At 37.1% G+C, this 72,089-nt stretch overlaps 2 protein-coding genes across 2 annotated transcripts; both read left to right on the top strand.

Annotated features, from left to right (window-relative positions):
• Window positions 1–50,566: 50,566 nt before the first annotated feature.
• Window positions 50,567–60,864, top strand: LOC148553204 (uncharacterized). Its single transcript, XM_088494790.1, has 4 exons — window positions 50,567–50,713; window positions 50,822–51,092; window positions 51,204–51,301; window positions 59,761–60,864. The coding sequence occupies exons 1-4, from the start codon at window positions 50,567–50,569 to the stop codon at window positions 60,862–60,864; spliced, it is 1,620 nt and encodes a 539-aa protein (XP_088350916.1).
• Window positions 51,617–52,724, top strand: LOC148553205 (uncharacterized). The gene is made up of 5 exons (XM_088492559.1): window positions 51,617–51,732; window positions 51,836–51,956; window positions 52,059–52,238; window positions 52,351–52,428; window positions 52,560–52,724. The coding sequence occupies exons 1-5, from the start codon at window positions 51,617–51,619 to the stop codon at window positions 52,722–52,724; spliced, it is 660 nt and encodes a 219-aa protein (XP_088348685.1).
• Window positions 60,865–72,089: the final 11,225 nt, after the last annotated feature.

Here is a 72,089-nt window from a genome sequence, read left to right as displayed (position 1 = left end):
CCTCAACAAGCCTTTAATAATGGTGGAAGAAATAGGTTTAGCAATAGTAAGCCTTTTCCATCATCCACTTAGCAACAGACAGAGAATTCTTAGCAGAATCTATCTAGCTTAGCAAATATAGTCTCTGATCTATCTAAGGCCACTTTAAGTTTCATGAATGAAATAAGATCCTCTATTAGAAATTTGGAGGCACAAGTGGGCCAGCTGAGTAAAAGGCTCACTGAAATTCCTCTTAGTACTCTCCCAAGCAATACAGAAGAAAATCCAAAGAGAGAGTGCAAGGCCATTGATTTGACCATCATGGCCGAACCTACAAGGGAGGAGGAGGACGTGAATCCTAGTGAGGAAGACCTCCTGGGACGTTCAGTGACCAATAAGGAGTTTCCCTTTGAGGAACCAAAGGAATCTGAGGCTCATCTAGAGACCATAGAGATTCCATTGAACCTCTGATGAGTATTCTTCTTCTGAAGAGAATGAAGATGTTACTGAAGAGCAAGTTGCTAAGTATCTTGGTGCAATCATGAAGCTGAATGCCAAATTATTTGGTAATGAGACTTGGGAAGATGAACCTCCCTTGCTCACCAATGAACTAAATGCATTGGATAGGCAGAAATTACCTCAAAAGAAACAGGATCCTGGCAAATTCTTAATACCCTGTACCATAGGCACCATGACCTTTGAGAAAGCTCTGTGTGACCTTGGGTCAGGCATAAACTTAATGCCACTCTCTGTAATGGAGAAACTTGGGATCTTTGAGGTGCAAGCTGCCAGAATCTCATTAGAGATGGCAGACAACTTAAGAAAACAGGCTTATGGACAAGTAGAGGACGTGTTAGTACAGGTTGAAGGCCTTTACATCCTTGCTGATTTCATAATCCTAGACACTGGAAGGATAAGGATGAATCCATCATCCTTGGAAGACCCTTCCTAGCCACAGCAAGAGCTGTGATTGATGTGGACAGAGGAGAGTTGATCCTTCAACTGAATGAGGACTACCTTGTGTTTAAAACTCAAGGATCTCCTTCTGTAACCATGGAGAGGAAGCATGAAAAGCTTCTCTCACTGCAGAGTCAACCAAAGCCCCCACAGTTAAACTCTAAGTTTGGTGTTGGGAGGCCACAACCAAACTCCAAGTTTGGTGTTGAACCCCCACATTCAAACTCTAAGTTTGGTGTTGGGAGGTTCCAACCTTACTTTGATTACCTGTGAGGCTCCATGAGAGCTCACTGTCAAGCTATTGACATTAAAGAAGCGCTTGTTGGGAGGCAACCCAATGTTATTTAATTATATTTAATTTTTTTTATTTTTATTTCATGTTTTATTAGGTTGATGATCATGTGGAGTTACAAAAACTACTGAAAAATCAAAAACAGAATAAAAAACAGCATTAAAAATAGCACACCCTAGAGGAGGAGCATTCTAGCATTTAAACGCCAGAAACAAGCATCTGTCTGGTGTTTAACGCCAGAAACAAGCACCACACTGGCGTTTAACGCCAGAAACAAGCATCTACCTGGCGTTAAATGCCAGAAACAGGCTACATTTGGGTGTTTAACGCCAGAAACAAGTAGCAGTCTGGCGTTAAACGCTAGGATTGCACAGTAAAGGCATTTTACACGCCTAATTGGAGCAGGGATGTTAAGTCCTTGGCCCCACTGGATCTGTGGACCCCACAGGATCCCCACCACTTCTTCTCTCCTCTTCATACCTTTTCATAACTCTCTTCCCCAAATACCCTTCACCAATCACCTCCACACCTCTTCCAAAACCATCATACAAACCACCTACACCCACCCACTCAAATTCAAACCATCACTCCTTCCTTTTCACGCATCACACCCCCTTATCCGAATTCACATATCTCCCTCCATCTCCTCCATTTTCTTCTTCTTCTACTACTTTCTTTCTTCTTTTGCTCAAGGACGAGCAAACCTTTTAAGTTTGGTGTGGAAAAAGCATTGCTTTTTTGTTTTTCCATAACCACTAATGCCTCAAGGGATGCACTTTCCTCCACAGAACTATTGGGAGCAAATCAACACCTCCCTAAGAGAATTAAGTTCCAATATGGGACAACTAAGGATGGAGCACCAAGAGCACTCCATCATCCTCCATGAGATTAGAGAAGATCAAAGAGCTATGAGGGAGGAGCAAAAAAGACAAGAAAGAGACATAAAGGAGCTCAAGAACACCATTGGTTCTTCAAGAAGAGGAAGACGCCACCCTCACAAAGGTGGACCCGTTCCTTAATCTCCTTGTTTTTATTTCTCTATTTTTTGTTTACTATGCTTTATGTTTATTTATGTTTGTGTCTTATTACATGATCACTAGTGTCTAAGTGTCTATGTCTTGAAGCTATGAATGTCCTTTGAATCCATCACCTCTCTTAAATGAAAAATGTTTTAATTACAAAAGAACAAGAAGTACATGATTTCGAATTCATCCTTGAAACTAGTTTAATTATTTTGATATGGTGACAATACTTTTTGTTTTCTGAATGAATGCTTGAACAGTGCATATGTCTTTTGATATTGTGGTTTATGAATGTTAAATATGTTGGCTCTTGAAGAAAAAGGAAAAAGGAGAAATGTTATTTGATGATCTGAAAAATCATAAAAATGATTCTTGAAGCAAGAAAAAGCAGTGAAGAACAAAGCAGAAAAAATACGAAAAAATAGAAAGAAAAAGAAAAAGCAAGCAGAAAAAGCCAAGAGCTCTTTAAACCAAAAGGCAAGAGCAAAAAGCCAGTAACCCTTTAAACCAAAAGGCAAGGGTAAAAAAAAAAGGATCCAAGGCTTTGAGCATCAGTGGATAGGAGTGCCTAAAGGAATAAAATCCTGGCCTAAGCGGCTAAACCAAGCTGTCCCTAACCATGTGCTTGTGGCGTGAAGGTGTCAAGTGAAAACTTGAGACTGAGCGGTTAAAGTCGAGGTCCAAAGCAAAAGAAGAGTGTGCTTAAGAACCCTGGACACCTCTAATTGGGGACTTTAGCAAGGCTGAGTCACAATCTGAAAAGGTTCACCCAGTTATGTGTTTGTTACATTTATGTATCCGGTGGTAATACTGGAAAACAAAGTGCTTAGGGCCACGGCCAAGACTCATAAAGTAGCTGTGTTCAAGAATCAACATACTGAACTAGGAGAATCAATAACACTATCTAAATTCTAAGTTCCTATAGATGCCAATCAACATACTGAACTAGGATAAGCAATTTGCCCGCTTTGCAGACTATCTCAGGACTCTTGAAATAAAGATTCCGTTTGCAGAGGCACTTGAGCAAATACCCTCTTATGCCAAGTTCATGAAAGATATCTTGAGTCATAAGAAGGATTGGAGAGAAACTGAAAGAGTTCTCCTCACTAAAGAATGCAGTGCAGTCATTCTAAAAAGCTTCCCAGAAAAGCTTAAAGATCCCGAGAGCTTTATGATACCATGCATATTAGAGGGTAACTGCACCAAGACAGATCTATGTGATCTTGGGGCAAGCATCAACCTAATCCCTGCATCCACTATCAGAAAGCTTGGCTTGACTGAAGAGGTCAAACCAACCCGGATCTGTCTTCAACTTGCTGATGGCTCCATTAAATACCCATCAGGCATAATTGATGACATGATTGTCAAGGTTAGGCCATTTGCCTTCCCTGCTGACTTTGTAGTGCTGGAAATGGTGGAGCACAAGAGTGCAACTCTCATTTTAGGAAGACCATTCCTAGCAACTGGACGAACCCTCATTGACGTCCAAAAAGGGGAGATAACCCTGAGAGTCAATGAGGATGAGTTTAAGCTGAATGTTGTCAAAGCTATGCAACATCCAGACACATCAGACGACTGCCTGGGCATTGATAATATTGACTCCCTGGTGGAAGAGGTCCATATGACTGAGAGTCTCGAATCAGAGCTAGAGGACATTTTTAAAGATGTTCAGCCTGATCTGGAGGAACCAGAGGAAATAAAAGAACCTCTGAAAACTCCTCAGGAAGAGGAGAAACCTCCTAAACCCGAGCTCAAACCACTACCACCATCCCTGACATATGCATTTCTGGGAGAAGGTGACACTTTTCCTGTAATCATAAGCTTTGTTTTAGGGCCACAGGAAGAGAAAGCACTAATTCAGGTGCTAAAGACACACAAGACAGCTCTTGGGTGGTCCATAAGTGATCTTAAGGGCATTAGCCCAGCCAGATGCATGCACAAGATCCTATTGGAGGATGATGCTAAGCTAGTGGTTCAACGACAGAGGCGGCTAAATCCCACCATGAAGGAGGTGGTGCAGAAAGAGGTCACTAAGTTACTAGAGGCTGGGATTATCTATCCTATTTCTGATAGCCCCTAGGTGAGTCCTATCCATGTTGTCCCTAAGAAGGGAGAAATGACAGTGGTTCATAATGAAAAGAATGAACTGGTTCCTACAAGAACAGTTACATGGTGGCGTATGTGTATTGACTACAAAAGGCTCAATACAGCCACCAGGAAGGATCATTTTCCTTTACCATTCATAGACCAGATGCTAGAGAGACTAGCAGGTCATGAATATTACTGCTTTTTAGATGGCTATTCAGGTTACAACCAAATTGCAGTAGATCCTCAGGACCAAGAGAAAACAGCATTCACATGTCCTTCTGGAGTGTTTGCCTACAGAAAGATGCCTTTTGGTCTGTGTAATGCACCTGCAACCTTTCAGAGGTGCATGCTCTCTATCTTCTCTGATATGGTAGAGAAGTTTCTGGAAGTCTTCATGGATGACTTTTCAGTATTTGGAGACTCATTCAGCTCCTGCCTTAACCATTTAGCACTTGTTCTGAAAAGATGCCAAGAGACCAACCTAGTTTTAAATTGGGAAAAATGTCACTTTATGGTGACTGAAGGGATTGTTCTTGGGCATAAAATTTCAAACAAGGGAATAGAGGTGGATCAAGCTAAAGTTGAAGTAATTGAAAAATTACCACCACCTGCCAATGTTAAGGCAATCAGAAGCTTTCTGGGGCATGCAGGATTCTATAGGAGGTTTATAAAAGATTTTTCAAAAATTGCAAAACCTCTGAGCAATCTGCTAGCTGCTGACACGCCATTTGTGTTTGACACAAAGTGTCTGCAGGCGTTTGAGACCCTGAAAGCTAAGCTGGTCACAGCACCAGTTATTTCTGCACTAGACTGGACATTACCCTTCGAACTAATGTGTGATGCCAGTGACCATACCATTGGTGCAGTATTGGGACAGAGGCATAACAAGCTTCTGCATGTCATTTATTATGCTAGCAGTGTTTTAAATGATGCCCAGAAAAATTACACAACCACAGAAAAAGAATTACTTGCAGTGGTTTATGCCATTGACAAGTTTAGATCCTACTTAGTAGGATCAAAAGTGATTGTGTATACTGACCATGTTGCTCTTAAATATCTACTCACAAAGCAGGATTCAAAGCCCAGGCTCATAAGATGGGTGTTGCTTCTGCAAGAGTTTGATATAGAAATAAGAGACAGAAAAGGAACAGAGAATCAAGTAGCTGATCACCTGTCCCGGATAGAACCAGTAGCAGGAGCATCCCTCCCTCCTACTGAGATCTCTGAAACCTTTCTGGATGAGCAATTGTTTGCTATTCAGGAAGCTCTGTGGTTTGCAGACATTGCAAACTATAAGACACAAGGTTCTCCTTCTGTAACCATGGAGAGGAAGCATGAAAAGCTTCCCTCACTGTAGAGTCAACCAAAGCCCCCAGAGTTAAACTCTAAGTTTGGTGTTGGGAGGCCACAACCCAACTCTAAGTTTGGTGTTAGGAGGTCCCAACCTTGCTCTGATTATCTGTGAGGCTCCATGAGAGCTCACTGTCAAGCTATTGACAATAAAGAAGCGCTTGTTGGGAGGCAACCCAATGTTATTTAATTATATCTATTTATTTTCCATGACTATTTTATGTTTTCTTTAGGTTGATGATCATGTGAAGTCACAAAAACAAATGGAAAATAAAAAATAGAATGAAAAATAGCATGAAAAATAGCACACCCTGGAGGAAGATCATTCTGGCGTTTAAACGTGAGAAACAAGCACCAAGCTGGCGTTTAACGCCAGAAACAAGCATCAGTCTGGCGTTAAACGCCAGAAACAGGCAGCAGTCTGGCGTTAAACGCCAGGATTGCACAGTAAAGGCATTTTCTATGCCTAATTGGAGCAGGGATGCTAAATCCTTGACTCCACTAGATCTGTGGACCCCACAGGATCCGCACCTACCTCACCATTCAAATTCAAACCATTTCCCTCCCAAACCCACCGATTCACACACTTCCATCTCCTCCATCTTCTCCACTTCTTTCTTCTTTTGCTCGAGGATGAGCAAACCTTTTAAGTTTGGTGTGGTAAAAGCATCGCTTTTGTTTTTCCATAATTCAGTGGTAGAGCAATTGACTGCAGATCAAAGAGCTATAAGGAAAGAGCAACAAAGGCAAGGAAGAGACATAGAGGAGCTCAAGAGTACCATTGGTTCTTCAAGAAGAGGAAGACGCCACCCTCATTAAGGTGGACCCATTCCTTAATCTCCTTGTTCTTATTTTCCTATTTTTCGTTTACTATGCTTCATGTTTAATTATGTTTGTGTCTTTACTATATGATCACTAGTATCTAAGTGTCTATGTCTTAAAGATATGAATGTCCTATGAATCCATCACCTTTCTTAAATGAAAATTATTTTCTGAAAAAGAAAAAGAAGTACATGAATTTTGAATTTTAAAATAGTTTAATTATTTTGATGTGGTGGCAATACTTTTTGTTTTCTAAATGAATGCTTGAACAGTGCATATTTCTTTTGAATTTGTTGTTTATGAATGTTAAAATTATTGGCTCTTGAAAGAATGATGAAAAGGAGAAATGTTATTTGATAATCTGAAAAATCATAAAAATGATTCTTGAAGCAAGAAAAAGCAGTGAAGAACAAAGCTTGCAAAAAAAAATACGAAAAAAAAAGAGAGCAAGAAAAAGAAAAAGCAAGCAGAAAAAGCCAAAAGCTCTTTAAACCAAAAGGCAAGAGCAAAAAGCCAATAGCCCTTAAAACCAAAAGGCAAGGGTAATAAAAAGGATCCAAGGCTTTGAGCATCAGTGGATAGGAGGGTCTAAAGGAATAAAATCCTAGCCTTAGCGGCTAAACCAAGCTGTCCCTAACCATGTGCTTATGGCGTGAAGGTGTCAAGTGAAAACTTGAGACTGAGCGGTTAAAGTCGAGGTCCAAAGCAAAAAAAAAAAAAAACAGAGGGTGCTTAAGAACCCTGAACACCTCTAATTGTGGACTTTAGCAAAGCTGAGTCACAATCTGAAAAGGTTCACCCAGTTATGTGTCTGTGGCATGTATGTATTCGGTGGTAATACTGGAAAACAGAGTGCTTAGGGCCACGGCCAAGACTCATAAAGTAGTTGTGTTCAAGAATCAACATACTGAACTAGGAGAATCAATAACACTATCTAAATTCTGAGTTCCTATAGATGCCAATCATTCTGAACTTCAAAGGATAAAGTGAGATGCCAAAACTGTTCAGAAGCAAAAAGCTAATAGCCCCGCTCATCTAATTAACACTGATCTTCATAGATGTTTTTGGAATTTATTGTATATTCTCTTCTTTTTATCCTACTTTGTTTTTAGTTGCTTGGGGACAAGCAACAATTTAAGTTTGGTGTTGTGATGAGCGGATAATTTATACGCTTTTTGGCATTGTTTTTACTTAGTTTTTAGTATGATTTAGTTGGTTTTTAGTATATTTTTATTAGTTTTTTAATTAAAAATCACATTTCTGGACTTTACTATGAGTTAGTGTGTTTTTCTGTAATTTCAGGTATTTTCTGGCTGAAATTGAGGGAGCTAAGCAAAAATCTGATTCAGGCTGAAAAAGGACTGCTGATGCTGTTGGATTCTAACCTTCCTGCACTCAAAGTGGATTTTCTGGAGCTACAGAACTCTAAATGGCGCGCTCTCAATTGCGTTCCAGGGCTTTCCAGCAATATATAATAGTCCATACTTTGCTCAAGGATAGATGACGTAAACTGGCGTTCAACGCCAGTTCCATGTTGTAGTCTGGCGTCCAGCACCAGAAACAAGTTACAAGTTGGAGTTCAACGCCAGAAACAGGTTACAGCCTGGCGTTGAACGCCCAAAACAGCCCAGGCACGTGAGAAGCTTAAGTCTCAGCCCCAGCACACACCAAGTGGGCCCAGAAGTGGATTTCTGCACTATCTATCATAGTTTACTCATTTTCTGTAAACCTAGGTTACTAGTTTAGTATTTAAACAAATTTTAGAGATTTATTTTGGATCTCATGACATTTTAGATCTGAACTTTGTAATCTCTGACGGCATTTGTTGGGGGTGAGGAGCTCTGCTATGTCTCGATGAATTAATGCAACTATTTATGTTTTCTATTCAAACACGCTTGTTTCTATCTAAGATGTTCATTCGCACTTCAATATGATGGATGTGATGATCCGTGACAGTCATCACCATTCTCAACCTATGAACGTGTGCCTGACAACCACCTCCGTTCTACTTTCGATTGAATGAATATCTCTTGGATTCCTTAATCAGAATCTTTGTAGTATAAGCTAGAATCCATTGGCAGCATTCTTGAGAATCCGGAAAGTCTAAACCTTGTCTGTGGTATTCCGAGTAGGATTTAGGGACTGAATGACTATGACGAGCTTCAAACTTGCGAGTGTTGGGCGTAGTGACAGACGCAAAAGGATCAATGAATCTTATTCTGACATGATCGAGAATCGACAGATGATTAGCCATGCGATGACAGCACACCTGGACCTTTTTCACTGAGAGGACGGATGGTAACCATTGACAACGGTGATCTACCAACACACAGCTTGCCATAGGAGGAACCTTGCGTGCGTGAAGAAGAAGACAGGGAGAAAGCAGAGATTCAGAAGACAAAGTATCTCCAAAACTCCAACATATTCTCCATTACTGTATACTAAGTATTTATTTTATGTTCCCTTGTTCATTTGCAAGTCAACTGATAATTATAATTGACCTCCTAACTAAGATTTACAAGATAACCAGAGATTGCTTCAAACCAACAATCTCCGTGGGATTCGACCCTTACTCACATAAGGTATTACTTGGACGACCCAATGCACTTGCTGGTTAGTGGTACGAATTGTGAAAAGTGTGATTCACAATTCGTGCACCAGCCTTGTGGTAAGTTTCTTGAGTTTTCCTGCCCAGTTTTCGTGCCCTTGTTAAATTTGAGTTTTAGTGTTTGGTTTTAAGTGAAATCTTGTGTTTTGGGTGTTTTAGGTACACTCTAGCACTTGATTGTCGGTGGTTTTGGCTTCCAAAACTGTTGGACAAGGTAAGATCTCTTGAAAACCTTGTGAGATTATGTTTATTTTAAGCCCTAGGTTGATTTGTTATGATTTATATATATATAGCTTGATTATTGAGTTTGGGAGCTATTAGAACTTGTTGGAGCTTGTTGGTGGTTGTTGGTGGCTTAGATTATGTTGGATAGATTAGCTTGTGCTCAATTTGAGTTTTTGGCATATTGGGAATCGGCCAAGGTATGGTTTCGGTTTCTTCTGTGTAGTTATAATATTCATGGACACTTAGGGCAGTGACCCATAGGATAGGTTTGGATTCATGTGGTTGTTGATGATGGTTGGTTGATGTTGTATGTTGAATTGATATTGTTATGATGAGAAATAATAATGTTGAGATATGATGCTTGATGATTTTGAATAATTGTATATTTTTTATCATTGATGTGGAGCATGAATGAGTTTAGTGATGAAAATTGATAGTAATAGAATAATGAATGGTGAATGTGTTGGTGGAGAATTGTTTGTAATTGTTATATGTTGATATTGAGATTGAAAATGATGAAGAGTGATGGAAGGTTGGTGTCAATTGTGAATTGTGACCTAAGAGGGTAGAATTCAATGAAAAATGGAGTTTGAAATGGCTTTATTTGGTTTTGATTGGTTTGAGTTGTGAAAATTGAGAAATTGGTTATTGGTGAACTTTTGGTAAGAGTTGATTTTTGGTGAACTTTGTCTAATCATAACTTATGCCTCAGTTTTCAAAATTGATTGGAATTTTCTTGAAACTAAAGTTTATTGAAAATCCTTCAATTCGATATAAAGTTTGTAAGATTTGAGTTTTTGTAGAGGAAGTTATGATCATTCAAAGTTGGTGTTGAAAATATGAAATTCTACAAAGTTGTAGAATTTTGTGATTTCTGGTATGTGCGCACGCACAACCCTGCGGAATTTTAAAGCTGTGCACACGCATAGACCTATGCGTATGCACACGCAGGGGAAGGCTCCCTGTTTGCAGCACTAGCATCGCTTGTGCGCGCACATACCAATGAGGTTTTGCAACCTGTGCGTATGCACAGCCCTGTGCGCACGCACACGTTGGGAAGGTTAGTTTCTTGAAGGCATTACACAGGTTGTGCGAGCAAACATACATTATGAATTCCGGCACCTGTGCGTATGCACACCTCTATGCGTATGCACACGTTTTAAAACTTCTCCAGAGCGTGCGCGCGCACACCTTTGTGTGTACGCACACGCCCTGTTTCTCAAATTTAAAATTTGTTTTCAACTACTTCAGCTTCCCAACAAGATTGTAAGCTTCTAGGACACCATTTTAAGACTTTTGGGCTTAATTTTGAGTATGAGAACATGGGAAATAACCTAAGGGTTTTAGTTGATATTCTTATGAAAAATTAGAAAACGGAGGGTTAGGTTTCTGGTGTACTGAAGATGGTTTGATGGTATGTGAATAATGATTGATATATGAGATGAGAACTGATGAACTAATGAATTCGGAATAAGGATTAATTTGACAGTAGTTGAGCTTAGTCGAGGACTCGAAATGGAAATGTTGATGTGACAATGGTTGAGATGAGTCGAGGACTCGAATGTGCAATGATGAATCATTGAGGTATTGAAAATATTTTTTGAAAAACCACTGAACTACTGTTTTTTTCTGAGATATATAGATGAGACGCTATGTGCCCGGCACGGACGGTGGTTGGATTTTGCCTGTCGAGGTAGCAGCGGGGGCGTAAGGACGGTGGTTCATCCCGCTTGCGTTGAGATGTGAGGTCCGTGGCAAGAGTATCACGCTTGCATCCCTTCGGATCAATAGATCGTGCAGGCGCAAAACCCTGGACAGTGATCCGAGAACTATATCTCGGGGGTTCCCAATGATGATTCTGAAGGGCGACATCTCCATGGAGATGTGTCGGGTTGGCAGTTGAACCGATAATGTGATATCATAGCCAATAGGACAGGCATTCATCATGTGTATTTTTTATCTGTTTGTCTGCTTTGCCGACTTGTAATTGCATGCTTAATTGAATAACATGCCTATTTGCTTACTTGAACTACTTGCCTTATATGCTTCTACTTGTGTTTTACTTGCATTGTAATTAATTGTGCTTTCTACTGGATTAAGGAGGTTCAAAAGGCAGTGGCAATGGGATCGCATGGAGGATAGGTTGGTGAAGGCTGTGGGACAGCGGTGTTTGGTTAGAATAGAAATCCCCTAAGATAGATTACCATGTTTTTTTATGTTAAGATTTTGTATATATACTTTATTGTTTTAGTAAGCTTTAAGATGAATCTTGTGATGGATATGAAGTCTAGGATTGCCTTTGGTATCCCGAGGTCTTATATCCTACATCACTGGGCACTGTTACCATACTAAGAACCTCTGGTTCTCATACCATATTTCTGTTGTATTTTTTAGATGCAGGTCGCAACCCACCTCGGTGAGTTTCTTTGGATGGTGACAGAAGTGGAGGATCCTGTTACTCTTGGAGTCCTTTTGTTTATTTTGTTTATACATCTCTCACTTTTGTGTTTTGTTTTTGGCCTAAAGGCTTGTATTTGAGAGAGAAAAACTTGTATAAGTTGTTTTACTGTCAGGTTTTTGTTTGTATGTATATATGGCTAGCCGGGTTAAACTCCACGAGCCGTGGCTAGATTCTTATGATATTATACTATTATCTTTTGTTATATTATTTCTGCTTCTTATGCCTTAAGTTAGAAGCTTCGATAGTACGTTTTGCACTTTTTAGATCCTGTTTTGAGCTATATCCTTTATTAGGCTTCTAGATTATATTAATTTTTTCTATATATTATATGTATAAGCTTAGAACTGTCATAATCCTTTATTAACCTTTGCTTCACGACGCGAGGTAAAGTTTAGGCTAATTAGGGTGTTACACCTGGCGTAATAGACAACCGGAAGATGTTGATAGTAACCTTAATGCTATCAAGATACGCATCCTAGAATTTAACGGCAGAAGTGACCCTGAGCTTACCTGGAATAGGAATGGAAGGTGGAGCTCCTATTTCAGTGTCATAACTACTCTGATGTGAAAAAGGTCAGACTAGCAGCTGTAGAATTCTCGGATTATGCCCTTATCTAGTGGGCCGAGCTGGACAAAAAGAGGATACAGAATAGAAAACCACCAATTCAGTCTTGGAAAAAGATGAAGAAGGTCATGCGACAGCGGTTTGTCCCTTCGTACTACTACAGGGAGCTTCATCAACTACTCAAATAGCTATACCAAGGTTCTAAGTCTATAGATGAGTATCATAAGGAGATGGAGATGCAGCTAATCTAGACAAATATTAAGGAGTCTAAGGCTACTATGGCACGTTTCTTGAGTGGGCTAAATTAAGACAGTGTAAATAATATTGAACGTCACCCATTTGTAGATATGGAAGACTTAGTGAATCTAGCTATCAAGGTGGAAAAACAGCAAAAGGCGAAGGGGCTGCATATTTCTCCCAACCCTACTTCAAGGTGTGATTCTAGAGGTGTTAATTTCAGGGAGAAGACTGTATCTAAACCTATCGAATCAAAGGAGAGGTCTACAGACTAGCATATGCCTAATTCCACTTCTAAACCTCCTTTATGGCATCATGATATTACTTGCATTAAGTGCCACAAATTAGGCTATTATGCTTCCGAGTGTCCAAATAAAAGGACCATGGTCATATGCGGAATGAGGACATTCCACATGGGGATGATGATGATATAGTTGAGTATATTGTTAGTGGCGACGCGCTTGTTATTAGGCCGATCTTAAATATACAAGCCAATGACGATCGTCTAAAACAGCGTGAGAACATCTTTCATTTAAAAGTTTTGTTGGGAGGCAAGGTTGTACTCATGATCATTGATGCTAGAAGTCATACAAATGTTGCTAGCTCAACGACCGTCACAAAATTAGGCTTGAAATTCACTAAACACCCTAACCCTTACAAACCGGAGTGACTAAGTGATGTTGGTGAACTGAAGGTTGTGAAGCAAGTCCGCATACAGTCTCTATTGGGAGATATAGTGATGAAGTACTTTGTGACGTGGTTTTCATGCAGGCTTGTGATCTACTCATAGGGCGTCTATGGCAGTATGATAGAAGGGTGGTCCATGATAGTTTCACAAACCGATACTCCTTTACTTACCTTGGGAAGAAGATTACCCTTGCACCTTTATCCCCTAAAGAAGTGTACTTGGAGCAATTGAGCATATGCGAATCCATAAATGAGTCTTTAGGATGTGAGATAATTGAAAAAATAAGAGGGTAAAGGGAAGGCTCTTAGAGAAGAAAAGAGTAAGAAAAAGAGTCAGGGTCTGAGTGAAAAAAAGAGTTGTAAGAGCAAAAAATATATGGGTCTCATAGAGAGTGAGGGTGCTCATAAGATGTATTTTTATGCAAAAGAGAGGGATCTGAAGCCTGTTAGTTTAGGAAAAAAAATATTGGTGTTAGTGAGGTTTAAAGAAACTTTACTATCTACCATTGACACTAACCATGAACTTCCTAGTGCTTTTATTTCACTTTTGCAAGAATTTGGGGATGTCTTCCCGGAGGAGATGCCTCCAGGTTTACCTCTGTTATGTGGCATTGAACATCAAATTAACTTTGTCCCTAGTTCAAGTATTCCAAACCAGCCAACTTATCGGACAAATCCTGAGGAAACAAAAGAATTGCAACGGCAATTCGAGGACCTTTTGGCTAAGGGTTTTATGAAAGAAAGCATGAGTCTTTGTGCTGTTCCGGTACTATTGATGCCCAAGAAGGATGGCTCATGGAGGATGTGTGTTGACTGTAAAGCTGTAAACAAGATTACGGTAAAGTATCGCCATCCTATTCCTAAACTTGATGATATGCTTGATGAATTGCATTGTTCTATTATTTTTACTAAAAGAGAGTTAAGGAGTGGTTATCAACAAATACAAATAAAACTTGGTGATGAATGGAAAATAACTTTTAAAACTAAATATGGTTTGTATGAGTGGTTAGTTATGCCATTTGGATTGACTAATGCACCTAGTACATTCATGAGATTAATGAATCATGTTTTGAAAGAATTTTTAGGCAAATTTTTAATTGTTTATTTTGATGATATTCTTATCAACAGTAATTGTTTAGATGATCATATTTTGCATGTTTAGTTTGTTTTAGAGGTACTTATAAATGAAAAATTGTATGCTGTTCTCCAAAAGTTATCGTTCTGTCTAAGTAAAGTCGTGTTCCTAGGTTTTGTGATAAGTTCTAAGGGGATTGAGGAAGATGACGAGAAGGTGAAGGCTATTAGAGAATGTCCCACACCTCAGAATGTCTATGATGTTAGAAGTTTTCATGGTCTTGCCGATTTTTATAGGAGGTTTGTTAAAGATTTTTCCACTATTATTGCACCCTTAACTAAAATCATCAAGAAACATGTTAGCTTTAAATGGGATCGAGAACAAGAACTTGCAAATAAAACATTAAAAGATTTATTGTGTTCTGGCCCATTCTTATATTACCAGATTTTTCTAAAACTTTTAAAATCGAATGTGATGCTTTTTGGATTGGTATAGGTGCTGTTTTGATGCAGGAAAAGCGAGCAATCGCCTATTTCAGTGAGAAGTTGAATAGATCTTGTCTCAATTACTCAACTTATGATAAGGAGCTTTATGCCTTGGTGCGAGCTTTGGAAGTGTGGCAGCATTACTTGCTACCTAAGGAATTTGTGGTGCACACTGACCATGAATCCCTCAAACACTTGAATGGCCAAGGGAAGCTAAACAAGAGACATGCAAAATGGGTTGAATTTCTTGAATTATTTCCATACGTAATCGCCTATAAGCAAGGTAAAGAGAATATGGTTGCTGATGCCTTATCTAGGAGGTATTCCTTAATAACTACCCTAACTTCTAAACTATTAGGTTTTGAGTGTATGAAGGAATTATATGCAACCGATTCTAATTTTGCCTCTATCTATGCTGCATTTAAATATGGTGTACATAACAAATTCTATAAGCACCACGGTTTTCTTATTAGAAGTAATAGGATTTGTGTGCCTACTTGTTCTATTAGGGAGCTACTTATTCTACAATCACATAGTGGGGGTTTGTTGGGTCATTTTGGTGTATATAAGACTTTGGATGTTTTATCTGAGGATTTTTATTGGCCCCACATGCGTAAAGATGTTGAAAAGTTTTGTGCTAAACGCATTGCATGTAAACAAGCTAAATCTAAGTCTTTACCAAGTGGCTTGTATACTCCTTTACCTGTTCCTGTGCATCCATGGGTTGATATTTCTATGGACTTTGTTCTTTGTTGGCCTAGAACTAGGAGAGGTCGAGATAGCATTTTTGTTGTGGTAGATAGATTTAGTAAAATGGCTCTTTTTATTACTTGCTATAAAACTGATGATGCCACAAATATTGCTGACCTATTCTTTTGAGAAGTTGTGCGCTTACATGGTGTTCCCCAAACTATTGTTTCTGATCGTGATGTCAAATTCTTAAGCCACTTTTGGAAAGTTTTGTGGAATAAGTTAGAAACAAAATTGTTATACTCAACTATTTGTCACCCTCAGATTGATGGTCAAACTGAAATAGTAAATAGGACAATGGGCACCTTATTGCGTGATGTTGTTGGTAAGAATTTGAAAACCTGGGAAGATTGTTTACCTTTTATTGAGTTTGTTTATAATAGGACAATCCATTCTTCCACTGGTTTTTTGCCTTTGAACTTGTCCATGGTTTTAATCCTCTAACTATCTTGGATTTAATGCCTTTACCTTTGAGTGATCTTGTTAGCTTAGATAGAGCAAGCAAGGCTGAGAAGGTTAAAGCAATATATGCAAAGGCTCGTGACCTAATTGAGAGGAAGAACAAAGCTATAGGTGAAAGGATTAACATGAGACGAAAGCATGTAGTCTTTGAACCAAGAGATTGGGTTTGGATACATTTGAGGAAGGAGATATTTCCTACTCAAAGGAGGTCTAAACTTGATGCTAGAGAAGATGGCCCATTCCAAGTGCTTGAGAAGATCAATGATAACGCCTACAAGATTGACCTACCAGGTGAGTATAATGTCTATACTAATTTCAATGTTTCTGATCTCTCTTCTTTTGATATGGACACAAAATCGAGGACAAAACTTTTTGAGAAAGGAGGGAATGATACATGATCGGAAAGACAACTGGGGTATTCTAAGACAAAAGGGCAAAATGAGAATTTTATACTTCTAGAGGGCCCCATCACTAGAGCATGTGCAAAGAAGCTCAAGGAAAGCCTTGGAAACTTGGTAGCACTTATGCATAAGGAGTTACATTAAGTTCTAACCAAAGAAGAATGGCTAAGGTCCATTGGGCTAAGTCATGACAGCAAGAAGCCTAATAATGCTTTTCAAATTCAGTGAGAGGCATGATTTATCATTAATTTTCAAAATTTTTAGGCTTTTGTTTTAGTTTGTTTGACGGTTAGAGTTTGTTAGAAGATTTGTTTAGTTCTAATTTGCTTAGTAGTAGTTTTAGAAATTTTAAATTTAAATCAAATTTGATCTAATCCATTAAGATCTAATCTGATTTAAATTTTAAAATCTTATCTTATCTTTTTGTTAGTTTGTTTGGGGCCTATTTAAACACCTTTGCTGAGACCATTTACACAACTTTTGATGAATAAATTTTAGTTTCCTTAAGCACGTTTTATTGTGTGATTAAGTGAGATAAGTGATTTGCTTCACTTGTTACATGAAGAAGATTGAAGGATCCAACACTAAGGTGAATCTGCGTGGGGGTCTCTTTCAGTCTTCATCCCTCTGATCTAGATTGTCAAGGACAGGTTCTTTGAAGGTCTAGTAGGGAATCTCTTCTAGTGACCTAGGTTGCTAAGAATAGGTATTTTAGAGATCTAGTAGGAAATCTCCTTATCTATCGTTCTTGGTGCCATTCTTTTCTTGTACCCTTTCCATTGGGATTTTAATGCTTTGAATTTATTAAATCCCAATTAATTCCTTATCATGAGTTAAAGTGATTAAATTTAATAGCCTTGCTACACATCCAAGTTTTTTTGACAACCAAGTCTAACCAAGTTAGTCCAAGCCCAACAAAAAAAAGTTTCATTAGTGAAAGCATGAATACACGCTCCAACTCCTAGCCACTAATGTGAATTTTAATGTGAACGTTCATATCCTTCTTCTTTGCATTCCTTTTTCTTCTTCGCGTTCCTTCTTCTTCTTCTCGTTCTTCCTTTTTCTTCACATTCCTCATTCTTCTTCACATTTCTTCTTATTCTTTGCGTGCTTTCTTCCCATCATCGTTCTTTTATTGCTCCTGTTGTTGTTGCATTTTTTTTTTCTTTTCTTATTTTCTTCCTAGAAATTTTGCAGCATTGAATTTTTTCTCTTTTTTTGGTTTTTTTCCTCTTAATAGAGTGAAACAAGAAGAGTTACGAGAAAATAAAATAAGAAAAAAATTATAAAGAAGAAAAAGATGAAAAAGAAGAAAAAAAAGCAGCAACAGAAGATGAGGAGGAAAAAGATGAAGAGTTTTGAATTATGTAAAATTTATCAAAACAAATAACACCGAAAGTTCTTAGCAATAACATATAAATTTCTTAATTTTTATACCAAAATTTTGCTACAAAAGTACGAAAATGTATTTTTTAATGCTGTATTTTTTTATTCTTATTTCTTTTTTGTTTTTCTTATTTCGTCTTTTAGGAGCATTGCTTCTCATATTAGACTTGAAAATAAACATGTTTGTAATATATTGTAGTCTTATTAGTTAAATGAATGTAGGTTCCTCCTCTTTCTAGTGATATTGTAGCATTATGTGTTTCTTCTTCTTCTTTTGTTTGATTTTTTCTTATTTTTATTTTTGTTAAGAGAGTAAAACAAGAAGAATCATAAAAAGGTGAAACAAGAAGGAAAATATGAATAAGAACAGAAGAAGATGATGATGATAACGAAGAAGAAGCAGAATGATGATGAGTTTTGAGTTATCATTGAGTGATTTTGGTGTATTCTAGATTTAAATAAGGTGCACTTGGTCTATGTTATTTTAAACCATGTTTGTTCATGTATTGTCAGTAATTTGGTGCATTATAGATTTAAATAAGGTGCACTTTTAGTTTGAACTTACTTTGAACAGAGTTTATTTGTGTGTCGCCATCATTAAGGAATTTTACTGCATTCTGAATTTGAACTGTTGTACATATAAAAAGAAAACGATGATGATGATATTAATGATGATGGAGTAGAAGGTGAAAGAGAAAAAAAAGGAGGAGATCAAAGAAATTAAAATGAGAAAAGGAGGAAGAGGAGGAGGAGATGCATGTGGTATGGTGGTGATGACGATGATGATAACGAAAGAGAAAGTTGAAGAAAAAGGAGGAGAAAAAGAAGACGACGATCATGATAATAATGATGATGATGATGAAGATGGAGTAGAAGGAGGAGAAAAAGGAAGGAGAAGAAGAAATTTAAATGAAAAAGAAGGAGAAAGAGGTGGTGGTGGCGGCGATGATGATGATAACAAAAGTAAAAGATAAGGAAAAAGAAGGAGAAAAAGAAGAAGCAGTAGCAACATGGGAGAAGAAGAAGAAGAAGAAGAAGAAGAAGAAGAAGAAGAAGAAGCTGTAACATGGGTGAAGAAGACGTGCGCGTGAATTTAAAACCCTTATAACAACTTGGTTGAACTTGGTTAGATATTTTACTTGGTTGTAGAGATTTTCTATTAAATTTAACACCACCAACTTTATTACAGGGGCCAATCTAAGTTCATCATTAAATTTTAAGGGTCTTTGTGAATTCATTTAATATATAATGAAGGATCATAATGAGTTTCTTACTATGTAATATATTTAGTTGCCATCTACCTTACCTATGGATTTGTGAATGATTTGTAACTTTAGAAATTGAAACTCTTTTACATAGATATGCTCAATCTCATTGACTTTATTCTTAAAGGATTGTTAGTTTGCTGCTATTCACTGTCTACATGCATGTGACATGTGGTTCACATATATGTTATTATTAATTAATTGGATATGTATAGAATGTGTTCAATGATCATGTGCTTGATATACCTGCCCTTGTTTTTTATTTATTTATTAATTATTATTATTATGGCATATTTACGTTAATAGCTCCCATGACTCTCGTATATATATAAAGTTATATTATTGTGTAGATGTTGCAAAATTTTTATTTGTATGGATATATATCCCATCATTTTCTTCCACTATCAAAATAAGGCATGATTAAGTAAGTTGTTTTTTGTATTTACTACAGAACTTGATCTCAACTATGCAGGAGCTAATACCACAGGTTCACTATAGGTTCTACATCTACATTTATGGAAAAATTTTAACAAAAAGTTGAAGGAATACAAGTATAATCTACTATGAGAATGTGCTAGGGAAATAATCTATTATAGGTTTGAGCAGAAAATAAACAGATTTAAGAGGCTTAATAAACAAGCATGGACATACTTAGATAAGTGGCCGAAGGAAGCATGGACAAGGGCATTTTTCATACATGGACTAAAGACCAGCAACATTTGTAATAATGCTTGCGAAGTTTTTAATTCTAAGATTAAGAAGGATAGGGCAAAGCCAATAATAACCCTATTATAGGAGGTTTTGATGTTTGCAATGAGGTCAATTGCAAAAAATAAAGTGAAATTATCCCATCATATTGGTAAGCTCCCACCAATATAGCACAATAGATTACAGAAAATTAGGAAAGAATCTTAAAAATGGACCCTAGTTTGGTCTACAGATGAACACTATAAGAGTTTTGAGATTCATGACTAGCCTACTAACATCTGTTGACTTAGGAAAAAGTTTTTGCACTTGTAGGTTCTGGCAAATAACAGGTAAAATTTGTTTAAATAATTCTTATATTGGTATATTTGTTACATGGCTGTTGTGTTATCACTCATTAGGATTTCTCAAAGTATGCCATGTGTTCATGCATGTGCAGCCATATCCAGGATTAACGAAAATCCTAAGGATTATTGTCATTATTGGCTAACAATGGAGGCCTATAGATCTACGTATATGCACTCTCTTAATCCAATACCAGGGCAAGATCTTTTGGAGAAATCTCATTACAACAGACCTCTTGCACCAAAAATCAAAAGAAATCCAGGACCATAAACTAAACAGAGAAAGAAAGATGTGATGAAGAGCCCTCTAGTAGTAAGAAATCAAAAACTTCCACCAAATTAAAGAAGAAGTACAAAGAATTCACTTGCAGTTGTTGTGATACTAAAGGGCACACTAAAACAAGTTGCTCTCGTAAGAAGGCAGATGATATTGCCAGTGCCCTTGTTGTTGTATGTAATATCCTACCACACAGAATTTTACGCTTAATTTCATAAATCAGAGGTGGTGAAGAATTACGACCTCTAAAAGTAATATGTGTGTGTATGTGTGTGTAAAGAATAGTTTAACTAGGAGCCTTAAAGAAGAAGATAAGCAAAACCTCATCGCACTCGAAACGTGAAGAAAAAAAATAGGGTATTAGAAAGCAGAAGAGACAATATATACATAGATGGAGTTCCAAGAAGATTATATAACAAAATCTAGACTCAACCTGCGAAGCAAAGACTGGCTATATATATATATATATCCTAAAATAAACCCAAAACATAAATACAAATCATGGTACTCCAAAGTCAACTTCTAAGAGGAACAACACAAATTTTATACAAAAGTAGAGAGTACTACATAGATATATAGAAAATACAAAACATAATATCGCTGAAAGTAGATCTTCGCTTCAGCAGAGTCTCCCGCACGCTCAGCGAGGTGCGTTATGTCCTGCATGTGAAAAACAATAAAACATGTATGGAATAAGAACCGGGAATTCTTAGTATGGTAAAGGTGCCCACATAGATAATACATTTAGTCCTGGGAAGCCAGAGGCATTCCAAAACTCTAACAACCCATATCAAATCCTAGAATTCTTACTAAACCAGAAATAAGGTGACTATATCTAAGAATTCTAGTCCAATTGTTCATATTGCATCCTCTACAAGCTCCCAATTGCCAAGTGGAACAACCCTCAACATTCATCCACCACTGAGGGATCTCTCGGAAATAAACACATGCAAGACAAACAAGAAAAACACAGATATAGGAAGCAGATACAGCAAATAGATCCAATAGTAGTTAATTACAGTTAAGCAAAAAGGCAAGCCAAAACAAATGCATACTCAAACAAAACATACAATTGCATATGATGCATGTCTGTCCTATGGCCGATGATATTATCTGTCAGTTATACAGCCAAACTCGATATGTCTGGTAGCACACCCTGGACAGAAACACCATATCATGGAACAAGTGGAACTAAGTCACGACCCTTGCATACTATCTGCTTAATCCAAAGCAAGTGGAACAAACCACTACTCCTGCTTACTACTCAGGCGGCTGTTTACAAACTCAACCTAGAGCAAGTGAGATGATATAGGGTATTATGTCGCTCTAGAATTCCTCAATAAAATTGAACCACCTCGTTGCAAGTATAGTCTAGACCAACAACCAATCCTCCATCAAAGTTTATTTTTGGTTGTCATAAGTCCAACCCAAAAAAAATAACCGAGAGTATTAGTCCTGGGTCGTTCTCCCTAGGAATCATAATCGAGTGCTCAATTATTGGTTATGAGATTAAAGGGGGGTTGGGTTGATAAAACAAGAAATTAAAAAGGCAAGAAATGTAAATCAAACAACTAAAGAAAGCAATTACTAAAGAGAGACATTCATGGCAAGGATTGAGAATCTAGGCTTTCTATCCTAGTCATTAATTACCATACAATGATTAACAAGAGCTAATCCTATTTAGTCATCTTCAACATCGGAAGAAGGTATAATGTTATCTTCAACATAGGAAGAAAGTCAAATAAGACTAGTTAATCTCAATCCAAAAGTCCTAATCAACTTACTAATTGAATTAGCAAGAGATTAGAGTCAATGGAAACAATATTAACTAACAACTCTAGATCACCAACATGAGTTGGGTATTAATGGCTCAAGATTGCCTAATTTCTCTTTCCAACCCAAGAATGCTCAAAAAGCTACTCTAACATCCAACCAAGCATTTTGTCAAACACTTGGAAAGCATAAAAGGAAAGCATCATAAAATTGCAAGAATAATAAATCTACAACTACCCAAAGCAAGAAAATAATAATAGAAGCTCAATTAACCATCAATGACATGAAAACATAAAATTACATTAAAGTAAATCCCAATCCAACAAGAGTGCATCAACATAAAAAGAGGCATAAAAAGGAAAATTAACAAGAGAACTAAGAAGAACAAAGACGCAAGAACAAGAAATTATAAAAAAACTAGATGAAAACAATAATTAAACCCTAGATCTAAGACAAATTAACCTAATTCTACCCTAATTCTAGATCATAAAAGGATGTGACAATCAAAGATGGGAGGAGGCACAAGGATTTGATCAACCCTCTTGGCAACAACCGCCTCCAATGTACTATGAGCAACAACCATTCCATGATGCATACTAAGACAATGGTTATGGTGGACCTCTTCGTGACAATCAACAACCACCACCATATACCTATGAACACCCTCCTCAATATAGCCCTCAACCACCATACTCACAAGCCCCGTTTTACCAAACATCTTCATATGACCTTAATCCATATCCACCATACCAACCACCTTATGAGCCAAATGAACTATACATAGAGCCACTCCAATTCCAACCGAATTACTCCCAAGAACCACCACCTCAATATTCACCACCTCCAATGTATGCGAACTTTCAACCACAATATGATCTTAATTATGTTAGCCAAGCGGAACAAGAGCCAAGGGATCATTTTAAGGAATCAATGGATCGACTTCAAGCAACCATCCATCAAATGGAACGAGAGGAAAGCCGAAAAGCATACGGAGCTCTCATGGCTAACAAATCTCAACTTGAGAACAAGGTACTGGATTATGTTGTGCAACAAGTGGAAAGGATGGAGAGTGTTGAACCGCCACATCCTTATCATGATGAACCACCTCCCTATGAAGAACCTTTCCTCCCAAGTAATGAACCCTCATATCCACTCCAATCTCCAATGGATGACACTCTTGGTGTTCTTCTTCAAGAGCAAAGAGAGATACAGCGGACGACACTAGAGTTCATACCTACCTTGACCGAGGTAGTAGATAATTTAACCTCCCTAGGCTTCGACATTCAAAGTACCCCATGGCTACATGTGGAGAATCTAATGAGGAGCATAGCATGAAGGAGAAATTAGAAACTCCAGTGGAAGATGAGGAATGCGACTTTGTATTGGAAAAATTGGAGGAAGCTGTAATTGTTAAAGAGGAAGAAGTGGTTGAAGACTTAGGAGATGCTGAACCTCCATGCGAATCTAGAGTGGTAGAGTATTCCTCCGAGAAGCTTGAAATTGATGTTGAGGAGGATAGTGCACAACCTCCAAGGCATGCTCTCCTTGAAGAATTGGACAGAATAGAACAAGAAACAAGTCCATTTGGTGATGAAGATCCCACATCACATCCTCCTAGTGATGAACTTGCATCCGCAATTGAACCCCTTAAGTTTGAAGAATCTTCTCCGTGTGAATCTGAAGGTGATACTGAGGTAGACCTTTCTCAACCTCCAACTTTTGACTTGAGTGACGTAGAAGAATTAGAAGAACTTGATAAGGGAGCGATTAAAGTTGAAGAGGCTTGCAAAGAGGTAGAAAAATTCTTATCCTTAACCTTTACTTTCTGACTTGAATATGGATTACTTGAGATGGATGGTCAACTTAGAGCTCTTTGTGGCTTTAAGAGTAAGAGGGAGATGGTCAGTGGTTGAAGTTGGTATGCAAGGTTCAATATGGTTGCATGCTCCAAGTTGAAGGGCAAGGATTGGTGTAGAGCTCGATTGAATGGGTCTAGGAAGTTATTTAGATGTCTCAATGAGGATTCAAATTGGTTGCCACCCAGTTGGAAAAATGATGATCAACAAGAAGACGGGTGTAAAAGCAAGGTTTGGGACCCCTGAATTCATTCCAATAATCAACACTCTTGGGGCCTTGTCACTTGCTCTAACTTGCTTGAAGGCTTTATGCACCTAGTTTAGGATCCCGGAGGCTATTGAAATTACAAACATTGGTAGGGATTCAAGGAAGAATTCAAGAATAAACCACCCTGACAAGGAGCTCACCAAATGTCCAACTTAAGAACTTTAGTTATGACAAGGAAGAATTCTTCATATTTTCTCTTTTATTTATATTGGTAATAATTTAAATTTTTATTTTTAGTTATGATTACTTAGTTTCAGTTATGGTTTAGTTGTTTAATAATTTTTGGCATTGCTCAAAAAAAAAAAGGGCAACGCGTACATGTCAATGCCCAAAGTTGATTCATACCCAAACCGTGCTGGAACACTGCGACCGCGCGGCATGGACAGAGAGTTGTGCCAGGACCGCGCTGGTGGGGTGCTAGACGCACAACCAAATCCACGCGTGCACGTCGCTAACGCGTATGCGTCATTTGCATTTTCGGCATTCCGTGCGTGGACGTGGACGACGCTTACGCGTCATGTCTTCATGCCATCTCTGGTTCAGCAAACAGAGAGTTGCACTGACACTGTGCGAGTACTGTGCCAGGAGCACAATTCACACCCATGCGTACAGGTGACCAACATGTACGCGTCACCTCCTTATTCTGCAACCCACGCGTACGCGTGTGCGACGCTTACGCGTCGCTTCCTGTTTTCCATTCTTCTACTTTCTTCTCTCTTTTCTTATTCTTTCCTCTTTCCATTGTTCTTCCTTTTCTTCTTCCTTTCATACTTTCTTTTTCTCTCATTTTTCATAATTTCATTTCTCGTTTTTTCTATCTTTCTTTTCTTCTATTTCTTTGCATTTGCATACTTTTATTTATTGCACTTTAAATTTATGCATGTTGTTATTCTCTTCTCTAAATTTGCTACTTTTTCTTTGGTGTTGAATTTTCTTACTTAACTGTTGAATATTTCTTCCATTGTTTTGGTGTTTAATAACTTGTTTATATTGTTGGGTGATATTATTTATGACACTTGTATTCCCTTTGCATTGAGATGAACTTCTACTGCCTTTCACAACCCACTCTCTCCCTCATTGTTGCAATTCTTACACTATTGATATGCCATTCACCTATATTATTTTCTCATTTGCATGTTGTAGATACCATGTAGTTGAGAACGTCATTATTATTTGGCATTAGCCAACCATGCTTTATTTGTTTGCATATCTTTGTTTGTAGGTAATTTGTCTTCCTTTTTCTCTTCTTTCAGGATGGCCATTGATGGGAAGATTTATACCGGTCCGGAATTTCACAAAATAATTTCATTAATAGTATAGTCCAAACCGATAATCGATCCTCAAATCAAATTTTAAAGGATTGGTTGTCACAAAGTTCAACCCCAATAAAAGTAAACTGAAGTATTCAAACCTCGGGTCGTCTCAGAGTTGGCACAAAGTAGGCCCAACTCTCAGGTTTTAGTACCAGAAGTGGCAAGCAGCACAATCGACGCATACGTGCATAGTACGCATACGCGTGGATTTCAAAAAGGCGATCGACATGTACGCGTCGCCCACGCTTACGCGTGGGTCACCTGGCACAAAGTAGACATAAAGTGGGAATAACTCTCGGGTTTTTGTACCAGAGAATCCAAAATACGCAATCGACGCGTACGCGTGGGTGTGCGAAATGACAAGGGATGTGTAGGCGCCGCCCACGCTTACGCGTGGTTCGCTTCTGTGCCTTTGGCACAAAATGGGCATAAAGTTGGCACAACTCTCTAGTTTTAGTACCAGGAGTTGTTAAACCACACCCACGCGCACGCGTACAGCACGCTTGCGTGTGGATGCCCTTTTTTTTTACAGCATAGAGAAAGGCATTTTTAACACATTCTTGGCAGTCATTCAGCTAGAAAACACTCAAAATTCCATGCAATACTCAAAATAAAGCATTTTCTTCAACATAACCAATTCAACAAAATTGCCAAGATTGATGAAATCTTAATGAATACCACAACAATCTAACAAAATCAACAAAACCTAGCATATCTAAACAAGCTCAACCATAAAGAAGCAAAAAATTCACAAAGAAACTAAGGCTAGAAGAAAGAAAGTATATACAAGGAAGATCTTACCATGGTGGGGTGTCTCCCACCTAGCACTTTTCTTTAACGTCCTTAAGTTGGACAGTCATGAGCTTACGTGTAACGACCCAATTTCTGGTACGTCATGATCATACTAGAAACTGAGCGCTACTAACTTGTCTACCTAATTATTATCTATTATTTATTATATGAGCCTGATTCATTGTTAAAAGCGTAGTTATTTTACGAGGTACTTTTTTTTTAAAAAAATGTTTGGATTAACAAACAGTATCATTCATAATCAATTCACAACTAATAATATATAAAACAATTATAAACAACCACACATAAATACATCACAAGCAGTTGACAATATTCGGTGATCCAGCCTTTATTAGAGTATAGACTTTTAGTTAGAACACCCCTAGACATAGCTAGATAATAACTATATACATATATACATACAACATCCCAGGTCCTGACCTGTTCAAGAAGTCCCTAAGCTGGCGCCCAGGCTAGCCTAGACTCTATACTCACCTAGTCCCTCTAAACTACTAAAGCGAGGGAAAGTACGTTCTAGGTCTTCAAAACTCAAGTCAGGTGGATCGTCATCAAAAGGTGGAAGGTCGTCTACTAATCCTCTGCACGATCATATGTCATCAAAAAGCGTCTCTCAAGTACTTCATCGAGTGGCCACATAACAGCAACATCGTACGGAGGACTTAGGTTAAAGTTTGTAGATAAGCAGGGTGCAGACGTTGGCTGGCCTCACAGTATATACATATAAACAGGTAACGGAGTTCACTCTAGACTCAGAAGACTACCTAGAGCGGAATCCTCTTTGCGAACGGTCGTCAGTGAATTACGGAAGGGTACTCATGCTTCCATCTGAAGGGGGAAGAGAGAGAGAAGGGGTAAGAACTGGGGAGTTCTTAGTAGGGCCGGGGTTATTAGTTATGTTTATTAATTCTGTGTTGTTTAGCAGATAAATAGCAGAATACCGAGAAGCAGTAGACAGAAGAAACAGATAAAAAGAGAAAATAGAGAAAACAAAAAGCAAAACACAAACAAAGGAATACAAGAAAACAAAACACAGACACAGAGAATAGAATGAAAACAAAGAAGGCATACATTCAAACAACAATCATAACAGAGGAAATGCGGAACCAAATATGATGCATGTCTAGCCCTAGTGCAGGTAATGAGCTCATCTGTCGGTTACATACCCACTCCTGACGTTACCCAGCAACCTCTGTCTGGATAAGGCTTTCTTGTTGGCAATATCCACTGCAAGCAACCTTTGTCTTGCCGGGTATCCACTGCAAGCAACCTTTGTCTTGCAGGGCGGCACTTATTAGCCGATATACGCCCAACAGACTCACTGTAAGCAACCTCTGTCTTACAAGAGCAACAACATACTCACTGTAAGCAACCTCTGTCTTACAGGAGCAACAACACACTCACTGTAAGCAACCTCTGTCTTACAACAAAGCATTATAGCAAGGTATCCCAGGAAAGCGTTCTCAGTGGTCATACCACCATCTATCTGACTGCCTCTCTACAGCAGATTCTTACATAATCATTCTCATTATCATCATTCATTAACATTCTCATTATTCATCATCACTTTCACATTCTTATGCAATACCTCTTTCTTTCGCTGTTCAATCATACTATACAAACTCTACAGCTTTTACTTTTACAACATCTTAACTCAAACCATTTCTCTTTATCAAATTACTCTTTTCTCTTGATCTCTTTTCTCTACTTTGGTTACTCTGTTCTCTGTATCTCTTTACTCTGCTCTGGTTACTCTTTTCTCTGCTTAACGTATGTATTTAAAGCTTATGTAAATTTTGATATGAATAGTTAGCCTGTCCCAAGTATAGGCTCATTAAATACTGAAATAGTTTAACTTTTCATATAATACCTAACCCTAGTCGCAACTCAAGGACTAACTATGTTGCCCTAGTTTATTCACTAATTTCTGTCTGTTTTTCTGTTATTAAAACTTTACAGACTTTTCTTTAGTTTTTATCTTTTCTTTAGCTTCTTATCTTTCCTTTATCTTTGCCTCACTAATATGTTATTACCACTCCCTAAGTGTTTTATGAAGGTAATTATGAGATTCTACACTTAAAGTTGTCTTTCTGTATTATTTTATTATTTTATTAAAAAATTATTTTTAATTAAATATTATTATTTAATATTTTATTATTACTTATTATTTTATTAATATATTTTCAAAAATTACCTTCCTTTAACCTTTTACTTTGTAAATTCACTTTTTACCACCCGTAACTTTTAATATTTCTACTTTAACCACCCTAACTTTCAGAAATTACAAAATAACCCCTCAAACACCAAAATATTTACTTCCTTTCCCTTTCTAAGATCTAAAAGGTGTTCTTCAATGTTCTTCACCACACTCAAAGTTTTCTTCGTGTTCTTCGTATATTCTTCAGATTCTTTCTCTGTTTTTACCTATTTTTCAGTCTTTTCAGCAACCGATTTTTACCAAAATTCAAAATAAATTCCCAGCCACTAAAATCCTATCTTTTCCACATGATTTCAACACAAATTGAACCTCAATTTAAGCTCTAGGGTTTCATTTTCCAGTAGCCACAAGAACACACATTCATAGCTTGAATTTCATCAAATTTCATCAAATTTTCACCAAAATGTCAACAAGAATTACTCATACAAACAATCAATTCCAAGCACAGCCAAACCATATCATAATCACACAACTCAAACACAATCAATCAAGATTAAATTCATCAAACCCTACCTGGTTTTGCTGCTCCTAATTCGGTTAGACTTTCAGGTGGTCCTTAAGCACTTTTTCCTCCTAAATCACATCAAGAACAACTTTAAATCCAAAAACTCTCAACTAACCATATCTCCCTCAGCACATTAGGAGGTGATTTCTAACCTTAGACTTGCTGGAAAATCACGTTTCTTGGCCCTCAAGTCAAGTTAAGCATGATTCCTAAGGAAGAACATCAAGAAAACACATGTTTAAGCATGTTTCCTTGAAACCGAATCAAAAGAGAGATGGTGCAGCCAACTCACCTTGATTCCAGCCTTGATAAGTCATATTATTATGTAGAGAAAGAAGAGAGGATCATTTTGGTTGGATTAGAATTTTGATTTGAGTTTTAGTTTAGCAGAAATCAAGCTTTGAAGATTTGGAACTAAGAACTTTTCTCTCTTTTTCTCTCTTGAGAATTTCGGCCACAAGGTGAAAATGAACCAGCCTTGGGGGTTTTGGACGTGTAGGGTGAGTTGTGATTGGTTGGCTTGGAGGTGGGTTAAAATAATATTAAAATATCTCAGGTGTATAACTACTAAAACTAGATGTATCGAAACACTTGTAAAAATATCTCTAAAAATTATGTTCTGAGCTACTAGCATAAATGACACTAGTAACAAATTTATTATGAGAATAAAACATGTATGATGAGGCCTTAGCCTTGCTAAAGTCATCAGAGAGTGCTGGTGCTAAGCTGCACCAGTAAACCGTGAACCCAGTTAAACCGATTTCCTGTTTTTAACTAAAACAGACCAAGTAACCTTATAATATCTTTCAAGCAACTTCTAATACTAATATAATGATAATATTATAGTATTATCTCTCTTCTCTCATGAATCGAGTCCGGTTTGTCAAGCAGAGACTGTTTACGAAAATCAGAATCAAAACTGCCAACCGATACGGTTCAAAAACTAGGTTCTTCGTGACCGTGTTATCGAGCTTGCCTCGGAAAAGGTTCTAGCTTAAGGATTACATAATGACAATGAGGATTGAGATACTTGTTGATATAGAAGAGGTGTTCCCTTTACTGATCTTTTGGCGAAATCCGTGCCTTCGGAAAAGATCTCGCATACTCGAAAATCAGGGTTGTTACATTACGCTTCCTCTCCTTTTGGTGCATCCTCAAGTAGGAGCACCTCCACTTCCCTTGGTGATTTGTAGCCATGGTACTTCTTCACTCTATGGCCATTCACCTTGAAAGTTGCCTCACTTTGAGGGTCAAATAATTCTACCACACCATGGGGCTTTACCTCCTTCACTTTGAAGGGTCCTTCCCATCTTGAACGGAGCTTTCTAGGCATCAATCTGAGCCTCGAGTTATAGAGGAGAACTTCGTCACCTTCTTAAAAATCTTTCTTCCGAATATGGTGATCATGAAATGCCATAGTCTTTTTCTTGTAAATCCGAGCATTCTCATATGCCTCCATCCTAAGACATTCAAGCTCCTCCAGTTGCAATTTCCTGGCTACACCAGCCTTCGTGATGTCCATGTTACACTGCTTCACTGCCCAATAGGCTTTATGATCAATCTCTACCGGAAGGTGGAATTCCTTACCATAGACAACCCGAAAGGGACTCATTCCTAATGAGATCTTATAGGATATCCTGTATGCCCATAATGCATCTCCTAACCGAGAGCTCTAGTCCTTTCTCTGTGGATTCACCACTTTCTCCAAAATTCGCTTAATCTCCGAGTTGGACACTTCTGCTTGCCCATTCGTTTGGGGATGATAGGCAGTTGAAACCTTATGTGATATCCCATAGCGCTTGAGTAGTGCTTCTACCTTCCTGTTACAAAAGTGGGAACTTTGGTCGCTCACGATTGCTCGTGGCGACCCATAGCAGCACACAACATTATTTCTAATGAAAGAAATCACAGTATTAGTGTCATCAAGGCGAGTAGGTATCGCTTTCACCCACTTTGATACGTAGTCAACCGCCAACAAAATATACAAATACCAACTTGAGTTAGGAAATGGTCCCATAAAGTCTATGCCCCACACATGAAAGATTTCACAAAATAACATTGGTTGTTATGGCATTTCATCCATTTAGGATGCATTTCCTGACTTCTGACATTGGTGACACGACACACAAAATTGGTTAGCATCCTTGAATAGTGTTAGCCACCAGAATCCACAATCGAAAACCTTTTTAGCCGTCCGTTGTGGGCCAAAGTGGCCACCACACTCGAATGAATGACAAGACTCAAGAATTGGTTGGATTTCGGATTCTGGGACACAACTATGAATTACTTTTTCTACTTCCATCTTCCATAAGTGAGGGTCATCCCAAATGTAATATTTAGAATCACTCCTCAACTTATTCCTTTGATGTTTTGAAAAGTTGGGAGGGAAAATCTTAGCAACCAAGTAGTTCGCCATAGGAGCAAACCAAGGAAAACTATCTGAAATAGCATGCAAACTATCCAAAGGGAATGAGTCATCAATCAGAAATGGGTCATATTTGAGATTCTCAAGGCGGCTTAGATGGTCCGCAACTAGATTTTGTGACCCACTTCGATCCCTAATCTCAATGTCAAACTCTTGCAAGAGCAAGATCCAACGTATGAGCCTAGGTTTCGACTCATTCTTAGTCAACAAATATTTTAAAGCTGCATGATCCGTATATACCACTATCTTAGAGCCTAGCAAGTAAGATTTAAATCTATCCAATGCATGAACAATGGCTAAGAGCTTTTTTTCCATAGTGGTATAATTGGATTGTGCTGCATCCAATGTCTTTGATGAGTAAGCAGGAGCTTACCATCGCGCTATGCAAGCGCGGCACCTACGACATGATTTGACGCGTCGCACATGATCTCGAACGGCTGCGTCCAGTCAGGGCCCCTCACAATTGGTGCTGTGGTAAGAGCTCTCTTCAACTCCTAAAATGCTTCCGCACAAGCACTATCAAACTCAAAGTCCACGTCCTTTTGGAGTAGTCGCGACAATGGCAATGCAATTTTGCTAAAATTCTTGATAAAGTGCCTGCAGAATTCTGCATGCCCCAAAAAAGAATGGACCTCCCTCACAGATGAGGGGTGAGGTAAATTGGTAATGACATCAACCTTGGCCGGGTCCACCGAAATGCCCTTGTCAGAAACTACGTGTCCTAACACAATGCCTTGTCTCACCATGAAATGCCATTTTTTGAAATTTAAGACAAGGTTAGTGTCAACACACCTAGCTAAGACCTTGGCCAAGTTCACTAAACAACTATCAAATGAAATCCCATTGATGCTGGCAGAAATTGGCGAATTAAAAATTGTTAATTTATATACGTTGCAGGTACGCCAGAAATCTGCTTATCAATTTAAAAAGGTGTCACAGAAAATTGAAATTAAAATACTGGGAGTATGAGTCCCAGGTCATCTCCCAACGAGTTACAGAAAAGTGTGCTATTTTATTAATCAGATATTTTCAAAAAGGTTTGAGTTGAGTAAACAGGAAATTAAATTAGTGAATTTGAATAATGTAAATAAAAGCCTTGACTGGGAGTTGATTAGTTGGAATCCCTATTATTGTTGGAATGCTCTCAGGATTAATTGACAATTAAAGGTTGTCCTGTTTAGTTATCCTTTACTAGGTAAGGGAAAGTCAAACAAGTTGGAATGCTACGTCTGTTCACAAGTTGCAATCCACTTAATTAAAAGGGATTGGTGTTAGTGACTAGAAGGCAATCCAACCATAAACCCAATTACAATTTTTCTTTCAAGCCTTCCAACTCAAGGGAACTACTCGCTCATTGTGAATGTAAAATTCATAGCATATAAAAAGGAATTAAAGAAAGACATTGTAAATAAAAATCAAAATAGTCAATTAAAAATAAAAGTGATCCTTGTATTAAATAATCCTAAAAATATTCCAATGGTAAAATTAAACAAAGCAAAGAACATGGAAGAGTAAAGCCAAGTAAAGAAAACGAACTAGAATGACGAAGTCTTGATGAGGTAATAACTCTTCTCAGTGTTCCAATGCCAAAAAGTAAGAAAAATTTTAATCCTAAGAACTATGAATGTATAGAGAGAAAACCTAGAGGAAGAGTAAACTAGATCTAAAACTAAAACTGTGTAGAATAAATATTGTCTTTTGTTTCTGCATGTTCTCTGGCTCTAGTCTGTTGTTGTTCTGGGCCGAAAACTGGGTCAAAATAGGGTCCAAAATCACCCCCAGCGAATTCTGCAGATTATGCAGATCGCGCATGTCACGCGATCGCGTCATCCATGCGGACGCGTCATTCGCGTTTTTCCCTACCACGCGTTCACGTCGTCCACGCCTCCGCGTCGCTTGTGCTTTTCATTCCGCGCGGTCGCCTGAGCCATGCGGCCGCGTCACTGCGATTCCTCCTCTTTCGCGCGGTCACGTGAGCCATGCGACCGCGTCACTTCTCGCTGGTTATCTCCTCAATTTCTTGTGTTCCTTCCATTTTTGTTAGCTTCCTTTCCAATCTCCAACTCATTCATGCCCTATAAAGCCTGAAACGCTTAACACATAGATCACGACATCGAATGGAATAAAGGAGAATTAAAATGCATAATTAAAAGTCTTCTAGGAAGCAGTTTTCAATCATGTAATAATTTCAGGAAGGAAATATAAATGCATGCTATTTTAATGAATAAATGGGTAAGGATCATGATAAAACCACACAATTAAACACAATATAAACCATAAAATAGTGGTTTATCAACCTCCCCACACTTAAACATTAGCATGTCCTCATGCTTAATTGAAGGAGATAAAATAAATAAGTATGAACATGTAGAAACTCTTGCAATGTAATGCAATCCTATATATATGAATGCAACTATATGATTCTTGCACACTTGATTAAAAGTAAATAAGCTCTTCAAAACAATTACAAATCAAATTTCACTAATTCTATCATTATACAGTAAGACAGATAAAAGTGCAAGAAGATAGCTCATGAAAGCAAGGAACATGGAAATTAAAGCATTGAACCCTCACTGATGATGTATGTACGCTCTAATCTCTCTAGTGTATAGGGTAATCACTCTATCCTTCTCTAATCGTGCTCTCTAACTTTTGTTCTTCTCCTAACCAATCAACAATAGTTAGTATATCAATGCAAACATCATGAGGTATTTTCAAGGTTGTAATGGGGCCAAGGTAGGGGTAGGGATACATATATGGTTAAGTGAGCTTATAAATTGAATCTTTAATTAACCCAAGCTTTAACCCAACCTATATATTTAGTGTAACCTTAGAATTCATACCTAGCTACCCAAAATTTCCTTTTACATTTCATACTCATGTATCAACTTTTTTTTTTAATTTTATCATATGTGCATTGATCTTTGAATTCTTAATTCAGCATTGGGGTAATTTTGTCCCCTTATTTATTTATTGAGTTTTTTTTCTTTTTTTTTATATATAGACATAAAAATAAACATAACTTATCAATGCACATAGATTTTTAATTCTTATAGTTTCACATGAGTAGGTATCCAAATTCCCATTGTATTATCATGGCACATTCCCTTAATAACTTTTGTTCCCACAATTTCCCATACTTAACTAGTACACACAATTCTATCTTAAGCTAACCAAAGATTCAATTTGGGATATACAATTGTTTTTCCGCTTAAGGCTAGTAATGTGGCGCAATATAGAACAAACGGGATTTAAAGGCTCAAAGTGGTTAACAAAGGTAATTGAAAAGGGTAGGCTTAATTTGGATAAGTGAGTTTAAACAAATAATGGCCTCAATCATATGCAAGCATAAAAATATAATAAATATTGGACATATAGGATGAAACAAAATATAGATTACAATCATAGAGAAGTAAACACACAAGAATAAAATGTTTATGGTTAAATAATGTAACCATGCATAAAGGCTCAAATATTCACAGGTTGTGTGTTCTTTAGCTCAAAAATCATGTTCCAATTACAACTTCAAGCAGATTTATCATAAAAATTTTTGAAAATTAGTGAAATTTTGTTCCAAAGATAGACTCTTAGAAGAAACGTATTGTCTTTTCAATCAAGTAGAACATGTATGCAACTAACCTATTACTATGCAATTTATCCTATTCTATAAAAGAAAGAAAATATAACTAAATTATCTTAATTTATTGGTGCTAAGGAAGAGGAATTACCTCCGGAAGTCAGGTACTGACTGACCTCCCCACACTTAAGGCTTTGCACCGTCCTCGGTGCCATCTGTTAGGAACAGGGGTGGGCTGGTGGCAGTATCTCCACAGTCGGGACCATCATGGCTCCCTGTGCTGGTAAAGGAAGTAGAGTCCGGGGTGTCTGAGTCCTTGAAGTGTCCCTTGAGTAGCTCCTTGAGGTGTTTGAATCGGCGCTCGTTACGACGCTCTCTTAACTTCGCTTTCTGTTCTTGCTGATCCAACCTTTCGATTATCTGCTGGAGCAGTGCGTCTGTTGTAGGTGCTTGTAGTGTTGAAGAAGGGATATCTTCAACCGGTGCAGTAGGAAGGCTTGTAGTGGATGCTGGAGGTCTGAGGTATTTCCCGTTAGGGACATACTAATCATCCCGTGGAAGCATGGCTTTGGTGTCCCTAGCTCTGTAGGAGACTCCGGCTGCTGAGATAAGATCTGAGATCAAGGCGGGAAAAGGTAAGTTGCCCGCGATTTGTACGTGTCCCATAGCATTCCGAATATGTCTTGGTAGATTCAGAGGCTGGTCTGTAAGGATGCACCATACTAGAACGGCCATGTCCGCAGTGAAGGAGGACTCGTGAGTGCTCAGAAAGACGTAATGGGACATAATCTGTGCCCATACGCGAGCCTCCAAGGTAAGTGCTGAAGCCGATATTCCTTTAGGGCGGGTACGATGGTATCCGTAGATCCAACGGCTGCCAGGTAGTGCGATAACTCTGAGAATAGCTTCCCAGTCAAATTGGTACATCTGGCACTTGAGTGAGGCTTCTTGAAAGGCGTCCAATCCTTCTGGAATAGGGGGGAGACCTAAAGCTTTTTGAATGGCCTCTTCTGTAATGGGGACTTGCTTCTGACGGACAAAGACAGACTGTAGGGTAGGCAGGTAGAAGTTAGAGTAGAATTCGACTACCCAAGAAAGATTGACCTGCCTTGGCTGTCTCTGTAGGAAACTCCATTGTCTTCGTTCAATTTGCGGCTCAACAAAAGTAGCAATATTGGGCGGGAGGATAAGAAGGTGTTCGTTGTTGTAGCTCCTTTCAGCCAGAATAGGGAACATCTGCTCACAGTAGCGATTTGGAAATCGCGCAGTGTCCTTCGCTTGAAAGGCTTTCTCCTTTTCATCAACCTTTATGATCCTCTTAACTCTTTTTGTTGAGGGCTTGACTGCAGTTGAAGAAGGCTCTGCCACTAGTGCTCTTTTAGTTCCTCTTCTTGCTGGGGGTTTGGGAGTAGCTTTCTCTTTTCCTTTCTTGGTGGCCATCCTGAAAAAGGGAAGAGAAAGTAAATTAAATTCAAAGAGATATATAGCAAGGAAGAGAACGGAAAAGGTGGTGATGGATGCACATTAGGAGGTAACTGACATTAACACACGCTCATGAGTACATGTGAAAATTCATCAGTGGAAAATAGCTAGTGCATATAATGACAAGTGAATGCAAGGTGTTTATTGGCATGCCGACAAAGGGCATGAGTAGCATAAATCAAGCATCACGTTGTAGCAAACTATCACGTTTGTATTGAAAATTAAATTTAATTAATACAATAGTAGAGAGAGTTTATGAAAAGCAAGCATTGGATAGTAGAATAGAATAAAGTAGAGAAGTGCATAATGCCATATGGGCTTTTTCACAAACACATAGCATGCATGGTGAATAAGGTATAGAAAGTATTAAAGTGAACATGCAAGCAACCCTTTAAAGAAAATAATATATAATTGCCAAACAATTTGCAACAATCTACAAGCATATAATGAAGAATAATGACTCAAATAAAATTCTAACACCATGTAAAAAGGAAAGAAGAAGAAAGAAAATATGGATAATGAAAAGAAAAAGAAAAGAAAAGAAAATAACATATAAAATAAGAAGAATGGTAGAAAAGGAAAGAGGGAAGAAGAAAATAAAACCTTGTTAATGGAGGTGAGAGAGAGGGAGTGAAAGGGGAGATAGAAGGAAGAAGGGAGAAGAAAGAAATAAGGAGGGAAAAGAAAAATTAGGATTTGGAGAGGAAAAAGATAAGATATTTTGGCAATTAAGTTGGATCTGTGCGGCGCAAGCGACGCGGCCGCGGGGGGCACACGTTCGCGCGATTGCGCTTTAGGTCAGGTGACGCGGTCGCGTCGGTCAGGCGGTCGCGTGACCCATGTTGTGCTTCTGGCGCGAGTGCAGCCTCGCGCCTGCACAACTCTCTGTTCGAATTGATATATTTGCCAAATTTGGGGTGACGCGATCGCGTGAGGCATGCAATCGCGTGAGTGGGCTTCAGAAGGGAACGACGCGGACGCGTGGGCCATGCATCCGCGTGGGTAGAATTGTGCGTTCAGCACCAATCCAGTACCACTCTCGCACAATAATTCGTTGTGCACCCTTTTTGCGTCGAAAATCAGGGCACGCGACCGCGTGGGTCACGCGGTCGCGTGGGAGGCCATTATGCCCATACGACACGGACGCGTCATTGACGTGCTCGCGTGGGTCGATTTGTGCCACTGGGACGCCTCCAGCCAGGCTCCAACGTGACTCTCTGTTCGTTTTTATTTTCTCCCCTCTCATTGCGACGCGGACGCGTCGCTGATGCGGTCGCGTCGCGTGGCTTTTTTTTTATTAATTAAGAATATGCAAATGCAGATGCACGAAAGTACTGATAAAGAGAAGAGTTATTGAATATGAAAAACTAAAAATAAAGAAAAGAACGATCATACCATGGTGGGTTGTCTCCCACCTAGCACTTTGCTTTAACGTCCGTAAGTTGGACGCTCCACTAGCTCAATCTTCTGCTATGTGGGGATCTTCCAAGAGGAAGATCTCAAGCTCCTTGTTCTTCTGCATCTTCTCGCCATGGTATAGCTTCAGGCGTTGTCCATTAACTTTGATAAGTTCAGAACTTGAAGGATGACTTAGGTGATAAACTCCGTATGGTTCAACCTTCTCTACTCTGTATGGACCTTCCCATCTTGATCTCAAATTGCCTAGCATGAGCCTCAGTCAAGATTTATAAAGGAGGACCAAATCCCCAGGTTGGAACTCTTTCCTCTTGATGTGCTAATCATGTGCAGCCTTCATCTTCTCCTTGTATAGTCTTGAGTTCTCATAAGCTTCTAGGCGAAGGCTTTCCAGTTCTTGCAGTTGCAACTTCCTTTCAGCTCTGGCGTTCTCCATTCCCATGTTGCACTCCTTGACTGCCCAAAAGGCTTTGTGCTCTACCTCAATAGGGAGATGACAAGCTTTTCCATAAACTAAGCAGAAATGACTCATCCCAATGGGTGTTTTGTATGCTGTTCTGTATGCCCAGAGTGCATCTTGTAGCCTGGTGCTCCAGTCTTTTCTATGAGGTTTGACTATCTTCTGCAAGATACGCTTTATTTCTCTGTTTGACACCTCGGCTTGCCCATTGGTCTGAGGATGGTATGCTGTTGCAACCTTATGAATTATCCCATGCCTCTTCATTAATCCTGTTAGTCTCCTGTTACAAAAATGGGTGCCTTGATCGCTCACGATTGCTCGTGGTGATCCAAAGTGACAAATAATATGGTTTCTCACAAAGGAAACAAATGTGTTAGCATCATCAGTACGGGTAGGAATTGCTTCCACCCATTTGGAAATGTAATCCACAGCTAACAATATATAAAAATAACCATTAGAATTTGGAAATGGACCCATGAAGTCAATGCCCCAAACATCAAAGATTTCACAGAAAAGCATAATTTGTTGAGGCATCTCATCCCTCCTGGATATATTACCAAATTTTTGGCATGGGAGACAGGATTTACAAAACTCAGCAGCATCTCTAAAAAGAGTAGGCCACCAGAATCCACAGTCTAAGATCGTTCTAGCTGTTCGTTGTGGGCCAAAATGCCCTCCACTCTCAGATGAGTGACAGGCCTCTAAAATGGGCTAGAATTCTGATTGAGACACACAACGTCTAATTACCTGATCAGCGCCACATCTCCATAAATATGGGTCATCCCATATATAATATTTAGACTCGCTTTTCAGCTTGTCTCTTTGATGCTTAGAAAAGTTTGGAGGAAATGTGCGGCTAACTAGATAATTAGCTATAGGTGCGTACCAAGGGAATACCTCAGATACTGCTTGCAGGTTATCAAATGGAAAATTATCATCTATAGGAGTAGAATCATCCTTAATGTGCTCAAGGTGACTCAAGTGGTCTGCCACTAAATTCTGGTTACCACTCCTATCCTTTATTTCTGAATCAAATTCTTGTAATAGTAGTATCCAACGTATAAGCCTTGGTTTGGACTCCTTTTTAGCTAATAGATACTTTAAAGCTGCATGGTCCGAATACACTACTACTCTAGTACCAAGTAAATAAGCTCAGAATTTATCCAGAGCAAAAACAATAGCAAGAAGCTCTTTCTCAGTAGTAGTATAATTGGACTGGGCAGCGTTTAAAGTCTTAGACGTATAAGCAATAACAAAAGGATCTTTACCTTCACGTTGAGCCAGCGCTGCTCTTACTGCATGGTTGAAAGCATCGCACATGATTTCAAACGGCTGGCTCCAGTCTGGTCCTCTTACAATTGGGGCTTGAGTCAGGGCGGTCTTCAGCTTATCAAACACTTGTTTGCAATCCTCACTGAATTCAAACTCAATATCTTTCTGCAGTAATCTGGACAAGGGAAGTGCTACCTTACTAAAGTCCTTAATAAATCTCCTGTAAAAACCTGCATGGCCAAGGAACGAACGGACCTCCCTCACAGAGGAGGGGTAAGGTAATCTAGAAATAACATTCACATTTGCTGGGTCTACAGAAATGCCATTATTAGATACCACATATCCTAATATAATCCCTTGTTTTACCATAAAGTGAAATTTTTCAAAATTTAATACAAGGTTTGTATTAACACATCTATCTAATACTCTAGATAATCCATCTAAGCAAAGGCTAAAAGAATCACCATAAACGCTAAAATCGTCCATAAAAACCTCCATACAGTCCTCAATAAGATCAAAGAAAAGACTCATCATGCACCTTTGGAAAGTAGCTGGTGCATTGCACAAGCCAAAGGGCATTCTCTTGTAAGTATAAGTCCCAAAAGGACATGTAAAAGTGGTCTTTTCCTGATCCTCAGGAGCTATATGAATCTGGAAATAACTTGTGTAACCATCTAAAAAGCAATAATGTGATTTACCTGACAGGCGATCCAGCATTTGATCAATGAATGGAAGTGGGTAGTGATCCTTACGGGTGGCTTGGTTGAGACGCCTGTAATCAATGCAGACTCTCCAAGCATTCTGAACTCTAGTTGCTATGAGCTCTCCATGCTCATTCTTCATTGTAGTGACTCCAGACTTCTTGGGCACCACTTGTACTGGGCTAACCCATTCACTATCTGAAATGGGATAGATGATACCTGCTTCCAATAGTCTGGTTACTTCCTTTTTTACAACTTCCAAGATAGTGGGATTCAATCTTCTTTGGGGTTGACGGACAGGTCTTGCTCCCTCTTCTAAAAATATTCTGTGCTCACATACTTGAGGGTTGATGCCTACTATGTCTGCCAAACTCCACCCAATTGCTTTCTTGTGCCTCCTCAGTACATCAAGTAACTGCTCTTCTTATTGAGAAGTGAGTTCCCTTGCAATGATAACTAGAAACTTCTGCTCATCTTCGAGATAAGCATATTTGAGATGTGGAGGGAGAGATTTTAATTCCAACTTCTGATCATGGGTAGGTTCTGGATTGTCTGGAGCTTGTGAAAATGCTGAGGTGCTCTCATTGTCAGTCAAGAGGGTCCCCACACTTGGACCTTGTCCAACGTGCCTCTCTTCTAACTCTTCCTTGTGAACGTCAGCTACAGTTTCCTTTATGACATCACACTAGAAGATAGAATGATCTTCTGGAGGGTTGTTTATGACTCCATTCAGATTGAAGATTACTATTCGGCCATCTATTTCAAAAGAGTATGTTCCTGAAAAAGCATCCAATTTGAATTTTGATGTCTTCAGGAATGGTCTTCCAAGTAGGATTGATGATGGCTTATCTGAGTCATTATGGGGCACCTCTAAGATATAAAAATCAGTGGGAAATGTAAGTCCTTTAATGTTCACCAAAACATCTTCAGCAACTCCAGCCACTGTAATAATGCTTTTATCTGCTAACACAAAATGAGCTGCCGACCTTTTTAAGAGAGAGAGCTTCAAAATATCATATATAGACAAAGGCATTATACTAATACATGCTCCTAAATCACACATGCAATCATAAATTACTACTCTACCAATAGTACAACTAACTATACAAGGACCTGGGTCACTACATTTTTCAGGTAATCCTCCCATTAAAGCAGACATGGAACTACCTAAAAGAATAGTTTCTAATTCATTAATTTAGGTACCTGTTGAATAACATCAAAAAGGGGAACAGTTACCTCAACCTTTTTGAATATTTCTACCATTTTGGGATCGGGTTCCAGCTGCTTCCTGGGCTTCCTTGCAAGTTGTGGAAATGGAATGGGAGTGGTGTTTTCAGCAGTGTCTGCGCCTTTTGGTGCTTCCTCCTGTGGTTGGGCTTCTTCTTTTTCAGCTATGTTCTGTATATCCTCTTCCTCTTCAACATTTTCTATTTCTACTACCTCTTCAGCTGAGGCGTGTTCTGGTTGGCTTGGCTCCTCCTGATTCCTCTCCTGCAGTGTGGTTCCGGACCTGAGGGTGATGGCATTAATGCCTCCCTTTGGATTGGGTAATGGTTGAGAGGGAATTCCAGTAGAACCTGAAGGTTGGTTATTAGAATTTTGCATTGATCCAATCTGTGAGACAAGAGCTTGCAAAGTAGAGGTCAGACCATTCAAACTGGCATTAATGTTATTCATAATGTTATTTTCCATGGTCTGTTGTCTTCGCTCAAAGGATTGTAGTAACTCTTCATTAGGAGATGAAGAAGGATGAGTAAATTGAGAGGTCTGCTGTTGGGTGTTCTGTGGTCCTTGGGATTGCCTCAGGTGAGGTGCTCTGTAAGGTTGGTTCTGCTGCCTATTGTTGTTATTGTTCCACCTCTGATTTCCCTGATTATCTCTGCCTCCTCTGTTATTGTTGTCCCTCCAATTCTGGTTAGAATTATCCTGCCATCCATGGTTATGATTTCCACATTGATTGTACCCTTGGTTGGGGCGGTCATAGAAGTTATGAGTGGATGCAACCATGTTGTCTTCCTGCTGGAGCTGCGGGCATTCATCAGTATAATGGCTATAATCAGCACAAATTCCGTAAACTCTCTGTGGGACTAACTGTTGACCTTGCTGTGCTGGAGAAGGTTGAGCTTGTTGAACTTGTTGTTGATTCAATTGCATCTGCTTCAGCAAGTTTGTCATTTCACAGATACTCTGAGCTAGAGCAACAGTCTCTCTGCTAGAGGATACTTCTGCAACGGCTTTTGAACGGCCTTGTTTCTGCCTGTGGTTCCTAGTAGATTCAGCGAAGTCACTGATCAATTGCCATGCCTCATCAGTGGTCTTGTACTTCTTCATAGACCCATTGCTAGCACTTTCCAATGTGGTCTTATCTTGGGGCCTCATGCCCTGTGTGATATAGCTGAGTAACACTATCTTGTCAATCCTGTGGTGGGGGCATGCTTCCAGAAGATTATTGAAGCGCTCCCAGTATTCAAAGAGAGTCTCGTTGTCATCTTGAACAATTGTGGAAATGTCTTTCCTCAGTTTATCAGTAACTTCAGATGGAAAGAATTTTTCCAAAAATTCTTTTCTGAGTGTATCCCAGTTGGATACATTCACTAGGGGTTGAGTGTAGTACCACTCTCTTATTTTTCCCTCAAGAGAAAATGGGAAAGCTTTCAGCAAAATTGAAGTTTCATCAGCACCATCACGCCTGACAGTAGAACAGGCTGTTTGGAAATCTCTCAGGTGCTTGATAGGCTCTTTAGCAGGTAAGCCATGAAACTTGGGCATCAAATTCAGCAGTGCGGTCTTTATTTCAAAATCTGTAGCCACCGCTGGGTGATGCGCTTGAAACGGTTGCATTGTAAAATCAGGGGCTCCTTCCTTCTGGATAGTAACTCTTCTGGCTGCCGCCATGTTACCTGTACGTAAATCAACCGAATCAGTAGAATGGGGGCTGGTTTCTTCTTCAAGTGACATTTCAGATCCGCCCTTAGAGCGGACTAACCGATGCCGAGCTCGCCTTATTCGTGAAATAGTCCTTTCAATTTCAGGATCGAATATTAGCAAGCTTGGATTAGGAAGTGAACGCATCATTTGACGAAAGAAACATGCAGCTCATAGTAGCAAAATAAAATAAAATGCAAATAAATAAATTCTAATTAATAACTTTAGCACTCTATTGCAACTCCTCGGCAATGGCGCCAAAAATTGATGCTGGCAAAAATTGGCGAATTAAAAATTGTTAATTTATATACGTTGCAGGTATAGTTCTTAACTCGCCAGAAATCTGCCTATCAATTTAAAAATGTGTCACAGAAAATTGAAATTAAAATACTTGGAGTATGAGTCCCAGGTCGTCTCCCAACGAGTTTACAGAAAAGTGTGCTATTTTATTAATCAGATATTTTCAAAAAGGTTTGAGTTGAGTAAACAGGAAATTAAATTAGTGAATTTGAATAATTTAAATAAACGCCTTGATTGGGAGTTGATTAGTAGTCCTGTTCACACCAAACAATCATTGTTAAGGTGATCAGTCTTAACACTTCAAGTCAAGTGTGAACATTCCCAAAATGAAAACACAGAAACAATCATGCAACATATATCACTGGGATATCCTATACGCATGAGACACACAACAGAGTATACAATGAAGCATAGTCAGTCCACTCCCCAGCCTCTACTGGGAATGAACTGCTCTGATACCAAATTGTAATGACCCAATTTTCAATATATCTAGATCATACCGGAAACTGAGCGCTACCAATTTGTCTTCCTAATTATCTATTATTTATCATATGAGCCTGATTCGTTGTTAAAAGCGTAGTTAATTTGCGAGGTGTATTATTTTTTTTTTTTTGAAAATGTTTGGATTAATAGACAGAATTATTTATAATCAATTCACAAATAATAACAGATAAAACAGTTATAAAGAACCACACATAAATACATCACAAGTAGTTGACAACATTCGGTGATTTAGCCTTTATTAGAATATAGACTGTTAGTTAGAACGCTCCTAGATATAGGTAAATAATATCTATATACATGTATATACATACAACATCCCAGGTCTTGACCTGTTCAAGAGGTCCCTAAGCTGGCACCTAGGCTAGCCTAGACTCTATACTCACCTAGTCTCTCTAAACTACTAAAGCGAGGGAAAGTACGTTCTAGGTCTTCAAAACTCAAGTCAGGTGGAACGTCATCAAAAGATAGAACATCATCTGCTACTCTTCTGCACGATCAGACTTTTCCACAAGACGTCTCTCTGGTACCTCATGAAGTAGCCACACAATAGGAATCTCGTACACAGGATTTAGGTTAAAGTGCGCATACGAACGGGGTGCAGACGTTGGCTGGTCTCACAGTATATACATATAATCAGAGAACGATATTTACCCTAGACTCAGAAGACTATCTAGAGCAGAATCGTCTTCTTGCGAACGGTTATCAGCGAACTATGGTAAGGTACTCTTACTTCCATCTGAAGGGGGAAGGGAGAGAGAAGGGGTAAGAACTGGGGAGTTCTTAGTAGGGTCGGGGTTATTAGTTACGTTCATTAATTCTATGTTGTTTAGCAGACTATTAGCAGAATACAAAGAAGCAGTAATTAGAAAACACAGATAAGTAGAGAAGATAGAGAAAACAGATAGCAGAACACAAACAGAAGAATACAAAAAAATAACACAAGCGCAGAAAATGGAATACAAACAAGGAAAGCATACATTCATACCACAATCATAACAAAGGAAATGCGCAACCAAGTATGATGCATGTCTAGCCTTAGCGCAGGTAATGAGCTCATCTGTCGGTTTCTACCCGCTCCCGACGTAACCCGAAGCAGCTGAAACGGGTATGGTTTTCCAGTCAGCATAGGTACAGTTCTCACTAACCGACATATGCATCATATCTTCTGTAAGCAAACTCTGCCTTACAGGTGGCGGAATTCCAGCCATGTATGAAATCATATTCTCAGTAAGCAATCCTTGCCTTACAGGTGCGGCATTCTAGCCGTGTATGAATTAATATCCTCTGCAAGTGATCCCAGGTTATCAGTTGCAGGTACAACTCTCAATAGCTGTGTAACACTGAAAAACGTTCTGTGGTCGTACCACTATCTATCTGACTGCCTTCACGCAGCAAATTATTACATAATCATTCTCATTATCATCATTCATCATCATTCTCATTATTCATCATCATTTTCACATTCTTATGCAGTACCTCTTTCTTTCTCTGTTCAATCATACTGTACAAACTTTACATCTTTCACTTTTACAATATCCTAGCTCAAACCATTTCTCTTCATCATATTATTCTTTTCTCTTTGTATCTCTTTACTTTACTCTGGTTACTCTGTGCTCTGTGTTACTTTATTCTGCTCTGATTTCTCTGTTTAACATGTGTAAATTTCGGTATGAATAGTTAGCCTGTCCCAGGTATAGGTTCATCAAGTCTATACTGAAACAGTTTAACTTTTCATATAACACCTAACCCTAGTCACAACTCAAGTACTAACTAAGTTGCCCTAGTTCGTTCACTAGTCTCTGTCTGTTTTTCTGTCATTAAAATTTTACAGACTTTTTCTTTGGTTTTTATCTTTTCTTTAACTTTTTATCTTTTCTTTATCTTTGCCTCACTATCATGTTATTACCACTCCCTAAGTGTTTTCCACTTTAGGCTTGTAATGTGCTAAAATAGAGAATAATTGGGTTAAGCGTAGGCTCAAAATTGGTTAACAATGGAGAATAAAAGGTAAGGCTATTTGGGTAAGTGAGCTAATAAAGTAATGGCATCAATCATATAAATGCATGAATACAAGGAATAATGGGACATATAGAATTAAACAAATCAAGGATCACAATCATAGGAAGAAAACAATTGCACACAAGAAGGAAAATAAGTGGTTATAAGATGTAACCACATCAATAGGCTCAAATCTCACAAGCTTGTATTCTTAGCTCAAAACATGATCCACAAAATATAAAATTCAAGCAAGTTCCACAAAAATTTTTTTTCAATCAATTGGGGTGGTGCCTCATAGATAATTTCCTTGAAAATTTTCATTGTTTTGACTAAGCTCATGCTAAATGCAATGTTGTGATTGAGAAATTCTAAAAATTCCTTAGTTTATCCCCCTTTTTTAATCAAAACAAATTTTATATGCAAAAGGGTCAACTTAGGTCTCAACAATCCAAAATATTTTTCTAAACACAACCAAAAGCTAAAACAAGCTAAAATAACTATATAGAGCAAAAGTGCATATATAAAGCAAAAGTGTAAGATCAACAAACTAAACAAAAGTATCCATAATACTAATATATACAATATTCCAAAAAGTGCAAAATAAAGCAAAATAACATAAACTAGGAGATAATGTCCGAAAATGTTCACCCAAAATGATATCTCCACCGACGGCGACGACGGTGACCTCCCCACACTTAAGATAGAGCATCATCCTCGATACTACTGATCGGGCTCAAAATGGGGGTCGATAGTCGCATCTGGCTACTGGGTCTCTGGCTGTGGCTCCGGCTGCTGAGTATCCTGGGTAGCCTGCTGATGAGCGGATAATTTATACCCTTTTTGGCATTATTTTTACATAGTTTTTAGTATGTTTTAGCTACATTTTATTATATTTTTATTAGTTTTTATTCAAAAATCACATTTATGGACTTTACTATGAGTTTGTGTGTTTTTCTGTAATTTCAGGTATTTTCTGGCTGAAATTGAGGGATCTGAGCAAAAATCTTATTCAGAGGCTGAAAAAGGACTGCAGATGCTGTTGGATTCTGACTCTCCTGCACTCGAAGTGGATTTTCTAGAGCTAAAGAAGCCCAATTGGCACGCTCTCAATTGAGTTGGAAAGTACACATCTTGGGCTTTCCAGCAATATATAATAATCCATACTTTGCCCGAGATTTGATGGCCCAAACTGGCATTAAAAGCAAGCCAAAAACTTTCTAGCGTAAAACGCCAGAACTGGCACCTTTCTTGGTGTTAAACACCCATTTTGGCACTCAGGGTGGCGTTTAACGCCAACTTTAGGCATATGCACGTGAAAGCTTGAAAGCTCATCCCAAATACACACCAAGTGGGTCCTAGAAGTGAATTTCACCTTATGATATTTTACACTTCATATTGTATCTTCTACAGTATGAGCCTCTAAACCCCATAGGTGGGGTGAGCAGCTCTACTGTGTTTCAATGGATTAATACAATTACTACTATTTTCTATTCAATCACGCTTGATTCTATTCTAAGATACTCACTCGTACTTCAATATAGAGAATATGATGATCTGTAACACTCATCATTATCCTCAAATCTATGAACGCGTGCCTGACAACCACTCCCGTTCTATCTGAGCTCAACGTAGTCATTGGGCGACAGCTTGAGTGCGTATCTCTTGGGTATCTAATACACAGACCGAGTCTGTGAGATTAGTATCTTCGTTGTATAGGCTAGAACCAATTGGCAGCATTCATAGAATCTGGAAAGTCTAAACCTTGTCTGTGGTATTCTAAGTAGGATCTGGAAAGGGATGACTGTGACGAGCTTCAAACCTGAGAATGTTGGGCGCAGTGACAGTGTGCAAAAGGACGAGGGTCCTATTCTGACGCTAGTGGGAACCGACAGATGATTAGCCGTGCGGTAGCTGTACTTGGTATTTTTCATCCGAGACTAGAAATCCGACAGTTGATTAGCCGTGCAGAGATCATACCTGGTATTTTTCATTCGAGAGGATCAAAAAGCTTGCCATTGAAGGAAGCCATGCGTGTTTGGAGAAGAAGACAGTAGGAAAGCAGAGATTCAGATGACAATGCATCTCCGGAACCTCAGCCTGTTTCTCATTACTGAATCACAAGTACTATTTATTTCATGTTATTTATTTTTCATAAATACAATCACTCTTATCATTAATCTCCTGACTAAGATTTACAAAATAACCATAGCTTGCTTCAAGCCAACAATCTCCGTGTGATCGACCCTTACTCACATAAGGTATTACTTGAACGACCCAGTGCACTTGCTGGTTAGTTGTGCGGAGTTGTGAAAAGTGTAATCACAATTTCGTGCACCAAGTTTTTGGCGCCGTTGCCGGGGATTGTTCGAGTTTGGACAACTGACGGTTTATTTTGTTGCTTAGATTAGGAAAAATTTATCTTTTTGGTTTAGAGTCACTAAAATTGAGTCTTCTATTATTGTTTTGGTTAAAATTTTAAAATCCTTGTTTTCTTTTTATAATTTTTTTCTAAAATTTTTAATAAACTGATAATTGAGTTTTCTGTTTGAGTTAGTTTCATGCTTTAAGTTTGGTGTCAATTGCATGTTTTAAATTCTCTTTAATTTTTGAAAATATATGCATTGTGTTCTTCATTGATCTTCAAGCTGTTCTTGTTTATTTTCCTTGTTTGATCTTTAGTTTTTCTTGTTTTGTGTCTTTCCTTATTTTTCTTGTGCATTTTCGAATTATTAGTGTCCAAAGTATAAAAAATTTTTAAGTTTGGTGTCCTTTGTGTTTTTATTTTCTTAAAGATTTCCAAAATTTATTCTTGGTGTTCATCTTGATCTTCAAAGTGTTCTTGGTGTTCATCTTGACATTCAAAGTTTTCTTGTTTGCTTTCTTTGTTTTGATCTAAAAATTTTAAGTTTGGTGTCATTTTATTGTTTTTCTCTTTTCTCATTAACTTAAAAAATTCAAAAAAATATCTGTTCCTTTATTTGCTCATTATTTTCGAATTCTTTAGGTTGACTTATTTTGCTCATTATCTTTTCTTGTTAGGCAAGTTAAAATTTGAATTTTAAAAATTTATCTTCTTAAATCTTTTTCAAAACAAATTCTTTTTCAAATTTCTTTTTATATTTTTTGAAAATCTTTTATAAAATTTTTCAAAATTTTTTTCTTATTCATAATTTTCGAATTACTTGTCTTATTTTGTTATTTTGATTGAAAAATTTTAAGTTTGGTGTTTCCTTGTTAAGAAAGTTTCAATCTTTAAAATTTTAAAATCATCTTTTTCAAATCTTTTCTTTTATTTATTTATTTTTACAAGTATCTTTAATTTTAAGACATATCTTTTTCAAAACTTCCTAACCACTTTCTCTCTCTTCATTTTTTCGAAAATTATATCCAAAATTTTTCAAATCTTTTTTATTGATTAATCATTTTAGTATTTGAATTTTTTTATTTTTTATTTTATTTTTTTCTTTTAGTTTTCGAAACTTATATTCTAGTTTCCAGTTATTTTATTTTATCCTATTTTAATTCGGTTTATCCTTAATTAAATTAAATAAAAACAAAAATATCTTTATAGTAATACAAATGGGGGGCCAATTTGCTGATGTGGCGCTCATACGTTGATTCTGGGAGTTTATTTGCTTACGTGTCGTCACTAGAAATTTTTAGATTTATATTTATAAATTATAAATTATAAATTATTATTTGCTTAAGTTGTTATTTTCAAATTTTAAGTTTGGGTTGTTTTACATAGGTTGTTATTTTTTAAATTTTAAATTATTTTATTTGTTTGGGTTGTTTTACTTAGGTGGTTATTTTTTAAATTTTAAATTATTTTATATAAGTTGTTATTTTTTAAATTTTATTTAAATTTTACTTAGGTTGTTCTTTTTTATATTATAACACTATTTTTTAAATATCTGTTAATTTTTTTTAGCATTATTTTTTAAAATTTTAAAATATTTTTTTAAATTGCAGCTACATAAATTTTTTTAAAGAAATTTAGAGTTTTAAAAAAATTTACGTTAATTATTCTTCGATTGTTACGTACTAATATTATTATATTATTATATTATTATAAAGATTTATGTTATGTTAGAATTTTTAAATTATTATTTGTTTAGGTTGTTATTTTCAAATTTTAAGTTTAGGTTGTTTTACTTAGTTTGTTATTTTTTAAATTTTAAATTAAAGTCAACCAAATTTAAAAAGATTTAGTTATGATGCAACTATAAAAGTATAAGTTATGAGAGATGTAAAGCACCACAATTTAAAGTACATCAATCCCTTTCGTTACATATATCCAAAATCTCTCTACTTATTCTAATGGCTGATATTCACAAAATTGCTGACATCAATCCTACAATCGACAATTTGTGTGTACGTATACGAGTGATACGGTTATGGACACTACCAAGTTACGAAAATTCTCCATTGCCATACTCAATTGAGATGGTTTGGCTCGATGAAGACGTGAGTTTTCTACTAATATTTTTCTATTTTATTTTAAATTTATATTATTTATATTTTAAATTTATTTATTTATTCCCATCTAATCGTTTTTTTTTTCATTAATTCTAGGGAGGAAAAATACACGTCTCAGTTAAGAAGGCTTTTATGTCTCGATTCATGAATTTGTTAGAGGAAGGAATATCTTACCAAATAAGATATTTTGGTGTTGGACTCAATAAAGGTTACTTCAAGACTACACATCATGAGTACGTGGTTAATTTAAACCAACGTACTGATGTGCACAGACTTCCAGAATCGTCGAATATCCCACGATATGGATTTAAGTTTGTGAGTTTTGACACTCTCAATGCTCCTGGGTATGATTGCACTTATTTAGTTGGTAAGTTTATTATTTTAGAAAAAGTATAATTATTTATTTTATTGATAATTTATTCTACATTTTTTTAAACAAATTTATTGACAACAATTTTTTTATTTCAAATCATTTCAGATGTTGTTGGATATCTTGTTGGAATTGGGAATGAGAAAACTCTTGAAAAGGATGGCAAATCTACCAAATATACTGTTATCGAATTAGAGATTGATGATGAGTACTTATCTATTTATTTTTATAAATATAAAAATTTTGATAATCTCATCTTTTTAAATTATTATTTTAACTTATTTTATATAAATATTTTTATTAATATTAATAAATAACAAATGTATCTTAATTAACATTAAGCTTAGTTAAAATTTTTTAGATTCAAAGGAACCGTTTTTTATAATTGAAATTCGTTGTACATAGATTATTTTTGTTTATTCATCTTATTTATCTAAAAATTCACAAAATTTAGGGAATTTAAATCATTATTTTTTTTTCAGAATTTTATTTGTGTTGTCTTGGCTACTATAAGTCATATTATGGATACTCCAGACTGGTGGTACGGCCAATGTGAATGCAACAGGTCCACATATGCTTTTACAAAAATTTTCAAATGTTCAAGTTGTGGTCGTCTCCTTTTATCCATAACTCTAAGGTTATTTATTTATTTTTTTAAAATTAAAGTATATGCACATTGGATTAGATATTGAATAAGTCTATATTTAACTTTTTTTTATGTTATTTTCGTTTTTAAGCAGGTACCGAATAAAGCTTGGTGTCATTGATGATTCTGACTGTGCATGTTTTGTAGTCTTTGACAAGGAGGCAAAACAAGTTTTAGGAAAGAGCTGTGTAGAGATACTTGATCCACTCCTATTGGTAAGATCTAACCAATATTTATTTCTAAAAATATTAGTGAAGATATTTTTATTGGTAATTTTTATATTATTTATTATTAATATATTATGTAATACCCTGCAGAAAGGAGATCTATCGGATACACCTACACTTTTGCTCAACCTAATTGATAAGACCTTTCTCTTCATCGTTGAAGTTCAAATATCTGATAATCCACATTTTTTACCTTCTTATAAAGTTAAGAAGATGACTGATAATGTGGACCTCATAAATAAATTCAAAGAGGCTCACCCTATTCAAATTGTGAGTATAATTATAAGTGTACTTTCTATTAAAAATTAATTTTTTTTTGCTTTCTTGGTCATTAGTAGTATGTAATTTATAATTAATAATTAATAATTAATTATAATTTTAGGATGTTGACTACACTGGTGGTTTGCTTCCAATTTCAAAGACATTCTCAATCATTGAAGGGGAGAAAGTAGGTGCTAAGGTATTTGTTCAAAAAATAATTTTTTTTGTTTGTTCTCTCAAAATTAGGTCTTAATTTTATTCAAAAAATATTAGTGAGATAAAATCAAAGGTTAGAAAGAAGTCTTTAATTTAACGTGGTATTTTGTACAGAATTTGTTGCTTGAATTCTCCAATGAAGTTGCTGCTAATGATGAATCCAAATTGTTGGAAAATGCTATTACACCAACTAAGCGATTATCCTCGGAGTCGGAAGAATCGAAGGTAGAAGGAGATATCTCAACTTCCAAGAAGATCAAGATTGAGAAAGAAACTTGAGAATTTGGATGCACATGTTTTGGAATCCCTTTTAGAGTCTATCTAATAGAATAATGTCCAGCATATGTTTGTTTTGGTGGAAACATTGTCTTTTCTTGAGTTGTTATTTTTCTTTTGGTTCTTTTTTATTTTTATGTTTGGAATTTAGAATTTTTTTAAATATAAATTGAAGTTATTTGGTTATTACTTGTGGTTTTATTTTTAATTTAATTTTCACCGTTGATATTCTGATAATATCTAATTTAATATTTAATGTCATAAAGTTATAAATTTCTTCTTTAAATTATTGTTGATACAATTAAGTTAGTTATTAATTTTTAATGTATATTTATTTAAAAAAAATCTAATTATAATTTTTAATTAAAGTATTATGTTTAGAATTTTAAATTTAAATTCAAATATACTTTTTTTTGAATTTTTACGTAAGCAATTTGAGAATATTTTTTAAGAATTTATATAATTTATAAGCTATTATGCTAATTACAAAGGATTATAATAAAGTAAATAGAATTACCAGTCTTATTAAGATGTGAGGTTATTTATACTATTTAAAAAAATGTAATACTATTTAAATTTTAGAAAAGGTATAATAAAGTTAATACTGTTTATGATGACACTAAAAAAAATTATTTTTAAATTAACAAATTTCTATATTCCTAATAGATAACGAACGTTTGATTAGTAAATTTTATTTAAAAATTTAAAATTTATACTATTTAATTAAAAAATTCTATTTAAAAATTTAAAATTTGAATTTCTAATACTAATTTCTAATTAAGTAAGTTCTTAACCATTTCGATTTTTAAGTTTAAATTTTTTTACTTGCCATATTTATAAATTTTATTATTATCTTTTAGATTATCTCTCCACAATAGAAGTACTTTCATCTTTTTCTCTCTTTTTAAATATTTTTTTCTTAATTTACATAATTTATAAGGTTATTAATTTTTAGATTATATTTAGTTTTATTATTTTTATCGATAAATAATAGGATTGATACTATTTATGACAAAACTAATAAAAATTATTTGTAAATTAACAAATTTCTATATTCTTAATAAACAACAAACGTTTAATTAAAAAAGTTTATTTAAAAATTTTAAATTTGCACTAGCTAATTAGGAAACTCTATTTAAAAATTTGAAATTTAAAATTCTAATACTAATTCCTAATTAAGTGACTTCTTAACCGTTTTGATTTTTAAATTTAAATTTTTTTATTTGTCACATTTATAAATTTTTTCTGTTTACTTCGTTTCTCAGCATAATAATAGAGATACTTTCATCTTTTTCTCTCTTTTTACTTATAAGTTATTCATTTTTAATCTCTTTATTTAAGGAAATGAAAAAAAAGATTTTAACTGTAAGTTGAATTTATTGATCGTAAGATTAAACTTATATTTATTTGAAAAAAGTTACTTTTGAAAAAAATATATATTATTTTCCGTAAAATATGTTTACGTAACTGAATAAATGAGAATAAAAAGAAAATTAAAGCAGCCAATGAAAATAAAACCTATGCGATTTTACATAGACACTAATTTCATATTCAGCATTTTAGAGAGACACAAAATACATGTTTTTAATGGGTGTTTGTGTATGACCATGTCTTTCATCATTTTTGTCTCAGTAAACAAACATCATACATGTACTCCTGTGTACTCCCGTGTCTATGTTTGATGGATATGTATACCAAAAACAAACGCCGTCATATGTGTACTCCTGTGTACTTTATTTTTTTTAATAATATAAAAAAATTGATAATAAAAATGTATTAGGTATAATGTATATATATTTTTAATTGGTTAAAAAATTTATTTATTTGGTATTTTCAGGTATATATTGAAAGATGCAAGAAGTCCAAAGAGAAGCAAGATTGAAGAAAAAATTGATATTAAAAGACAAAAAAAATACAAAGCGGACCACAATTCAAGGTAGACTTCATATAAAAAATAACTAACTTGTCATGAGTATTTTGGCCGAATGAAAGCCCATAAAATACAATATTTTCTATATATTATTTAGCTATTGTCAAGTAATAAATTATTAATTTACATTGTTTTCGTAATATGTTACTAAATTTATTTATGAAAAAATTACAGGAAATTCGAGTGATGGTTCCAATGATGTGCATTTTCAATCGGTGTTGTCGAACATTACAAATAGCATCAATACAGGTTGACTTTTGGATGATTTTTTTTGGAACTTACTTATGTGAATGTACATGCACTTTATGTATTTTGATTTTCCTACTATTTATTTAATTATAAATTTTAACAGAAAATATGTTCAAAAAACTAATATCTCGAGTTATCTTATTAGATAATAACCCAACACCATATCGATCAAGGTCTTCAACTAATAATCTACACTCTGTAGGTGAAAAAGAACGATGTTCCAATATTAGTGATATTAGTAATTTAGGTATCACACACGAAGCATATGATAGCCCATGTCATCAGACAAGTCAACAACAGCTTCAACAAACATCAAACAATATCGACCAGTTGCAAAGCCAGCGTATGTTAATATATGCTTTTATTACTTAAAGACCAAACATTTAACTTTTCAATTGGTCTATTAAAAACAATCTTTGGTATATGCTAAATAATTATTATAGATTCATTGGAGTACTCAAATCGAATTAGATTGCAAAGGGATGCAAGACTGAATAGGAAGACTATGCTACTTCAAAAGAGACATGGTAAGATAAGCATGATAGATTGTAATTATCACAAAGCTAAAATTTTACTTCTTTTATCTTTAATACTACTTTCATAATATATATTCATAACTCAGTTGATTCAAACATTTAACATATATTCAATTTTCTTTTTTTATAATATAAAGTGCTTGATTTATTATCTCTAATGATTACAGGAGCAAGTACATCTAATTCAATTTAGATACTAAAGAATTAGAAGAAGTGTGCATAGCTGAAAAAGGAAGACACCTGAGATAAAAAAAAATATTCTTGAAGGAATTGGCTATAAATCTTTCAAAAATTTTTGAAGAAGTTGAGGATATTACTGAAAACACGACTATATTAGATGATTCTGTGCAAATTGAATACCCGGCCATATTCGATATTGCTGAGAATACAGGTAATCTAAGAAGTAGCAATATCAGCACTTTATTATTTACTATTGTTATGCTTTTTATAAACAAAAAATTATCGTTTAGTGTTCAAGTTTTTAAAATTCAAACTAAGATATGGTTATATATTATAATTTTTGTATTTGAATATTGATATATTGTAATTCTTATTGTTTGATTAGCGTGCATGTAAAACTTAAACCTTGAGGTTGGCACAATGAAATTGTATTATATGATCTCATCTTTTTAATCTATAAATTGCAGTATTCGGTAATCTTTTATAAATATTATTTTTATACTTAACATGGTGAAAGAAAGATATATTTTTATATAAAGTATTTTTTGCAGATATAACTGAAACATAATTTATTATCTTAGTCATTATTAGATGTGATAGATATTGGTGACCCAGATTTTTTTTGTCGGCATTGCGACGCCATGATGTGGTATGAGGAGAGATCAGAGAAGTCCAAAACAGGATCCAATATTGAGTTCTCAATATGTTGTATGCGAGGGAAGGTACAACTGCCATTTTTGCAACGTCCACCTCAGCTCTTGCAAGGTTTAATATCTGGAGCAGACCAGAGAAGCAAACACTTTAAGGATAATATAAGAACTTATAATAGCATGTTTTGCTTCACGTCCCTCGGAGGTAAAATAGAGACCTCTATCAATGATGGGACAGGTCCTCCCCATTGTGAGTGGACAAAACTACCACAGAATTGGAAGCTTGGTGCCAATTGAGGGACAAAGACTAAAATTTGCGCAGTTATATATTTATGATACAGAAAATGAGGTCTCAAACAGGATAGAGATTTTCAGGTTTGTATCATGCATTCCAAACTGATTAAAAATTTATTTAGGTAGTTCGTACTTTGATTTTGGTTAATTATGAATACTAATATTTTTCAATTGATGTTTTATACAGTTCAAGAACAAACAACAACAACAATATTGACCAGTCCTTAGTTCTAGATCTCAAGGACATGATCGATCAACATAATGTTCTTGCTCACACATTTAGGATAGTGAGAAACTACCTGAATCAAGGAGATATCGCAAATATAAGGCTACGGTTGTACCAAAAAGGATCAAAGGACGCGAGAGTCTACAATTTACCATCTTCTAACGAGGTCGCAGCTCTAATAGTAGGAGATTTTGATTCTGGAGATGCATGGCGTGATATTATAGTTCAATTAAAGTCCGGACATCTGCAAAGGATTCATGAGACACACACCACATTTATTCCTCTTCAGTACCTTATGATGTTTCCTTACGGTGAAGATGGCTACCAAGAAGACATTCCTTTGCGAGAATTTCATAGGGCTGATGAAAATAGAAAGAGACAACATGTGAGTTTAAGGGAGTTCATAGCATTTAGAATACAAGAGAGAAAGGTCGAGTATGCAACAATTGTCAATGGTGGAAGATTATTTCAGCAGTTCTTGGTTGATTGCTTTTCTATGATTGAAGTACAAAGGTTGACCTACTATCGAAACAACCAAACTAAGGTGAGGAGTGATATATACAAAGGAATTTAAGATGCAGTTGTTAGGGGTGAGACACGTGCTTCTAAAGCAGGTAAACGTATCATCCTACCTGCGTCCTTCACTGGTGGCATGAGATACATGTTTAATAATTGTCAAGATGCTATGGCAATTTGTAAGAAATATGGATATCCAGACCTCTTCATCACAATGACATGTAACTCAAATTGGCAAGAGATTGGCAGGGTTAACAATCCAAGGAACTTAAAGGTTGAAGACCGGCCGAATATATCGTGTAGAGTATTCAAAATTCAGCTTGACATGATAATCTCAGATCTTAAGCAAGGAATTCCATTTGGAGTGCTAGATGCAGGTATTGCTCATCATCCAACCTTATTTTTAGAGAAATATTCCTTTAGATTGTTATAAAATAAATGGCAAAATATTTTCTTACTTAACATATTGTTGCTTTTTTATTATCACCCTTAATTTATCAAAGCACATACATAAAATAGATAGTTTAAATATAACATATAATTTTTTTTGTCTTTTTGGTATAAGGGATGTATACGGTGGAATTCCAAAAAAGAGGTATACCACATGCTCACATTCTTTTATGGTTAAGTGGAGACCATAAGATAACAACGACAACTCAAATTGATTAGTTAATATCTTCAGAGTTGCCAGATCCTGTTCAGCACCCAAAATTATTTAGAGCTGTATCTACATATATGATTCATGGACCATGTGGTAGAGCATTCCCAAAATCTCCCTGCATGAAAGATGGGTATTGCACCAAATATTATCCCAAACAGTTGTCGATGATAGTGGATACCCATCATATAGAAGACGAGACACATGGGTGGTTATTGAGAAGAAGGGAGTCCATATGGATAACAGGAATGTGGTTCCATACAATGCATATCTACTGATGTCTTATCAAGCGCATGTTAATATAGAGTACTGCAACAAGTCGAATGCTATCAAATATTTGTTCAAGTACGTGAATAAAGGTCCAGACAGGGTAGCAGTTGGAGTTACAAAGGAAGCTTCCAGTGGAGAGGATGCTCAGGTTATTGATGAGATCAAAGAATTTTATGATTGCAGATATTTGTCTGCATGTGAGGCTGTGTGGAGAACCTTAGCGTATGATATTCATCAAAGGTGGCCTTCAGTGATGAGATTAACCTTTCATTTGCCTGGAGAGCAAAATATCATCTTTAAAGATGATGACGATCTTTAAGAAATCGTAGAAGAATAGGAAGGAAAATGTACAATGTTCTTAGCATGGATGGAGGCCAATAAAAAATTTGAAGCAGGTCAAACTTTGACGTATGCTGAGTTTCCAAATCAATTTGTTTATGATAGAGAATCAAGGGAATGACATCCACGCAAAAGAGGGTATTCTATCGGGATGTTAAATTATGTTCCACCGGGTACAGGTGATATTTATTATATGAGAATTTTGTTAGCTGTTCAGAGAGGTTGCACAACATATGAGTCTATTAGGACAGTTAATGGAATTACATATTCTAGCTTCCAAGATGCTTGCTATTCCATGGGACTACTGTGCGATGATAGGGAATTCATTGTAGCTATTAATGAGGTAGCTGAACTTGTATCTGGTCATCAATTGAGAAAATTATTTGCGATGCTATCGATATCTAATAGCATTAGCAACCCAGAGCGTGTTTGGAATGCAACTTGGACATTATTAGCTGATGGAATACTATATGAGAGGAGAAAAGCTTTGAAAAACCAAGGTATTTTACTATGTCTTTTTTTTTATATCAAGATTGTATTCTCTTATTATCTTTATTTTTATTAATAATATTAATAGTTTTATTTTAGAATTACTTATTAAATATTTCATAAAACCACTATGTGCTTTTTCTAGGACTAAACATGACTGATGATGAATTGAAAAACCTATGCCTTATTGAGATTGAGAAGATACTCAACAGCAATACGAGATCTTTAAGAGACTATCAATCAATGCCATATCCTGAGATGTCTCATGTTCGCCTTTTTCAGAATAAGCTAATAGAGGAGGAGTTAGCATATGACACAAATGACTTGACTCATACAAACTTATATACAGAACAAAAGATGACTCATGAGCAAAGGTTAGTATTTGATGAGATACTTAATGCTGTTATTACAGACTCTGGTGGTTTTTACTTTGTTTATGGGCATGGTGGGTGTGGTAAGACATTTATTTGGAATGGACTTTCTTCTGCTATTCGGTCTAGAGGAAAAATTGTTTTAAATGTCGCATCCAGTGGAATTGCTTCTTTACTCCTACCTGGTGGCAGAACGGCTCATTCTAGATTTTCAATACCTATTACAATTACTGATGAATCTACTTGCAACATCAAGCATGGCAGTTTGAAGGCTGAGCTGCTCATCCAAAGTAGCTTAATAATTTGGGATGAAGCTCCAATGCTCAATAAAATGTGCTTTGAAGCACTTGATCGGACACTCAGGGATCTTATGTCAGTTACCGATCAACATAAAACACATCAACCATTTGGTGGTAAGGTTGTTGTTCTAGGAGGTGATTTCAGACAGATACTTCCGGTGATTCCGAAAGGAAGTAGACACGATATATTGGCATCCGCTATTAACTCATCCCATCTATGGTCATTTTGTAAGGTTCTGAAACTGCATACGAATATGAGGCTTCTAATGTCTTCTTCGGATCAAGATGAAGGTGAAATGAAGAGATTTGCTAATTGGATACTTGATGTTGGAAATGGAAATATTGACTCTGTTGTTGGTGATGAATCAGAAGTTGAAATTCCAAATGATCTATTGATTACAACTACTGATGATCCTCTCTCTCATTTGGTAAACTTTGCATATCTAAATTTGTTGCAAAACATGTCAGATTACAGGTATTTTCAGAGTAGGGCAATTCTTGCACCAACGCTTGAGAGTGTCGAGAAGGTAAACGATTTTGTCTTGACAATCTTTCCAGGGATGGAAAAGGAGTATTTGAGCTCTGACACAACATGTCAAGCTGATGAGAATGAAGATGTACAACAAGAGTGGTTCACACCAGAGTTCCTAAATGACATCAAATGTTCGGGACTACCCAATTATAAGTTGACTTTGAAGCCAGGAGTCGCTGTAATGCTACTGCGAAACATAGACCAGACTTCAGGTTTATGCAACGGGACAAGATTAATAGTTAACGAACTTGGCAGCAACGTAATTGGAGCGACGGTAGTGACCGGTAGAAATATTGGAGATAAAGTGTACATTCCAAGAATGAACTTGATCCTTTCAGATTCAGGATTGCCATTTAAGTTCCAATGGAGACAATTTCCATTTACAGTATGCTTTGCAATGACCATTAACAAGAGTCAGGGTCAATCATTATCACATGTAGGGCTTTATTTGCCAAAATTAGTGTTCACCCATGGACAACTTTATGTTGCTTTGTCAAGAGTTAAGAGTCGCAGTGGCCTCAGGGTTTTAATTCTAGACGAAGACGGCAATCCAAAGTCATCAACAACAAATGTCGTGTTCAAAGAGGTTTTTAATAATATTTAGGTAAGAATAATATTATTTTTATTTTAATAGCATGTTATGATTTATACTTTTGTACAAATATTTACTATAGATATAACTAATTTATCTATAACTCTTTTTTCAGATTTAAAATGAAGTGTGTAACAAGGAGCACAACATCCTATGCCAATTGCTTTTCTAATGAAGTTAGTAAGATACTAGGTTATCGATCGATAAATTTTTATTAGCTTTTTATATAAAATTTAGTATAAAATTAACATGCTATTATTACAGTTATATATGTTCTTATTTTTTTCATGTCTCCCTCCTTATGGTTTAAGAATATTATAAACTTCAAACTCTTCTATTTATATTTTACTTTGAATAAAGATAAAACAACATATTTAACACGTTTATTATATAACATCGATGATAGTATTATACTAAATTTAAAAAAATATATGGTTATAAAATATTATTTTTAATTTAACTTATCAAATTTAAATAAAAGCCCGTGCATCGCACGGGTTTAACACTAGTTTTATTTACAATCCACATCATCTCCCTTTCTCCATCATGGACCTAAGTGGAAATGAACAGTCCAGAAGGACTCTAGGGTCATCTGCTAACCCCACTACTGCTGTATATGGGAGTAGTATCTGTATACCCCCCATAAGAGTCGGTAATTATGAGCTAAACCCTCATCACATTATCATGGTGCAGCAAAATTGCCAGTATTCTGGTCTTCCACAGGAAGAACCTACTGAGTTTCTGGCACAGTTCTTACAAATTGTTGACATAGTACGTGATAAGGAAGTAGATCAGGATGTCTACAGATTATTATTGTTTCCATTTGCCATGAAAGATCAAGCTAAGAGGTGGTTAAATAACCAACCCACAGTAAGCATAAGAACATGGAAACAGTTATCAGACAAATTCCTGAATCAATATTTCCCTCCAAAAATGATGACACGGCTAAGGCTGGATATCCAAGGCTTTAAATAAGAGGATAATGAATCCCTTTATAATGCCTGGGAGAGGTACAGAGGGATGCTACGGAAATGCCCCTCTGAAATGTTTTCAGAATGGGTGCAGTTGGACATCTTTTACTATGGGCTTACAGAAAAGGCCCAAATATCTCTAGACTACTCAGCTGGTGGATCTATACATATGAAAAAGACCATTGAAGAGGCTCAAGAGCTCATTGATACAGTTGCTAGAAATCAATATCTATACTTAAGTATTGGGTCCTCCATGAAAGAAGAAGCTAAAGCAGTATCCACTGAACTTAGTCCTCAAGAACAAGTTGCTGAACTCAATCAGCAATTGCTTATTATAATAAAATAGTTCGCAGAATTCAAAGAGATGCTCCAAGACACTAAAAATGCTAACCAGAGTGTGGAAGCACAATTGGATCAGACAAGACAGCAGCTATCTAAACAGATAACAAAAGAATGCCAAGCTGTTCAATTAAGGAGTGGAAAGACATTGAATGTCTCAACTCAAGACAGCAGAAAGCCAAGAAAGGAACAACTAACAGAGGATGACCAACCCACTGCCCAAAATCCCTCTGAGGACAGTAAGAGCCCAGAGAGGAATGATTCTGGCGTTCAAACGCCAGAAAAGGGTAAGAAAGTGGCGTTAAACGCCCAAGGGATGGCCAATTCTGACGTCCAAACGCTAGAAAATGGTGGCAATCTAGAGTTAAACGCCGATGCAGCACCCAATTTTGGCGTTCAAATGCCAATAGGGGATCAGACACCTACAAGTGCTGATAACAACCCCCTTAAGCAGGCTTCTCCAACCACTTCTGTAGGAAATAAACCTGCAGCAACTAAGGTTGAAGAGTACAAAGCCAAGATGCCTTATCCTCAGAAACTCCGCCAAGCGGAACAGGATAAACAATTTTCCTGCTTTGCAGACTATCTCAGGACTCTTGAAATAAAGATTCCGTTTGCAGAGGAACTTGAGAAAATACCCTCTTATGCTAAGTTCATGAAAGAGATCTTAAGTCATAAGAAGGATTGGATAGAAACTGAAAAAGTTTTCCTCACTGAAGAATGCAGTGCAGTCATTCTGAAAAGCTTACTAGAAAAGCTTAAAGATCCCAGAAGCTTTATGATTCTATGCACATTAGAGGGTGCTTGTACCAAGACAGCTCTATGTGATCTTGGGGCAAGTATCAACCTAATACCTGCATCCACTATCAAAAAGCTTGGTTTGAATGATGAAGTTAAACCAACCCGGATATGCCTTTAACTTGCTGATGGCTCCATTAAGATTCCATCAGGCGTAATTGAGGACATGATTGTCAAGGTTGGGCCATTTGCCTTTCCCACTGACTTTGTAGTGCTGAAAATGGAGGAGTACAAGAGTGCAACTCTCATTCTAGGAATACCATTCCTAGCAACTGGACAAACCCTCATTGACGTCCAAAAAGGGAAGATAACCTTGAGAGTCAATGAGGATGAGTTTAGGTTGAATACTGTCAAAGCTATACAGCATCCAGACACATCAAAAGACTGCATGAGCGCTGACATTATTGACTCCCTGGTAGAAGAGGTCAATATGACTGAGAGTCTTGAATCAGAGCTAGAGGACATTTTTAAAGATGTTCTGCCTGATCTGGAGGAACCAGAGAAAACAGAAGAACCTCTGAAAACTCCTCAGGAAGAGGAGAAGCATCCTAAACCCGAGCTCAAACCACTACCACCATCCTTAAAATATGCATTTATGGGAGAAGATAACACTTTTCCAGTAATCATAAGATCTACTTTAGAGCCACAGGAAGAGAAAGTACTAATTCAGGTGCTAATGACACACAAGACAGCTCTTGGATGGTCTATAAGTGATCTTAAGGGCATTAGCCCAGCTAGATACATGCACAAGATCCTATTGGAGGATGATGCTAAGCCAGTGGTTTAACCACAGAGGCAGCTGAATCCAGCCATGAAGGAGGTAGTGCAGAAAGAGGCCACTAAGTTACTAGAGGCCAGGATTGTTTATCCTATTTCTGATAGCCCCTGGGTGAGCCTTGTCCAAGTTGTCCCTAAGAAGGGAGGCATGACAGTGGTTCATAATGAAAAGAATGAACTGGTTCCTACAAGAACAATTACATGATGGCGTATGTGTATTGACTACAAAAGACTCAATACAGCCACCAGAAAGGATCATTTTCCTTTACCATTCATACACCAGATGCTAGAGAGACTAGCAGGTCATGAATACTACTGCTTTTTGGATGGCTATTCAGGTTACAACCAAATTGTAGTAGATCCTCAGGACCAAGAGAAAACAGCATTCACATGTCCCTCTAGAGTATTTGCCTACAGAAGGATGCTATTCGGTCTATGTAATGCACCTGCAACTTTACAAAGGTGTATGCTCTCTATCTTCTCTAATATGGTAGAGAAATTTCTAGAAGTCTTCATGGATGACTTCTTAGTATTTGGAGACTCATTCAGCTCCTGTCTTGACCATCTAGCACTTGTTCTAAAAAGGTGCCAAGAGACTAACCTGGTTTTAAACTGGGAAAAATATCACTTTATGGTGACTGAAGGAATTGTCCTTGGGCACAAAATTTCAAACAAGGAAATAGAGGTGGATCAAGCTAAGGTAGAGGTAATTGAAAAATTACCACCTACCAATGTTAAGGCAATCAGAAGCTTTCTGGGGCATGCAGGATTCTATAGGAGGTTTATAAAGGATTTTTCAAAAATTGCAAATCCTCTGAGCAATCTACTAGCTGCTGACACACCATTTATCTTTGACACAGAGTGTCTACAGGCGTTTGAGACTCTAAAAGCTAAGCTGGTCACAGCACCAGTCATTTCTGCACCGGACTGGACATTACCATTTGAACTAATGTGTGATGCCAGTGACCATGCCATTGGTGCAGTATTAGGACAGAGGTGTAACAAGCTTCTGCATGTCATTTATTATGCTAGCCATGTTTTAAATAACGCGCAGAAGAATTACACAACCACAGAAAAGGAGTTACATGTAGTGGTTTATGCCATTGACAAGTTCAGATCTTATTTAGTGGGATCAAAAGTGATTGTGTACACTGACCATGCTGCTCTAAAATAGCTCCTCACAAAGCAGGATTTAAAACCCAAACTCATCAGATGGGTGTTGCTTCTTGCAAGAGTTTGATATTAAAATAAGAGACAGAAAAGGGACAGAGAACCAGGTAGCAGATCACCTATCCCGGATAGAACCAGTAGCAGGGGCATCCTCCCTCTTACTGAGATCTCTGAAACCTTTCTGGATGAGCAACTTCTTTCCATTCAGGAATTACCATGGTTTGCAGACATTGCAAACTATAAAGCTGTGAGATTCATACCCAAAGAGTACAGTAAGCAACAAATGAAAAAATTGACTTCTGACGCAAAGTACTACTTGTGGGATAAACCATATCTCTTTAAGAGGTGTGCAGATGGAGTAATCTGCAGATGTGTGCCTAGAGAAGAGGCACAGAAGATCCTATGGCATTGCCATGGATCACAATATGGAGGACACTTTGGAGGTGAGCGAACAGCCACAAAGGTTCTCCAATGTGGTTTCTACTGGCTTACTCTCTATAGAGACTCCCGAGAGTTTGTACATAACTGTGACAATTACCAGAGAGTTGGTAATCTGCCTCACAGTTATGTCATGCCTCAGCAAGAGATCCTAGAGATTGAGCTGTTTGATGTATGGGGTATTGACTTCATGGGCCTTTTCCACCATCATACTCAAACACTTATATTATGGTGGCAGTAGACTATGTATCTAAATGGGTAGAGGCAATTGCAACACCCACTAATGATACTAAGACAGTGATGAAGTTCCTCCAGAAGCATATCTTCAGCAGGTTTGGTGTCCCTTGATGGAGGCACTCATTTCTGTAATAAACAGCTTGACTCTGCTCTGGTCCGATATGGAATTAACCATAAAGTGGCCACTCCATATCATCCACAGACAAATGGGCAAGCTGAAGTCTCAAATAGAGAACTAAAACAAATTCTGGAACAGACTGTAAGTACCTGTAGAAGGGATTGGGCAAGAAGTCTAGATGATGCCCTGTGGGCATACAGAACCGCATTCAAGACTCCTATAGGGACCTCTCTATACTAGCTTGTGTATGGAAAAGCCTGTCATCTGCCAGTGGAACTGGAACACAAAGCCTACTGAGCAACAAGGTTCCTAAATCTTGATGCTAAGGTAGCTGGAGAGAAAAGATTACTCCAGTTAAATGAGCTAGATGAGTTTAGACTCAATGCTTTCGAAAATGCTAAAATTTATAAAGAGAAAGCAAAAAGATGGCATGACAAAAGGTTGTCATCTAGAGTCTATGAGAAAGGACAGAAAGTCGTGCTATTTAACTCTAGGCTCAGATTGTTCCCTGGAAAATTGAAATCCCGGTGGAGGGGATCGTATGTGATTACAAGTGTGTCACCATATGGCTATGTAGAGCTTCAAGATATTGATTCTGACAAAAAGTTCATTGTTAATGGACAGAGAATCAAACATTATCTTCAAGGTGATGTTGAGCAAGAATGCTCAAAACTGAGACTAAATTAAAAAACTCAGTAAAAGTCCAGCTAAAGACAGTAAAGAAGCAGTTACTGGGAGGCAACCCAGCCATTAGCAAAAATTTAGATGTTTATAACAATTACATAAGTCCATTTAATTTTGTTGTTCATGTTTAGTAAAGCTTTTCAGTGAACAAGTCAGGGAAATGAAGGTTCAGAACATAAAGCAGAAGAATCACAGAGAAAAAAAGCTCACTGGCATCAAAATGCCAGTAAAGAGGCAATTTGGGCGTTAAACGCCAGTAAAGGTATCATTCTGGGCATTAAACGCCAGAATGGGCAGCATTCTGGGCGTTTTACGCCAGAAATGGCAGCATTCTGGGCGATCACAAAAATGCCCAGTAAAAAAGAATTTCTGGCGTTTAACGCCAGCCAAGGTACCTGGCTGGGCGTTAAACGCCCAAAATGGCCACCAGATGGGCGTTAAACGCCATAATGGCTATCATTCTGGGCGTTTAATGCCAGAACAGCTAGGGGAGAGGTAATTTCGTTTCCAATTCAATTTTTTTCGAATTTTCATGTTTTAAATCAAAATTTTCTGCATCCAAACATTATAAACATTCATTTTTTAATTTCCATTGACAAAAATTTATAATCTTATAAATTCTTTTTAATTCTTTTTCAATTCTTTTCAAATCCTTTTCAAAAACTCATTCATATTTCCAATTTCTTTTCAAATCTTTTTAAACACATTCCTATTATCTTTTAATTCTTAGATGCATAAACAAAAATTCAGATCTAACTTCCTCATATCTTTTTCATATCTCTTAAATTTTGAAAACAATCTTCTCTTTTTCATATTATGTTTATCTTTTATCAATCATATCTTTCAAATCATATCTTTTTCTAAAAATTTCGAACCCCTTCCCTCCCTGCCCTTTATTTATAAATTCGGCCATCCCCTCTCCTCCATCATTCGAATCCTTCTCTCCATCTATTCATCTTCTTTCTTTTTATTTTGCTTGAGGACAAGCAAATCTCTATGTTTGGTGTGATTTCTGTGATCCCTGAGTTAAAACAAACCAATCTCATGGCACCCAAAGGAAGACAAACCGCTTCAAAAGACAAGAAAGAGAGCAATCCAAAACCACGTTGGATGCATGAGAACTTCTGCACCAAAGAACATATAGATCATTATTTCAAAATTCTGTGCAGAAGATCAGTGATCCCGGAAGTTAGGTTCAATCTGAAAGAAGATGAATATCCGTAGATCCAAGAGCAGATTCAAAACAGGGGCTAGGAAGTCCTGGCAAATCCTGAGATACATGTTGGAAGAAACATGGTCCAGGAATTTTATGCAAATTTGTGGATGACAGAAAAGCAAAGATTAGAGGGAACTGCTTTCTACTCCTTCCGGACTATGGTCAAAGGGAAGATTATTTACTTCTACTTTGACAAAGTGAGAGAAGTTCTTAAACTTCCTCAACTACAAGATGATCCAGAGTTCTTTAATAGGAGAATGGCCAAGGATAAAAGGCTAGATCAAGTTCTAGAGGACATATGCCTCCCTGGAACCAAGTGGATTACTAATTCAAAAGGTGTCCCAAACCAACTAAAGAGAGGTGATCTCAAACCAGTTGCTAAGGTTGGCTGGATTTCATTGGGCATTCTATACTCCCAACCAGCAACTGATCTGAAGTCACTGTCAAGAGGGTAGTGATGATTCACTGTATTATGCTGGGGAAGGAGGTAGAGATTTATCAGCTGATCCCTGCTGAAATTTACATGTTTACAAACAAGGAATCCACTGAGGCCAAATTGGCCTACCCAAGCTTGATTAGTCTGTTATGCAAAGATGCGGAGGTACAGATGGGTGTGGATGAATATATCACAGTTGAATTCCCAATCATCAAAAAAGTGATGGATGGACCTCAAATTCAAGATAACCTCATCAAGAGGGGGGCACATGAGCTCCTCCCAGAAATTCCTCAATTTGACTACTGGGCCCGCTTAGAAGCATCTGTCACCAAGCTGCAAGAAGCTGTGAATCAACTCAAAGAAGAACAGCAGAATCAAAACAGCATGCTCTGCAAAATGCTCATAGAACAAGAGAACAAGGGCGCGAGATACAGGAGCTAAAGCGTCAAAAGCTGTCCCTTGAAGAGTTGAACGTCCGACAGATTGAAGGAGCACCTACCCCTCAAAATCAAGGTTGTTGAGTCCCAACTCTGTGATAATTTTATTATTAGAAACCTATTATAAGAGTTACATGAGCATTAGTATTAGAGTCATTTATTTTTATGTCTTTAATTTCCTTTCTTTTATTATTAATTGTCTGCTTTTATGTTTATTTTATGTCTTATTTTTATTACATGATTATTAAAAGTTTAGTGTCTATGTCTTAAAAGCTATGAATGTCCCATGAATCCTTCACCTTTCTTAAATAAAAGAAATGTTTTCTGAAAAAGAAAAAAAATACATGGATTACGAATTTTATATTGGAAATAATCTAATTATTTTGATGTGGTGGCAATACTTTTTATTTTCTAAATGAATGCTTGAACAGTGCATATTTTTTAGAGTGAGGTTTATGAATGTTAAAATTGTTGGCTCTTGGAAGAATAATGAAAAAAGAGAAATGTTATTGATAATCTGAAAAATCATAAAATTGATTCTTGAAGCAAGAAAAAGTAGTGAAGAACACAAAGCTTGCGAAAAAAAAGAAGCGAAAAAAATAAAGAAAAAGAAACAAAAAGAAACAAAAGCAAGCAAAAAAAGCCAATAACCCTTTAAACTAAAAGGCAAGGGTAAAAAGGACCCAAGGCTTTGAGCATTAATGGATAGGAGGGCTCAAAGAAATAAATCCTAGCCTAAGCGGCTAAACCAAGCTGTCCCTAACCATGTGCTTGTAGCGTGAAGGTGTCAAGTGAAAAGCTTGAGACTGAGCGGTTAAAGTCGTGGTCCAAAGCAAAAAGAGTGTGCTTAAGAGCTCTGGGCACCTCTAACTAGGGACTCTAGCAAAGCTAAGTCACAATCTGAAAAGGTTCACCCAGTTATGTGTCTGTGGCATTTATGTATCCGGTGGTAATATTGGAAAACAAAATGCTTAGGGTCACGGCCAAGACTCATAAAGTAGCTGTGTTCAAGAATCAAAAAACTGAACTAGGAGAATCAATAACACTATCTGAATTCTGAGTTCCTATGGATGCCAATCATTCTGAACTTCAAAGGATAAAGTGAGATGCCAAAACTGTTCAGAAACAAAAAGCTACTAGTCCCACTTATTTAATTGGAACTGAGCTACATTGATATTTGAAATTTATTGTATTTTCTCTTCTTTTTAATCTATTTTGTTTTTAGTTGCTTGGGGACAAGCAACAATTTAAGTTTGGTGTTGTGATGAGCAGATAATTTATACCCTTTTTGGCATTGTTTTTACATAGTTTTTAGTATGTTTTAGTTACATTTTATTATATTTTTATTAGTTTTTATTCAAAAATCACATTTCTGGACTTTACTATGAGTTTGTGTGTTTTTCTGTAATTTCAAGTATTTTCTGGCGGAAATTGAGGGATCTAAGCAAAAATCTCATTCAGAGGCTAAAAAAGGACTGCAGATGCTGTTGGATTCTGACCCTCCTGCACTCGAAGTGTATTTTCTAGAGCTACAGAAGCCCAATTGGTGCGCTCTCAATTGCATTGGAAAGTACACATCTTGGGCTTTCCAGCAATATATAATAGTTTATGCTTTGCCCGAGATTTGATGGCCCACACTGGCGTTAAAATCCAGCCAAAAATTTTCTGGCGTAAAATGCCAGAACTGGCACCTTTATTGGCGTTAATCGCCATTTTGGCACTCAAGGTGGCGTTTAACGCCAACTTTAGGCATATGCACGTGAAATATTGAAATCTCAGCCCAAACACACACTAAGTGGGTCCCGGAAGTGAATTTTTGCACTATCTGCACTTAGTTACTCATTTTTCTGTAAACCTAAGTTACTAGTTTAGTATAAAAACTACTTTTAGAGATTCATTAAGCACCTTATGACATTTTACACTTCATATTGTATCTTCTACAGTATGAGCCTCTAAACCCCATAGGTGGGGGTGAGGAGCTCTGCTGTGTTTCAAAGGATTAATATAATTACTACTGTTTTCTATTCAATCACGCTTGATTCTATTCTAAGATACTCACTCGTACTTCAATATAGAGAATATGATGATCCGTGACACTCATCATTATCCTCAAATCTATGAACGCATGCCTGACAACCACTCCCATTCTATCTGAGCTCAACGTAGTCATTGGACGACAGCTTGAGTGCGTATCTCTTGGGTATCTAATACACGGACCGAGCCCGTGAGACTAGTATCTTCGTGGTATAGGCTAGAACCAATTGGCAGCATTCCTGGGATCCGAAAAGTCTAAACCTTGTCTGTGGTATTCTGAGTAGGATCTGAAAAGGGATAACTGTGACGGGCTTCAAACCTGCGAATGTTGGGCACAGTGACAGTGTGCAAAAGGACAAGGGTCCTATTCCGACACCAGCGGAAACCGACAGATGATTAGCCGTGTGGTAGCTGTACATGGTATTTTTCATCCGAGACGAGAAATCTGACAGTTGATTAGCCGTTCAGAGATCGTACCTAGTATTTTTCATCCGAGAGGATCATAAAGCTTGCCATTGAAGGAAGCCATGCATGTTTGGAGAAGAAGACAGTAGGAAAGCAGAGATTCAGACGACAGAGCATCTCCGAAACCTCAGCCTGTTTCTCATTACTGAATCACAAGTACTATTTATTTCATGTTATTTATTTTTCATAAATACAATCACTCTTATCATTAATCTCCTGACTAAGATTTACAAAATAACCATAGCTTGCTTCAAGCCAACAATCTCCGTGGGATCGACCCTTACTCACGTAAGGTATTACTTGGACGACCCAGTGCACTTGCTGGTTAGTTGTGCGGAGTTGTAAAAAGTGTAATCACAATTTCGTGCACCACCTGCGTCAATGGAGGTGCCTCCGGCTGGGCCGGCTCCTACTCATCGGATGCGGAAGAGTCCGGAAGAGGGGGTAACTCAACACCCTGTGCCATGAATGCCTGATCCACTCTATCAAGGCATCACATGATATGGTGCTCAGTGCGCTCTATGAATCGGAACAGGTGCTGAACCAGAAGGTAGGTCGGCTGGGGTGCTGGTATTGGTGGTAAAGGTATTGTTGCTGCTGCTGAAGAGGGTGTAACTAGCTCCAGTGCTGCTCTGGCTCGAGACCGGCGCCTGGATGCGGGCTTCTCGTGCACCCATGTCCCCCATGGAATCGTCACCTTTTCTTTCTCAGGGAGGGTGGGGGTGGAGACACATCATCTGCTAGCCACGAAACGCTGACTCTCTGGATCATCTGTGTGACCAATGTCGGAAATGGGAATGAGCAACGGATGTGAGCGCGCCACATGAACCTCCTAATCAGCTGGGGGAAATATACCTCCTTCCCCTCCAGGACACAGCTGATCAGGACAAGCATGGAAACTGAAATCTCAGAGAAATGAGTGGTCGGCATGACGTAATGGGCAAAGATCTGCTGTCGCGTCCTGGCCTCCCTAGTCAGATAAGTAAATAGCATCCCCTTGGGCTTCTTTTTGTCAGAGTCCATCACCCAAGGGGCATCCGGGGTGGCGACTACATCCCTCAAAGCATCATAATCGAATGTCATACAGTGCAACTCCACCTCAACCAGCTCAAAAGCA

Source organism: Arachis ipaensis, chromosome B7 (assembly GCF_059453495.1).
Source record: "Arachis ipaensis isolate K30076 ecotype BB chromosome B7, ASM5945349v1, whole genome shotgun sequence".
Taxonomy (NCBI): Eukaryota; Viridiplantae; Streptophyta; class Magnoliopsida; order Fabales; family Fabaceae; genus Arachis; species Arachis ipaensis.
The sequence above is the reverse complement of the archived record's forward strand: the minus strand, read 5'-3'. Positions and strand labels throughout refer to the sequence as shown.

Coding starts and splice junctions, on each gene's coding strand:
- LOC148553204 (XM_088494790.1), top strand. CDS start 50,567: ATGGCTGATATTCACAAAATTGCTGACATCAATCCTACAATCGACAAT. Junction 50,714..50,821: donor TGGTTTGGCTCGATGAAGAC/GTGAGTTTTCTA, acceptor CATTAATTCTAG/GGAGGAAAAATACACGTCTC. Junction 51,093..51,203: donor TGATTGCACTTATTTAGTTG/GTAAGTTTATTA, acceptor AAATCATTTCAG/ATGTTGTTGGATATCTTGTT.
- LOC148553205 (XM_088492559.1), top strand. CDS start 51,617: ATGGATACTCCAGACTGGTGGTACGGCCAATGTGAATGCAACAGGTCC. Junction 51,733..51,835: donor CTTTTATCCATAACTCTAAG/GTTATTTATTTA, acceptor GTTTTTAAGCAG/GTACCGAATAAAGCTTGGTG. Junction 52,429..52,559: donor GGGAGAAAGTAGGTGCTAAG/GTATTTGTTCAA, acceptor TATTTTGTACAG/AATTTGTTGCTTGAATTCTC.